General features: G+C 42.6%; 1 long non-coding RNA gene across 1 annotated transcript; it reads left to right on the top strand.

The window, feature by feature from the left end:
* Positions 1–11,774: 11,774 nt before the first annotated feature.
* On the top strand, positions 11,775–65,997 carry LOC134757200 (uncharacterized). Its single transcript, XR_010130896.1, has 4 exons — positions 11,775–12,074; positions 25,014–25,127; positions 52,268–52,478; positions 64,952–65,997. It is a non-coding gene; the product is annotated as an uncharacterized lncRNA (long non-coding RNA).
* The last annotated feature ends 6,092 nt before the right edge of the window (positions 65,998–72,089 follow it).

Genomic DNA, 72,089 nt, shown 5'->3' with positions numbered 1-72,089 from the left:
TCTCCTGAGAGATGCAGAAAATGTAAGGCTCAGAGAGGGGCAGAGCCTTGGGACAGTTTGCACAGTGAACAGATGCCCTTTGCTTTCCTTAACTAGACTATAAGACGGCTGAGGGCAGGGACCTGATTTCTGGACTAGCTTCATATCACCATGCCTCACACACTAGTGGTGTAGATGGAAATACAATCCAACAAAATGGCAAATGACAAGGTCATCTCATGGGAAGGTAAGGGTTGTAAATGAAAAGAGTGAGAGCACTGTGAAGGTGACTGGACAGGGAAGCATACTGTGTGGTGTTTAGAATGGGAAGGACAGGGTAGGGTCAAGCTTAAAGGATGAATGGGAGCTCAGGGAATTCTTAGGTCTTACCAGCAGGAAAGGAGAACCCTAATACCACATCAGAGGAGCCAGTGTTAAGCTCTGGGGAGTGGGGGTTGGAGCCAAAACAAGAAGAGAAACCAGGAGGAAATGGCTGCTCAGAAGTGTGACGAGCTAGTAGACAAGATAGACCAGACATCTCAGCTGGGAAAGCCCCAAAGATGAGTTCAGCATCAATACTAGGATGGTGTGAGTTTAAGATTAGGAAAGGTTTTGGACTGAGGGGACTCAGCCCTCAGACCACTTTTACAAGAGCCAAGGTCCAACGGCACCAGGACAATTAGTTAAGACTGAAGAGGACCTTTGGGGGACAGAAGCCACCACCAGCACAAACAAGGAGCAAGCAAGGAAGAGAGGAGTGGATGCAGATGGAGCCCTGATGGATTCCCAGGACTGACTTTTGCTTGCATAGATACCTCTTTGGAAGAGGAGAGCTCCACGTGCCTGCGCCTCTTGAGGCCTATAGGAAGGTGAGTAGGAGCCCATCTGGACCTACTTCTGGGCGCACTTCCCAGGTCATGGAGCCTCTCCATACCTTAGAGTCATAATTCACATCAGGTAGATGATGGCAGGACCTTTCTCATAGGGCCATTGTTGTAGCTAAAGCAGGTAGAATAGGACCCAGCCCAAGCATGGGTGATGTGTGTGCTGATCATCTGACACTCGACAGTGTATAATTCTGAGAACTAAACTTCACTCACATCTTACTTTGCATTATTGCCAAGCACTTAAAACATATTCTCATTCAATCTCTATTACAGCCAATGAAATTTGAGACATTTCCTTTTGTCTATTTGTCAGCTGAGTGCCAAGGTCAAGAAAAACAGTGACCTGTGCCCTCATATTCTAAAGTAGCCACAACCTGGTTCTGCCCTCATCAGCCCATCAAATATTCTTGGCAGCCTAGGAATTTTTTGGAAAGAAGGCTGAAGAATGAAAACCTCTTTGGAAACAGTCACTGGCATGCAGCTCTCTGGTAACCCTTAGCAACTGAAGAAGCCTCAAGAGAATAATTAGGGGGAGTTGACGTGTGTTCCCCACCTTTGGGGGTGATAGGGACCATCATATGACTTTTACCTATAGGAGTCTAAAGGTGGTAGACTGGCTGAAATAGTGTAGTGTGGCACAGCAAATCCAGGTAGCAGCCATCAGAGCCACCTCTTCTTCTAGAAACTCTTGGTGTCCGCCAGAATAGCCAATATGAAGATTCTGGCTTTGGGATGCTCAAGGGAATGTCCTACAAGGGTGAGAGGATTTCAGCATGGTGAGTATGGAGAGACCTCTTAGAAATTAAGGGCTGACTAGACTCATATAAGGCCCATTAGAGAGGCCATCATCCTACCATGGGACTACCAAGGGGGTCCCCAGTAAGATCTCTGAGGAACCCATAAAAGCATCTCAAGAAGAAAGAATTACTTTTGAATACAAATACCAATGTTTGGCTGCAACTGTACCAGATATACCAGGCTCTATGGGTACTACCATCTCTTCTGTACCCACCCTTCAATGTGGCCCCTTTCTTAAAGGACCACACATCCCAGGGAGAGGGAGGAAGACATGGAGCAGAAGGGGTTAGAGAGAGGAGAACTCATGCCTTCTCCACTGCTGGCATTTCCGTTCATCCAACCCAAATTTTAAACAGGATGAGGATTTTATTCAACTGGACTACACATCTTAACAATTCCAAGACAGGAATAGAGAAGAGGGACCTGACATAACACAGAGGCAAGAAAATTACATGAAAGAATAAAGTTGCTTCCTGCCTGTTCCCAACCTAATAGAACCCATTCATGAATTTTGGTATACAAATCAAGTAGGCTGTGCTAGCGCCACGGTCCAGAGAAGAAAGCCAAGGCTTGGACAGGTCAGGTGATTTGCCCAAGATTGCACAGCTCAGAGTTGCAGCTCCGTATGCAGATCTATCTGCCTCCAGGGACTGTGCTGGTAATGCCCAGATGTATACCTACAGCAGTTAATGTGGAGTTAGCAAGAATGGAAGGGTTGAACCTGCAAAAGGCAGTGTGTACACAGCAGAGCAGCTTCAGTTTTGTAACGCAGAGCACAGCCTGTTTACTGATGATCCTCTTCCTAAGTACTTCCCTCATGTTTATGAAATGATGTGTGGGTCCTGCCCCATTTTTAATGACTCCTTATTTACATGGAGCACATTATTTATGGAAGCAGAGATAGCGCCATTGCAAACCCATAGAAAGCAGAGATAGGAGGAAGGCATTGTTCGCTCCCCAGCTAGGACAGGATTCTGATTATTCAAGAGCTCACCCTCCTCGCTGTGGTACCAGGCTCAATAAATAACACCCCGTATGGAAATGGTGCTTGATGTAAATTGTGACTCAGTCCACATAAATTGATAGTTGGCTGGTGGAGAGCTTCCAGCATTTGGCAAGGAAGTGAGTAGCAGCCTGGGAATTTGAAGACCCGGTTCCTCAGAGATGGCAGCCCCCATTCCTCACTGCACACTTCTCAGAAACAATTAACATTTTTTATTTAAGTAATAAGCTCCAAAGAAGAGATGTAGCTGGAAGATAATAGCCCTTGTGAAATCACGAGGTGTTTGGAGGTGAATCTATGGGCACTTCGCATAATGAGACGACCATCCATGGATGCCAATTTTCATAGAGCTTTTCAGTGCTAATCGTTTTTCCAAGAAATAATTCTGAGAGTCCAAGGTGGAAGCTGAGCTTCAAAGGCTAAATTGCTCAAATAACTTTGGAATTCATGAACTCTCAGGAAATGCTAGTTGTGGGACCAAAGAGGCTGTCATTTGGGTTTGTTAAGAAAATACGATTTGCTTTCTTCAAGGAGAGATGGGTGGTCCTTCTGATGTGGGACTCAGGGCTACAAGACCATTCTGTGCTTCTGGGAAAATCAGCAGCAAAGGTGATGATTCAACAGCCCATTCCCCTTGCTCAGAAGGCAGCAACTGGTCCTGTCCAAACCAGTAGCAGAATAATTTCGGGAAGAGGTGAAAATTTGTAAGACTCGGTATTATGAGGAAAAGGGAAGTCCTCTTAAAAAACAACAACATGTAAGTGAAAATCCAGAAATGGACCCCACACACCCCGAGTACAGGATATGGGGACTGCCCCAACTGTTGCTGTCTGCTGCTCTTCCCAGAGGAGGCAAGGGAAGCAGAAGAAAGACTTCAACTTTTGCAGTCCACAGAAAACTGGACTTGACTTCTGTTTCTGCTACTCATATGCTCTGTGACCATGAGCATGTGATATAGCTTGTTGTTGTTGTTTTTTGAGATGGAGTTTCCCTCTTGCTGCCTAGGCTGAAATGCAATGGTGTGGTCTCCGCTCACAGCAACCTCCACCTCCTGGGTTCAAGCGATTCTCCTGCCTCAACCTCCCAAATACCCAGGATTTCAGGCACCTGCCACCATGCCTGGCTAGTTTTTGTATTTTTAGTAGAGATGGGGTTTCACCATGTTGGCCAGGCTGGTCTCGAACTCCTTACCACAGGTGATCTGCCCGCCTCGGCCTCTCAAAGTGCTGGGATTACAGGGGTGAGCCACCTGGCCCAGCCAGCCTTCATCACATTATTTGATTCCTTTCAATGAGCCAATTTTGATGCCAGCACTGGAGATACAGGTGTCCTGGGCTCAAGAAATTCAGCGTGTGTCCTAAGGTATTACTCAAGTCACAGACCCTTTCCTATTTGATCTCCTGCCCAAGAGGCTTGGACTTTTCTCCAGAGGCTTGGTGCAACTCACACATATTGTGCTAGTCTAGGGCTAGGGGGCTTCACCCTGTTTTCTCATGTATATTTCAGGACAAGGCTTCGAGGGAAGTATTATTAATTCAATTTAATTAAGCCCACTAATCAAAGCTGTGGAGTAGCTTGAACAAGGCCCATGCTAGTTGGCAGTAGAGTAGGTCTCTGGCTTCCCATTGAGTGCTCTTTCCTTGATACCCCATGAGTCCTGGGAAGAGCACCAAGCAGCAGCAGCTACTCACACATGCTCGGGCCAAAGCCCCTCATCACCCTGTGAGCAGAGCAGGGATGGTAGTGCAGAAGCTGAGAGCCAAGGTTCATCATGCTGTCCACTCGGTGCTACCCACTTGGTGGCTAAGGCAGTTCCCAGCTGGGCCTCAGTTTTCTGCTCTTTAAATTGGGCTTGGGGAGACCAATGGCTGCTGTGTTCAGTTGTACACATGAACCCCTGGCCAAAGGGAAAGTGGTGGACAGAATCTAGCCCACTTTCTGCTTGCAATGCTGGGCATCCTCACGTGGAACAGAGCCTGTCCAGAGGAAGGAACAGTCTTTCTGTAAGTACTCAAAAGCTCTATATGTGCTACTGGGTTCCCTCGACAGGCAAAAGCATCTCCACATTTCCTCCCAACACCTTTCGATATCTCCAGTGTGCACAATCCTGAGAGAGAGAGAGAGAGAAACACAAAAGCAGGAGTCCCTCCCCACCACCCGCCAGGGTTAAACTGAATTTATCCCCATGATGTGCATTTATGTGCCTGTTGAGGCAAAGCTGCTCTGTAGAAAGAGCACAGGCTTCAGGATCAGTGAGCTCCAGCTTCACTCCCAGGACCCCACCTCCTAGCCACTGGAACTCAGACATCAGAATGAATGCTGTCCTCTGTCACAGCTATGTGCCAGAGTCTACTATGTGCCAGACCTGCAGGACGTTGGTGCCTGTAGTGACACTCCAGCATCACCAACCCTCTTCTCCCCTCATCTTGCAGAGCAATGAAGGTACTTGGCTACCATGATAGAGTTGGGAAGGAGTTGCTTGCACCTGGACGAGGATTCAGGTGTCTCCAACCCAAAAGCACTTGCTCTTGATTGCCTTGCTCTGCCTCACCCAAGTGAGAATAACCCTGCTTTTCCCCATTGGTTTCTTGTAATGGTCACAGTGGTTCACCATCTCAGGTCAGACCTGGGTTTAAATCCTGGCTTCTTTAAGTTCTAACCTTTTGACCTTAAGAAATCACTAAGCCTCAACTTCTTCACCTTTGAAATGAAGACTACAATGAGGTCCCTAACTGAAAAGCTTATTGTGAGTATTAAATAAAAATTATGTAGATATACACAGGTCATAGGCGCATGGTAAGAGCTCAATAAGTGTGAGATATTATTTAGCAGTGGTTGAAGTGACGCCGGTATTATGTAAGTTCCCAGTCCAGCTCCTCACGTAATGTGGGTGCTCCATGATTGATTATCAGCTTTCTTTCAATGTGGAAGAGTAGAGAGGGATAGAACAATGTTCCAGTGGAAAGTGGAGAAGAGAGACGGCACTTGGGAGCCAGCAGGTTATGTCTTCAGGAACTCAGTGTTGACCTCCACTGTCATTTAAACTTTCTTATTTGTCCTTAAAGAATGTCAATGCCTAGATTTTGAAGTGTTAACAAAGTGTTCCAAAGTGTGTCTCCCCAAGTTCCGTGAATTACAGGTTAGAGAACACTCTTCTAGCAAGCTCCCCATTCCCTTACTCAGGCTCAAGATCTATCACCTGTACCTGGGAACCTGGATGAAGAGGCCTGTCCAGGTGGTTCTTTGTACCTGGGGGTATCTGACCCTCCCTGATTCCTTTCCACCTTCCATATGCTCCCCTCTGACTCACTTCTGTTGTAGCCAAGAGGGCAAGTGTGGAGAGGTTGTTTAAAACAACCTCTCACACACACCAAACCCTATAATCAACCAAAGTGGTCATTTGATCTACGTGGGAAGGCATGCACTCCCGTCGGCTTCCAGGCACCAGGAAGTGACACCAGCAAGCAAGGAAGGCACACCACTAATAGGAATAACTGCCATCTGTCACAGGATGCCTGCTGGTCACCAGGCATTTCACATGCACCGTATCATTAGTATTCACAGCAAACCCTGAGGGAGGCCTTACAGGCTGTGTGTTACAGATGAAGGAACGAGGGTCAGCAGGGTGAAGGAACTTGCCCACATCCTCCACAGCTACTAGGTGGCAGCGCTGGGATTCTAGCCAGGTGTGTCTGACTTGGGAGCCTGGGCCCTGGCCATTCAGCCAGGCTGACATCCAATTTGATATGGTCATCTGAAGAACACAGAAAGTAACAACAGTGAATTTTGAGTCATAAAGACTGAAGGACCCCCATTCAATAGAGACTTTGTTCAGGGCCTCAGAAGCCCTGTAGATGTTTTTGAATAGTAGGTTATTCTCTTTTCTCTGGCAAAATTCAGCAAGTGTTTACTGCAGACCTGCTGTGTGCTAGGAAATGTGCCGGGTTCCTAAAACACACAATAATATTCAATATTGTTCTTCAGAACTCCAAGTCTGACTACCACTTATAATGTTGACTGTGTGACCCTGGGAAAGTTAGTTACCAGTCTTGTACCCTCACTTTCTTATCTGTGTTCTGTATGTCATAAATAGCTGAGATAAATGTATCAAACAACTAGCCCAGCGCATGACCTAGGATAGATGTGTGATCTCTGGTATTAGAAGCAGTTGCAATTACCATGATTGTTTTCCTTGCTTGGTCCACACAATCCCTTCCCCATGGTCTTTCCTTTATCCCCATCAGCCTAAGGATCCAGCCCACTTGCTTCTCCTCTCCCCAGTAAGCCACCTGAGGTTCCCTGGGCTTCCTTTCATCCCCCGTGGTATGTGAAAAACAGGATGTAGAATTCCTTTCTTTCTCCTGTTTTGGTGTCCCCACAGATAAACCTAAAGACTTTCTCACTTCAAGGATTTTACTAACAATTTATCCCAGGGTACAGGAAGGTGCCACAAATGGTCCCAGGCAGAGGCACATCATCTGTGTGTGGCTCCTGAATCCTTCTTTGAGATGGTCCCAGGACATTCTCCTCCACTGTGCCTCTAACTGACCAACTGCTCTTGTTTTTGTTATCTAACCCTAATCAAAGCAGTCATCTCTTTCTGATCCTTTTTAATTTATTCATTTTTATTTTTATTTTTATTTTCATTTTGAGACAGTGTCTCGCTCTATCATCCAGGCTGGAGTGCAGTGGCGCAATCTTGACTCACTGCAACTTCCGCCTCCCAGGTTCAAGTGATTCTCATGTCTCAGTCTCCTACGTAGCTGAGATTGCAAGTGTGCCTCACCACATCTGGCTAATTTTTGTATTTCTAGTAAAGACAGGGTTTCACCATGTTGGCCAGGCTGGTCTTGAACTCCTGGCCTCAAGTGATCCACTTGTCTTGGCCTCCCAAAGTGCTGGGATTACAGACGTGAGCCACCATGACTGGCCAATTTTTAAATTTAAATTTAAACAGAGGTACACAGATTTTTCTATCATGCTGGAATGTACGCACGCTTTATGTAACCATGGTTAACATACTAACATTGTGGGGTTCTGGGATCTGGAGTGACTTCTAGGAGGATATGGTCTGAGCCCTTATCCTTGAAGAATGAGCCTAGACTTGTGAGGTAGATAGATAGAGTGATTAAGGATACTCCAGACAGGGGAAGCAGAGCAAAGGGGCAAAGAGGGTGACAATGTGTTCAAAATGGAGCAAGGCTGTGCAACTGGTGTGCCAGGTTCATGGTTGAGGGTGGGAGGCGAGTGATAGGAAATGGAGCTGGAAAATTCACTTCGGCCTATTGCAATGGTCTTTATAAGCTTCGAATTTATTAGATATTGCTATGGGTTGAAGCGTGTCCTCCCAAGAAAGATATCCACAAATGATAACCCCTAGTACCTCAAAATGTGACCTAACTTGTAAACAGGGTCCTAAAAGAGGTAATCAAGTTAAAATGAGGTTATTTGGTTGGACCCTAATCCAGTATGTTGGGTGTCCTTATAAAAAGGGAGAATGTGGACACAGGAATAGACACACACAGAGAGAGCACAGTGAAAAGGCATGGGATTGGAGTGACACAATGACAAGCAAAGACATGTCTGAGGCTACCAGAAGCTAGGAGAAAGGCCTGGAACAGCTCCTTTTCTAAAACCGTCAAAGGAAGCAACACCCTGCTGACAACACCTCGATCTTGGACTCTGGCCTCCACAACTGTAAGACAACGAATTTCTGGGGGGGTTTTATTTTGTTTTGAGACGGAGTCTCACTCTGTCGTCAGGCTGGAGTGCAATGGCGCAATCTCAGCTCACTGCAATCTCCGCCTCCCAAGTTCAAGAGATTCTCCTGTCTCAGCCTCCTGAGTAGCTGGGATTACAGGCCTGCAAAACCACACCCAGCTAATTTTTGTATTTTTAGTGGAGATGGGGTTTCACCATGTTGGCCAGGATGGCCTCAATCTTCTGACCTCATGATTCACCCACCTTGGCCTCCCAAAGTGCTGGGATTACAGGTGTGAGCCACCACGCCTGGCCATTTCTGTTTTTTTTAATGCCACCCAGTTTGTGAAACTCTGTATGACATCCCTAGCAAAGTGATATAGTCATATACTGAACGATTAACTGCTAACAGGGAAGGCCTTCATTGGGTTGGGAATCCCCAACATGAACATGACAGGTAGTAAAAGCTCCCTCTTTAAAAGGACCAGGAGAGAGTAGAGCTTATTGATCAGGAGCTGAGCTTTTGAAACCAGACTGCCTGCTTTGTCTTCCTTCTCTGCCTCTTTCTTTCTATGTGTCTGGTGCCTCAGTTTCCTGATCTATTCAATGGGGGACATGCTAATATCTAAAGGGTTGCAGGGAAGAGTAAATTATGTCTCACAAGTACCCGCATAATGCGTGGCACTACTAAGCGGTCAATAAATGCTAGCTCTCATTACCAAGCTTGTCTTCCTTTGAATTTTTGCAGTGAAAACTGTTCTCTGCTTGGTAGAATTTGCCCGCAGGCCCCCATGTGACAGGGGCTCTTACAAAAGAGTTTGTTTACATGCATCAAGTTACCAACATTTTCCAAGAAAAGCGTTCTCTTTCACTTGGGTATTTACTTACAGAATCTAGTCCTAGCCCAGAGAAAAGTGATGCTTGTGGCTGGTGAGCTGCTTCTTGACCCTAAACCCCTCCCTCGTAGTTCTGCTCAGCATTTCTAGAATATATCCCAAAGTAATCAAAAGCACAGGCAAGCATGTAAAGAGAGACATGCGGTTTCATAGGAAAAATTAAAGAGTTTAGGCTGGGACCGGGATCTGAATTCCTTCTTGGCTACCAAATAGCAGTATGAACTTTGACCTGTGACCCAGGTCTTTGAGTCTCAATTTCCTCACATGCAAAAAGGAACTACTGCTTTCTTGGGAAAAAATGCCTGGAAATTTAATGAGGCAAAGCCCATGGTGTACCTAGCACATTGCTGACGCATGCCAGGCCTTGGTGCGGACCGTTCTCTGCACCCTTGCCCCACCTGGCAAGGTCAAGGCTATGGCAATGAGGGAGCCAGCGCAATAAAACAAGATCAGTTGCTCCATGAGATTTGGAAGCGCTCATGTCTCCAGATGTCAGGCTGCGAATATTTAGATGCCACAGATATTTGCTCAACTCCCATAAGCTAAAGAATGCACTCCTCACAAATCTCATTTTAGCATTATTTTTATTAAAATCACATTTCAGCCTTGAACCATCAGGACCTTTCCCACTAGCCGGAAATGATTGGTGAGCCAGATGCTGGGTATAGAGTGTCACGAGGTTTCGAATTTGATGAGAGTGACTCCTCTCTGGAAGAATCGAGGGTGACTCACAGGCTGGGAGGACTGCGGGAGCTGGGGAAGTGGGGGTCATGCTACCAGGCTGGGTCCCAAGAGCAGCAGAACCCTAGCACTGAGGAAACACAAAGGGCCAATCTCAGCATTACTGTTGTTAAGAGACATAATTCAAGTATTTTACACAAATCCAAAACAACTTTTTGAAACTTAGACTTTTTAATCTCACAGTGATTCAGTTTAGGACATGTAGCCTCATTGCAGAATCTTTTGGACCACATGGGACATTATGACACAGGCTCGTGTGTACATAAGGGAGTGTGGTGTGCTGATCAACTTGAGGAGTGACAGTCTTGCAGCAGTGATGCAATCTTGGGCATGGTGGCTCATGTCTGTAATCCTAGCATGTGGAGAGGCTGAGGTGGGAGGATTGCTTGAAGCCGGGAGTTCAAGACCAACCTAGGCAACCTAGGCAACAAAGCAGACCTCTGTCTCTACAAAAATTATACAACAATAATTAGCTGGTCATGGTGGTGCATGCCTGTGTCCCAGCTACTCAGGAGATCTAGGTGGGAGGACTACTTAAGCCCAGAAGTTTGAGGCTGCATTGAGCTATGATCATGCCACTTCACTCCAGTCTGAGCCACAGAATGAGACTCCATCTCTTAAAAACAAAAACCAAACAAAACATGTGAGTAGTGTGGGCCCTGCTAACTCTTTCTACACAGGTGACCTCTTCACTAACAATATTCTTATCCCCAAGTGAAATTAAGGTGATTTTGAGACGGAGCCTCACTCTGTCATCAGGCTGGAGTGCAGTGGTGCAATCTTGGCTCACTGCAATCTCCGCCTCCCAAGTTCAAGCGATTCTCCTGTCTCAGCCTCCTGAGTAGCTGGGATTACAGGCCTGCAAAACCACACCCAGCTAATTTTTGTATTTTTAGTGGAGATGGGGTTTCACCATGTTGGCCAGGATGGCCTCGATCTTCTGACCTCATGATTCGCCCACCTTGGCCTCCCAAAGTGCTGGGATTACAGGTGTGAGCCACCACGCCTGGCCATTTCTGTTTTTTTAAGCCACCCAGTTTGTGAAACTCTGTATGACATCCCTAGCAAAGTGATATAGTCATATACTGAACGATTAACTGCTAACAGGGAAGGCCTTCATTGGGTTGGGAATCCCCAACATGAACATGACAGGTAGTAAAAGCTCCCTCTTTAAAAGGACCAGGAGAGAGTAGAGCTTATTGATCAGGAGCTGAGCTTTTGAAACCAGACTGCCTGCTTTGTCTTCCTTCTCTGCCTCTTTCTTTCTATGTGTCTGGTGCCTCAGTTTCCTGATCTATTCAATGGGGGACATGCTAATATCTAAAGGATTGCAGGGAAGAGTAAATTATGTTTCACAAGTACCCGCATAATGTGTGGCACTAGTAAGCTGTCAATAAATGCTAGCTCTCATTACCAAGCTTGTCTTCCTTTGAATTTTTGCAGTGAAAACTGTTCTCTGCTTGGTAGAATTTGCCCGCAGGCCCCCATGTGGCAGGGGCTCTTACAGAAGAGTTTGTTTACATGCATCAAGTTACCAACATTTTCCAAGAAATTAGGGTGTTGACCAATACAATCTCATTGAGATGGGGTTATGAGAGTGGTCCCTAATTCAGTATGACTGTATTCTTATAGAAAGAAGGGAATTTGAAGGCAGACACACACAGGAAGGGGAACACATTTAGAAGATAGAGGTACAGATTAGATTTGTGCAACGGCAAGCCAAGAAATACCAACGGTTGATGACGCTATGGTGTGAAGATTTGTCTCCTCCAAAACTCATGTTGAAATGTAATCCCCAAGGTAGCAGTATGGAGAGGTAGAGCCTTGAAGAGGTGATTGGTCTGCCCTCATGAATGGATTAATCCATTGATGGATCAATGGGTTAATGGATTATCATAGGAGGGGAACGGGTGGCTTTATATTAGGAGGAAGAGATACCTGGGCTAACATGCTCCACTTCCTCATCATGTGATGTCCTGTGCTACCATGAGACTCTACAGAGTTCCCAGCAGCAAGAAGGCCCTGAGCAGATATGGCCCTCTGACCTTGGACTTCTCAGCCTCCATGACTGTAAGAAATACATGCCTTTTCTTTTTAAATTACCCAGTTTCAGGTATCCTGTTGCAAGCAACAGAAAAACGACTAAGATATCTGGTAACAACTGGAAGTAAAGAGAGAAAGCACGGCCCTGCCAAGACCTTGCCTTCTGACTTCCACCCTCTAGAACTATGGGAGAAGAAATTGCTGTTGTTTTGAGCCACCCAGTTTATGACCTACTTTGTTATGGCTGCCCTAGGAAGCTAATGCATTCTCAAACTTCTGTCTCCTTTGACTAGCAGGTAAACCAAATTCCTAACAAAAGGCCACTGGGAAGCCTGCATCTAGCAGTTTTATAAGAACAACAGGGGCCGGATCCAAACTGGAAGGTAACAAAGGGGTAGCTGAGGAGGAAGTGGCTACAGAGTAGACTCTTGTTTTAAGGTCCTTAGGAAAAATATTTAATTTCTCTAAGTCTCAGTTTTCTCATCCCTAGCATGGAGATAACAACAGCACATAGGTTTGTGGTTAAGCAAAATGAATGAGTGATTGCCTGTTAAGTGCTAAGCACCAGGCAGGAAAACAAATAAGCAGTCTCACATTAAATAAATGGAAACAATATTTTAAAGATGTAAATGCTTAATATACATTGTAGATTTAAATGGCTTCTATTAATATGTTCAGTAATTCACCCTTTCTTAGTCCTTAGCACTAGGGGTGTGTTCTGGAAGAAAAGGACACCATTCCTGCTATTCAGAAGTTAATAGATGAATGCAGTCACTGCTTCTGCTACTAATAACAATCCTACCTCCCTAAGTATGGAAAAGGCAACCCAGAGAGCTGACTTAGGATGAGAACATCAATTGGCCACCTATCAAGAAGGGGGACAGCCCAACTCCTGAGCTGTGAATCTGACTATTCTGTGATGAAAACAGAATAGAAATAGACAATAAGAACCTAAAATTAAGATATTTTTCAAATCAAAAGTGAAAAAAGAAATAAGGAAAGTATTATTTAATTGGAAAGCATTATTATTTAAAAGCATTGTCAGAAAGAATTAGGGAGTGGAGAAGCTGTTCAGCCAAGATCAAGGGTTTGCATACATGACTCTTTGATCACACAGGTTTTGAGTGAGTCATAAAATATTTACAGTGCAGAAGCCACTGGACAATGCCTAAGACAAAATCTAATTATATCCTCAAGCCAAAGGGTCACCACCTGATGATGGGACCCCACAGGGCCCAGAAACAGGGCTCCGATGCCCACGTTAGTGTGTGCCCATTGTGTCCTGTTGCCCCTAGGTCCAGGGCTCACCAAATTCCTCAAGAAAGGTCCAGGTTCAGGGATTCCACTTTCCCCATGGCATCCAACTCTCCCACTTTCCAGCTGGCCCTAGAATCTGCCATCTTTCTTGTCTATATACTACATCATGATTTTTCAGAGTTGCTTGCAAAGAGTATATAAATATCACATAGCACACAGTTCAGAGGGTTTGGCTGGTGACTGAGCTGTACCTGAAGAGACCCAGAATCTGGGGAGGTAGGACATGCTCCTCTCACGTTGTGCTCTCAGGCTTTGTGACCTCACCCATCTCCCCACTGATACTCTGAGCCCTTTAAAGGATAGCCTCTCACCTCTATATCCAGCACTCTCTGCAGGTCTGGCTCAATGAATATTCATAAATGAATGCATGGAATTTGAATGAATATGTAAGTGGTGGGGGTGAAAAATACCTAGAGAGGAAAGACTAGTTTGGGACATAGAAGATGTCATTCACAGGGTGACACATGAGTGGATCCTGAGGATGCTGAAGAGTTCCCTAAGCAAGGGAAGTGGGGCAGCCTTGGAGACGGAAAATCATTGTATGCAGGGCTGCTCCTCGCTCTGCTGAGGAAGGGTGAGAAGTTCAGGCTCCTGAGGAGTAAGGGGCAGGCATGGATTTGCCTGAGACAAGCCTGGATATTAGATCTGCCTGGACCAGGAATGAGAGGGCCTCCCTGTTGGAGAACCTGGGATCTCTCTGGAGGGAGGCTGAGCATGAAGGATGGATCTGGGGAACAGGATGACAGTAACCGATTTGAGGTCTAGAAAAACCATAAGTGGGTTACCAATAGATGGAGGACAGCAGGCCAGGAAATCAAGAGACTAGGTGAAAAACGAGAGTCTTGACCCAAGAGGGTGAACTTTGGACAGAAAGGGGAAGGGGTCTAAAAGGCATTTTCCAGACACAATTTTTGACTCACATGGGAAGTGAGGAAAAGGTTTTAACCTCACAGTCTGGGCAGATAATGATGCTCATTTTTGAGACAGGTGGTACTAAAGACGACAAAGCAGAGAGGGGAGCTGAGGGTTCAGTCTGGATTTGTCAAGTTCAAGTCACCAGAGGGACATCCCAGTGAGAATATCCTACTCAAGGGCTTTAAATTATAAAGTTAGAGCTTTAGGATTCAACAATACCTGTAAAGAAGATCTGCAGGTAATCATGGAACCATGACTATATTTCAATATTGCTTTGAATAAAGGGATGCTGACGTTGTGCACTGGAGCTCACCATGTGAAAATCAATTTTCCACACTTTGGAGTTCACAAAGCACATTCACAACCTTCCCCTCATTAACATCCCTACCACCACCACCATCCCTGCTTATGGCATAGACGACCAAGATTAGAAATATGATTTAGCCAATCTGAGAATGACCAAAGTAGGCAGGTTGTTCTAAGATCATGTAACTAAAAGCAGTGCCTCTTGGACTGATGGTCTCAAGTCCAGTTTCAATCTCTTCCCATCCTAGTGTTTTGACCATTGAATCTACTATATGCTAAGCTTTAAAACTCCCATGAGATGTGTTGATGGAGTCCCTAATGCAAAGGGCATTGGATACCTTGCCTGAGCACAGCTCAGAAGAGAAGCTGGAGATTGTAGATGTGGGGCTGTCAAAGCCATCTCTGCAGAGGGAAGGCTGAGTGAGAGTATCTTCAGGGGCAACACAAGATTTCTGTGCATCTGAATAGGGTGAAGCAGGGACTGGAGGCATCTGAAAGCTGAACACATGTGCATTAGAACTAGGCTTGAGTTCAAGTACTGGCTTCAGCACTTATTTATTTATTTATTTATTTATTTTATTTATTTTATTTTTATTTTTATTTTTTTTGAGACGGAGTTTTGCTCTTGTTGCCAGGCTGGAGGGCAATGGCACCATCTCTGCTCACTGCACCTCCGCCTTCCGGGTTCAAGCAATTCTCCTGCCTCAGCCTCCTTAGTAGCTGGGGTTACAGGCACTTGCCACCACACCCGGCTAATTTTTGTATTGTTGGCCAGGCTGGTCTCAAACTCCTGACCTCAGATGATCCACCCACCTTGGTCTTGGTTAAATGGGAGGATTGGTGGATCTTGACTGCTGGGCTGTTACATAAACAAAGTGTAATTCTGCACATGGAGACTGCACCATACTGACTGGTATTGGTAAGTGTTTAGTAAATTCATGTGGTCAGATGGGGAAAGCCAGTTTGTCCATGTTCTTTGTCATAGAATTGCTTTCTCATGGGTCTTGCCCTTTTCTGTGCCCTTGAAGACACAGGGCTTTGCACCAGATGCCTGACAGCTAGTAAATGTTCAAGAAAAGAAAAACAATCCCAGGCAGTAAATCAAAGGATAGTTTCTAATAAGAGAAACAACAGAACAAAGAATACAGGACACATTTGAAAGATCCGGAACCATAACATAAAATAACAGTGTGTCTGGACCTATAAATAATAATGTGTGCTATGTGGGAGAAATGGTTCCCTTTTTATAGGTTTGTAAAACCAGATGAAGGAAGCAGAGGAACACGTGAACTTCCATCTCTTGAAACTGGCACTCACCAAAGGAATGCAGATGAGCTCAGTTACCCAACTATAACGTGGATTGAGAAACAGCCTAAATGTAATAAAATTGATGGTGCCTAATTGTCCAGGGGTTTAGTCCGCAGGGTACAAAGTGGGAAGGGTGTGGTCTGATTCTGCAGGACCATTAATTAATTGAGAGCAGGTTAATGAGGTTTGCCAAGAATATCCTAAATCATAATGGCCTGGGAGCACGATCAAAGTGAAAAGCATAATACAGGGAACTCATCAAAACTAGAATTATGAGTTAAAAATGAGATGCAGCTTGGAAATAATGCAAACAAAAGTATCTGGAGAAAAATGATCAGAAACAACCAGAGAATGCAGTAGGGGGCTCCAGCAAGAAAAGCAATGGAAATGCAAAGACAGTAACAGATTAAATATAGGAAGAAAAGAATGGACTGCATAAGCTGGAAAAGGTTAAAATAATGAGTACTCTGCTGCCAAGTATAACTGTTATGAACCCAGGAAGGTGTGGCTCTGCCTTTCTAGCTGGTTGCATCTCAGAGGAAGATGGAGGTGATGGTTGTGGATATGAAGAGGTCCTAATACATAGGACCTGTGTTAGCTCCAGTAACCTTGAACTTGCTACCTGCACTCCTCATGCCTCAGTGTCTTTGCCTGCAAAGCGCAAATAAAAATAACAACCACCTCCATCCTACAGGGTTCTTGTGAGGAATAGATGACTAAAGATGGGAAAAAATTGAAAATTGTAAAGGTTTTGCAAACAACAGTCATGGGTTCAAACAAACCAAACTAATAAAAAAAGTTCTATAGATGCATCGACTTCATTGATTTACCTGTCAAAGTGAGATTTTTTTTAGTCCTCTGGAGTTTTCCTGTGGAGTGAGAATTAAATTTGTTGATACCTGTGAAATATGTATAATATATCATACATACATATGTATACAAGAAATACACAAAATGACATTTCACATATATACATGAAATAATGACATATATTTCACATGACATGTATAGAAAAGTATCTGGCAATAGAAAATGTTTGAGACATGTTAATGACTTTTCCACAATGTGTCAGTTCTTCTTTGTAAATCAGTTTCTCTCACTAGAATGCACTAGAATGTGCACTCCTTGAGGGTCAAAGCCACCTTATCTATGCTTTATATTTCAGCACAAAATACTCTGTTTGACACCCAGAGATATCTGTGATTGAAAGGGCAAAAATGATAATGACACTTAATATTTATTAATGCTTACTTTGCATGAGGGATTATGTTAGCTGCTTCACCTTTCTTAATTATCATGAAATCATTTGAATTAGGTATTATCATGTGTCTTATTTTACTTATGAAGAAGCAGGTACAGAGAAGTGACATGAAGTTCCTAAATTACACAGTAAGAGGTGGAGCAGAGATGGACTCCATGCCAGGCTTTGTACCACACCACAGTCTGGTCTTCTCACACTAAAAAGGAAGGAATAGATGCACGGATGAACAAGTGAATGAAGGAATGAAAGCATGAGTGAATGAGTGAGTGGCAGGACAATTATCTAACATATTGTAGTGATGGATAATGTTTACATATGCACAGAAGTCAACTCCCAGGAAGCTAGCTGGGAAAGTGTGCTCCTTGGATCCTCTCACAGTTTTCTTGGGCCTCATTTGAATTTCTTTATATATATATATATATATATATATATATATATATATATATATATATATATATTTTAAGTTCTGGGATACATGTGCAGAACATGTAGGTTTGTTACATAGGTATACACGTGCCATGGTGGTTTGATGCACCCATCAACCTGTCATCTTCATTAGGTATTTCTCCTAATGTTATCCCTCCCCTAGCCCCCTACTCCCTGACAGGCCCCAATGTGTGATGCTCCCCTCCCTGTGTCCATGTGTTCTCATTGTTCAACTCCCACTTATGAGTGAGAACATGTGGTGTTTGGTCTTTTGTTCCTATGTTAGTTTGTTGAGAATGATCATTTCCAGTTTCACCCATGTCCCTGCAAAGGACAGAAGCTCATCCTTTTTATGGCTGCATAGTGTTCCATAGTGTATATGTGCCACATTTTCTTTACCTCATCTATCATCGATAGGCATTTGGGTTGGTTCCTAGTCTTTGCTATTGTGAATAGTGCTGCAATAGACATATGTGTGCATGTGTCTTTATAGTAGAATGATTTGTAAATCTTTGGGTATATACCCAGTAATGGGATTGCTGGGTCAAATGGTATTTCTGGTTCTAGATCCTTGAGGATTTGCCACACTGTCTTCAATAATGGTTGAACTAATTTACACTCTCACCAACAGTGTAAGTGTCCCTATTTCTCCACATCCTCTCCAGCATCTGTTGTTTCCTGACATTTTAATGATCACCATTATAACTGGCATGAGTTGGTATCTCATTGTGGTTTTGATTTGCATTTCTCTAGTGACCAGTGATGATGAGCTTTTTTTCATATGTTTGTTGGCTGCACAAATATCTTCTTTTGAGAAGTGTCTGTTCATATCCTTTGCCCCCTTTTTGATGGGGTTGTTTTTCTTCTGGTCAATTTGTTTAAGTTCCTTATAGATTCTGGATATTTGCCCTTTGTCAAATGGATAGATTGCAAAACTTTTCTCCCATTCTGTATGTTGCCTGTTCACTCTGATGATAGTTTCTTTTGCTGTGCAGAAGCTCTTTAATTTAATTAGATCCCATTTGTCAATTTTGGCTTTTATTGCCATTGCTTTTGGTGTTTCAGTCAGGAAGTCTTTGCCCATGCCTATGTCCTGAATGGAATTGCCTAGGTTTTCTTCTAGGGTTTTTATGTTTTTAGGTTTTACATTTAAGTCTTTAATCCATCTTGAGTTAATTTTTGTAAAAGATGTAAGGAAGGGGTCCAGTTTCGGTTTTCTGCATATGGCTAGCCAGTTTTCTCAACACTATGTATTAAATAGGGAATCCTTTCTGCATTGCTTGTTTTTGTCAGGTTTGTCAAAGATCAGATGGTTGTAGATGTGTGGCATTATTTCTGAGGCCTCTGTTCTGTTCCCTTGGTCTATATATCTCTTTTGGTACCAGTACCATGCTGCTTTGGTTACTGTAGCCTTGTAGCATAGTTTGAAGACAGGTAGCATGATGCCTCCAGCTTTGTTCTTTTTGCTTAGGATTGTCTTGGCTATGCAGGCTCTTTTTTATTTCCATATGAAATTTAAAGTAGTCTTTTCCAATTCTGTGAAGAAAGTCAATAGTAGCTTGATGGGGATAGCATTCAATCTATAAATTACTTTGGTCAGTATGGCAATTTTCACAATATTGATTCTTCCTATCCATGAGAATGGAATGTTTGTCTATTTGTTTGTGTCCTCTCTTATTGAGCAGTGGTTTGTAGTTCTCCTTCAAGAGGTTCTTCACATCCGTTTTAAGTTGTATTCCTAGGTATTTTATTCTCTTTGCAGCAATTGTGAATGGGAGTTCACTCATAGTTTGGATCTCTATTATTGGTGTATAGGAATGCTTGTGATTTTTGCACATTGATTTTGTATCCTGAGACTGCTGAAGTTGCTTATCAGCTTAAGGAGATTTTAGGCTGAGATGATGAGGTTTTCTAAATATACAATCATGTCATCTGCAAACAGAGACAATTTGACTTGCTCTCTTCCTATTTGAATACCCTTTATTTCTTTCTCTTCCCTGATTGCCCTGGCCAATACTGTGTTCAACAGGAATGGTGAGAGAAGGCATTCTTGTCTTGTGCTGGTTTTCAAAGGGAATGCTTCTCAGCTTTTGACCATTCAGTATGATATCGCCTGTGGGTTTGTCATAAATAGCTCTTATTATTTTGAGATACATTTTATCAATACCTAGTTTATTGAGAATTTTTATCATGAAGTGGTGTTGACTTTTACCGAAGGCTCTTTCTGCATCTATTAAGATAATCATTTGGTTTTTGTCATTGGTTCTGTTTGTGTGCTGAATTATGTTTATTGATTCGTGTATGTTGAGCCAGCCTTGCATCCCAGGGATGAAGCTGACTTGATCATGGTGGATAAGCTTTTTGATGTGCTGCTGGATTCAGTTTGCCAGTATTTTATTGAGGATTTTCGCATCGACATTCGTCAGGGATATTGGCCTGAAATTATCTTTTTTTTGTTGTGTCTCTGCTGTGAATCTGTCTGGTCCTGGGCTTTTGTTGGTTGGTAGGCTATTAATTACTGCCTCAATTTCAGAACTTGTTATTGGTCTATTCAGGGATTCAACTTCTTCCTGGTTTAGTCTTGGGAGAGTGTATGTGTCCAGGAGTTTTGGTATCAGGATGATGCTGGCCTCATAAAATGAGTTATGGAGGAGTCCCTCTTTTTCTGTTGTTTGGAATAGTTTCAGAAGGAATGGTACCAGCTCCTCTTTGTACCTCTGGTAGAATTCGGCTGTGAATCTGTCTGGTCCTGGGCTTTTGTTGGTTGGTCGGCTATTAATTACTGCCTTAATTTCAGAACTTGTTATTGGTCTATTCAGGGATTCAAGTTCTTCCTGGTTTAGTCTTGGGAGGGTGTATGTGTCCAGGAGTTTATCCATTTCTTCCAGATTTTCTAGCTTATTTGCATATAGGTGTTCATAGTATTCTCTGATGGTAGTTTGTATTTCTGTAGGATCAGTGGTGATATCCCCTTTATCAATTTTTATTGTGTCTATTTGATTCTTCTTTCTTTTCTTCTTCATTAGTCTGGTTACCAGTCTATGTATCTTGTTTATCTTTTCAAAAAACCAGCTTCTGGATTCATTGATTTTTTTGGAGGGTTTTTCGTGTCTCTATCTCCTTCATTTCTGCTCTGATCTTAGTTATTTCTTGCCGTCTGCTAGCTTTTGAATTTGTTTGCTCTTGCTTGTCTAATTCTTTTAATTGTGATGTTAGAGTGCCGATTTTAGATCTTTCCTGCTTTCTCCTGTGGGCATTTAGTGCTATAAATTTCCCTCTAAACACTGCTTTAGCTGTGTCCCAGAGATTCTGGTATGTTGTGTCTTTGTTCTCATTGGTTTCAAAGAACTTACTTATTTCTGCCATAATTTCGTTATTTACCCAGTAGTCATTCAGGAGCAGATTGTTCAGTTTCCATGTAGTTGTGTGGTTTTGAGTGAGTTTCTTAATCCTGAGCTCTAATTTGATTGCACTGTGGTCTGAGAGACATTTTTTTATTATTTCCATTCTTTTGCATTTGCTGAGGACTGTTTTACTTCCAATTATGTGGTCAATTTTAGAATAAGTGCAATGTGGCACTGAGAAGAATATATGCTCTGTTGATCTGGGGTGGAGAGTTCTGCAGATGTCTATTAGTTCCATTTGATCCAGAGCTGAGTTCAAGTCCTGAATATCCTTGTTAATTTTCTGTCTCATTGATCTGTCTAATATTGACAGTGGGGTGTTAAAGTCTCCCATTAGTATTGTGTGGGAGTCTAAGTCCCTTTGTAGGTCTCTAAGAACTTGCTTTATGAATCTGGGTGCTCCTGTATTGGGTGCATATATATTTAGGATAGTTAGCTCTTCTTGTTGCATTGATTCCTTTACGATTATACAATGCCCTTGTTTGTCTTTTTTGATCTTTGTTAGTTTAAAGTCTGTTTTGTCAGAGACTAGGATTGCAACTCCTGATTTCTTTTCTTTTTCTTTCTTTTTTTTTTGTTTGCTTTCCATTTGCTTAGTAAAATTTCCTCTGTCTCTTTATTTTGAGTCTATGTGTGTCTTTGCATGTGAGATGGGTCTCCTGAATACAGCACACCGATGGGTCTTGATTCTTTATCCAATTTGCCAGTCTATGTCTTTTAATTGGGGCATTCAGCCCATTTAGATTTAAGGTTAATATTGTTATGTATGAATTTGATCCTGTCATTATGCTAGCTGGTTATTTTGCCTGTTCATTGATGTAGTTTCTTCATAGTATTGATAGTCTTTAGAATTTGGTATATTTTTGCAGTGGCTGGTACCAGTTTTTCCTTTCTATATTTAGTGCTTCCTTCAAGAGCTTGTAAGACAGGCCTGGTGGTGACAAAATCTCTCAGCATTTTGCTTGTCTGTAAATGATTTTATTTCTCCTTCACTTATGAAGCTTAGCTTGGCTGGATATGAAATTCTGGGTTGAAAATTCTTTTCTTTAAGAATGTTGAATATTGGCCCCCACTCTCTTCTGGCTTATAGGGTTTCTGCAGAGAGATCCGCTGTTAGTCTGATGGGCTTCCCTTTGTGGGTAACTAGACCTTTCTCTCTGGCTGCCCTTAACATTTTTTCCTTCATTTCAACCTTGGTGAATCTGATGATTACATGTATTGGGGTTGCTCTTCTTGAGGAGTGTCTTTGTGGTGTTCTCTGTATTTCCTGAATTTGAATGTTGGCCTGTCTTGCTAGGCTGGGAAAGTTCTCCTGGATAATATCCCGAAGAGTGTTTTCCAACTTGGTTCTGTTCTCTCCGTCACTTTCAGGTACACCAATCGTAGGTAGGTTTGGTCTTATCACACAGTCCCATATTTCTTAGAGGCTTTGTTCATTCCTTTTCATTCTTTTTTCTGTAATCTTGTATTCATGCTTTATTTCATTAAGTTGATCTTCAGTCTCTGATGTCCTTTCTTCCACTTGATTCATTTGGCTATTGGTACTTGTGTATGCTTCACAAAGTTCTCATGCTGTGTTTTTCAGCTCCATCAGGTCATTTATGTTCTCTAAACTGGTTATTCTAGTTATCAATTCGTCTAACCTTTTTTCAAGGTTCTTAGCTTCCTTGCATTGGGTTAGAACACGCTCCTTTAGCTCAGAGGAGTTTGGTATTACCCACCTTCTGAAGCCTACTTCTGTCAATTTGTCAAACTCATTCTCTGTCCATTTTTGTTCCCTTGCTGGTGAGGAGTTGTGATCCATTGGAGAAGAAGAGGCATTCTGGATTTTGGAATTTTCAGCCTTTTGGCACTGTGTTTTTTTTCTCTTCTTGAGTGGATGTCCTTTTTGTTGATGTTGATGCTATTCCTTTCTGTTTGTTAGTTTTCCTTCTAACAGTCAGGTCCCTCTGCTGCACATCTGCTGGCGTTTGCTAGAAACCTGTTTGCCTGGGTATCATCAGCGGAGGTTGCAGAACAGCTAAGATTGCTGCCTGTTCCTTTCTCTGGAAGCTTCGTCCTAGAGGGGCCTTCACAAGATGCCAGCCAGAGCTCTCCTGTATGAGGTGTCTGTTGACCCCTGCTGGGAGGTGTCTCCCAGTCAGGAGGCATGGGGGTCAGGGACCCACTTGAGGAGGCAGTCTGTCCCTTAGCAGAGCTCGAGCACTGTGCTGTGAGATCCTCTGCTGTCTTCAGAGCCAGCAGGCAGGAATGTTTAAGTCCGCTGAACCTGTGCCCACAGCTGCCCCTTCCCCAAGGTGTTCTGCCCCAGGGAAATGGGAGTTTTATCTATAAGCTCCTGACTGGGGCTGCTGCCTTTCTTTCAGAGATGCTCTGCCCAGAGAGGAGGAATCTAGAGAGGAAGTCTGGCCTCAGCAGCTTTGCGGAGATACAGTGGGCTCTGCCCACTTCAAACTTCCCTGTGACTTTGTTTACACTGTGAGGGGAAAACGCCTACTCAAGCCTCAGTAATGGTGGATCCCCCTCCACCCCTCGACCCCACCAAGCTCCAACATCCCAGGTCGACTTCAGACAGCTGTGCTGGCAGAGAGAATTTCAAGCCAGTGTATCTTAGCTTGCTAGGCTCTGTGGGGGTGGGATCCATGGAGCAAGACTGCTTGGTCCCATGGCTTCAGACCCCTTTCCAAGGGATTGAATGGCTCTGTCTCGCTGACGTTCCAGGGTCCACTAGATTATGAAAAAATAAACTCCTGCAGCTAGCTTGGTGTCTGCTTAAATGGCCGCCCTGTTTTGTGCTTGAAACCCAGGCCCTGGTGATGTAGGCACCGGAGGGAATCTCCTGGTCTGCGGGTTGCGAAGACCATGGGAAAAGCATAGTATCTGGGCTGGAGTGCACTGTTTCTCATGGCACAGTCCCTCATGGCGTCCCTTGGCTAGGGGAGGGAGTTCCCCTACCCCTTGTGCTTCCCTGGTGAGGTGACACCCCACCCACCTTTGGCTCACCCTCTGTGGGCTGCACCCACTGTCTGACCAGTCCCAATGAGCTGGATACCTCAGTTGGAAATGCAGAAATCACCTGCCTTCCGCATTGATCTTGCTGACAGCTACAGACCAAAGCTGTTCCTTTTCCGACATCTTGCCATCCACTCCTTCATTTGAATTTCTGACACATCAAAACCCTTTTTCCTTCTTCCTTAGAAATCAGCCCCCTGGATGCATTCCAGAAATGATACTGAAATCTCTTTAATATAGGTGTGATTTCATTAGAACGATCTGAGTCAGGCTTATTTTACCGTGAGCTGTTCCACCAAATGTTGAGTTTGGTGAAATCAAATTATTACAGAAAGTTTAATGAATGCAATAGCAAGAAACACTTTGCACAGTACAGAACACAGCCCCTCTGAGCCTTCCTGGTTTCAGAAACTACTTAATGCTAGCAAAAATGTGATAACACTCACTCTGATGCCCAGTCTATGCAGCTACCATCAGTACCCACCATGGCCCAGCACTGAGCTCATTGTTTCTATTTATTATTTCCATCTGGCCACAAAACTACATTTTAAGGCTAAGAAGCCTAAGCCAAGCAGTTTGTTAGCTCATATCCCAGCCTAGCATCCAGATCTAATTTCTGCTTTTCTCGGACATCCCTGCAGTCAGAGCCTTGCTCTAAGCAAGCAACCTTTGTCCATCATTTATTGTCTGTTTCAGATTAAAAGTTTGGGGCTATTGCTGTTTCTGGTTGTCAAATGTTAACACCTCTGAAACTGTGCCTCATTAAACTTTTAATGTCCTGCCATGGCCTCCCCTTTGGGGCTGATCTTTAACTCTCAGAGGCTTATAGAAATGTATACATTTAATAGTCTTATCACTTTCAAAATGCAAAGGAGTTAATGCAACTTATTTTCTCTGTTATTTATGTCTGGGTTTTTTGTTTGTTTGTTTGTTTGTTTTATTACACCATATGGGTTAATGCACCATATGGTTGCCTTTTACAGTGGGTCGATCATGACTCTTTACAATGTCTTTCAGAAGCCACTGAGACAGTGGTGGGGCAGCCACCTTCTCCTTCTTCTTATTCTTCCTGCTTTCCCTCAGAGATGGACTCTTAATAAGATATCTCAGAAGCTGGACTGGCCTAACTGGGTGAGTGCCTCTGCTCTGCTGTGCCCTAAACTCTGCCCATTTGACTTTCGTCTGCCCCCATTAGATCCTGCTGCTGATCTAGAATGATTTAAAATTCTAGGCAGAGTCTCTGGAGATCAAGCCCAAGGCTAACCTTGATGATGGCTGCCTCATGTGCTTCTGAAGGCTTCCTTTTGCATCTTCCCAAGTTGTCGACCTTTTCCCAAATCCTACACTGCAATCTTATAACTTCCCTCAAGCCCTGTATGGTAGCCCTTGAACTTCTTTTACTGTAGCGGGTTCCCATTGTAAGCAGGGGGTTGTCTCTTGGGTCTTGGCATCTAGGCAGGGCCTGGGGCTGCCAGAGGGAGAGCCATGTCACCTGAGAGTCTTTTTACTTATTGCCCATCTCCTTCCTGCCCCACATCCTATCATCTAACTGGAGGCCACCCACCCAGAAGAAGCTCTCCCCTCCTGAATGCCCGTCCATTTGCCTGGGTCCTGTTCATGGGCTACCCACAGATCTCCCATCCTCAGGGTCTTCCTGCCAACCAAGTCCTACTCAAGACCCAACCCCTAGTCATGGCTATCTTCTTGTCACTGGCCTGTGCCACCTGTCACCACTTCCAGACACACAGCTGCCCACCTGGTAGAAGACTCTTCCTGATCTCCAGCTGGCTCTGCCTCCAAACACCAGCCTACTTCTGGTGGCTATCTATCCTCAGCCCCTCTCTGTCCTGCCTCTCTCACAGCCTTCCCAGCTCCTGTTCTGACAGCTGTTTGGGAAGGATACCCTCTCAAACCCTGAAGGGCACAAGCGCTCTCTTTGTGTGCCCTAAAGTCCTAAAAGAAAGACCCCTCCTATATCTCAATTGGTGGGAATGTACACTATTTGGAACCTGCCCCATCATTACATCTGATCTGGAAGCCCTGACTGCTAACAGACCTTAGGAAAAGGGAGTTACCTCAAGACTACAAGATAACAGAGTGCTGTATTTCCCTATTCCATCTCTGACCATCATCACCATCTTAGAGGTTCTTTATGGCATCTTGCAAATACACTCATGATTAAAACAGAATGGTGAAACCACATCAATGTCTAATGCATGATCATTAGACCTTTGATTTTAGACTGCCGTGTCAGGTATGGAAAGGAAGGGTCGTCGTGTTTCCTCTGTGGTGTCAGAAGGGGCCTGCACTATGATAAACGTTTCCAGACACCAGATTTACTTCCACCGTGCCTGGTCCTGTGCTTGACACATCATAAGGGCTTTTGGATGTTGGCTGAAATGGGTTTCAAGTAACAGGAGGCTGGGTAAACATATTCAGAGAGACACACACAAAGAAAGGCAGAGTGAGATGAGTTGTCCAGGCTTTGGCTAAGAGGGAGGGAATGTTGCCTCAGTGTCTTCAGGAGTTTAGAAGCAAGTCATTGAGCAGTGCTGACCTCCTAGGAAGAGGTGAACCTGGAAAGTAGTAAGAATGCCACTCAGAGACCAAAGGCCATCACTGTTAGGTGGTAAGAAGGCGCATTCATTTCCTAGGATTGCTGTAACCAACAGCTACAAACTGGGTGCCTGAAAACAATCAGAATTCATTGTCTGGCAGTTGGGGAGAGAAGTCTGAAATCAAGGTGTCCACAGGATTGGTACCATTGGAGGCTGAGGGATCTGCCCCACCCCTCTCTGCTAGTAGCTGCTGGTTTTCTGGCTGTAGCATTTCCACCTTGTGGACTCATCTCCCATCTTCACACAGCATTCCCTGCATCTGTCTTTATATCACCTGCCCTCTGAACAAGCATGTCTCTGTGTCCAAATGTCCCTCTCCTTATGAGAACACCAGCCAGTGGATTAGAGCCTACCTATGCTAATCCAATAAGTCTTATCTTCATTTGTTTACACCTCAAAGATTCTATTTCCAAATCAACTCACATTCTGCAGTTCTGGTTGGACATAAACATTTGAGGAAACACTATTCAATTCAGTACAGAAGAGGGCCAAGTTTGAGTGGAGCCTTAAGGACATCTTTAGTTTCCTTTTTTTTTTAGAGGAAGTCTCGCTCTGTCACCCAGGCTGGAGTGCAGTGGCCTGATCTCCGCTCACTGCAAGCTCCTCCTCCCAGGTTCATGCCATTCTCCTTTCTCAGCCTCCCGAGTAGCTGAGACTACAGGCGCCCGCCACCACGCCTGGCTCATTAGTTTTGTATTTTTAGTAAAGACGCCATTTCACTGTGTTAGCCAGGATGGTCTCAATCTCCTGACCTCTTGATCTGCCTGCCTCGGCCTCCCAAAGTGCTGGGATTACAGGCGTGAGCCACTGCGCCTGGCCAGGACATCTTCAGTTTCTAAAGGAACATCAAGGACAAGACACAGCATCAAATCCCATAGCCGACAGAGAGGATGAAAGAGGGTGTTGTCTCAAGCCCTGGGGCAGAAGAACAGGCCAGGCCGAACAGATGGGACACGTTTGAATGTAAAATTGCAAATTCCTCAATAAGTTATACAGATCACACTAATTTACCTCCATATGCAACGAAGTCGGAATCAACATTTCAGGTCCTGAGGGAATCTTTGCCAACATGACGACTTTAATGAGCCGGGAGTCAGGGGTTATTTTAATGAGAATATAAAAAAAAAATACATTCGCCAATGTTTCAATGTTTTGTTCTCTAACCAAAAGCAAACAAGCACACAAGCAAAACTGAATGGAAGGTGGGAAGGTGTTACCTTAAACCGTGGGGAAGGCTGTCATAGCTGTGTTTTCCCCAGCATCCACGTCCATGCTCAGCTGTCAGCCCTGCCTCAAAAGTGGAGAGTCCAGGTTCCATTACTTCTCAGCTAGTGTCCAAAAAAGAATGTTAATTGTGAAATGAATATAATTGTTCTAAGTCACTATTCTGAGACTAACAAAAGAAATCAGGAATGGTGAGTGTGACACCAGGCTTTCCTGGAGGGATGCTGACAGATTCTGGAGACTTCTCTCTCCTCTCCCTGCAGCACACAGCACATGCGCAGAGCCGATCCCTGTGCATCGACTGCACATCCTGCTTGGCAAGAGAAGTGGAGGAGGGTGGGGTCACGTGTCTGCAGAAATGGGAGGGCTGACAGAATCAGTGTTCTAGAGGGTCCTCAGAGCTCATCCCCTGTGCATTAATAAACACTCTCCCATCACTGAGGGCAATCCCCATCCTTTTCCCTGACCTCCACCGAGATCCTGCATGTCCAGTTCCTTCCTATTACCACTTAAGGAACTGCAGGTCATTTCTCCCAGCAGATTAGCAGTCAAGAGTGTGGATTTGATTCTGGAATCAAAACACAGCACAGGCCAGGCACTGTGGCTTACTCCTGTAACCCCAGCACTCTGAAAAGCCAAGGTTGGAGGATCACTTGAGCCCATGAGACAAGCCTAGACAACTCATAGCAAGACTCCATCTGTATAAGACATATAACTAAAAAAAAAAAAAAAAATTAGCTGAGCATGGTGACAACATACCTGTTGTCCCAGCTACTGGAGAGGCTGAGGCAAGAGGATCACTTGAACCCTGGAAGTAAAGGCTGTAGTGAGCCATGTTTGCACCACTACACTCCTGCCTAGGTGGCAATGAGAACTTGTCTCAAAAAAAGAAAAAAAAAACCACACAGCACAGGCGCTCTGACATTTAGCAGTTAAGTGACCTGGGCCTATTCACTCATAATGTTGCCTCAGTTTTCTCGTGTGTAAAGTGCAAGAATAATGATAGTTTATGCCCAAATTCTGATGATAACATATTTCAGAACAAGGAAAATACTATAATTTCAGTTTTTCAGTCTAGAAAACTGAAACCCAAAGAGGTTGGATAGGTGGGCCACTGGCCTTCTGAGGACTGATTCTCCTCACAGGACCATTTTCCTCATCCCTTAACTAGAATGGCCTCGTGTCGGCAAATGTCTTTTGTATGAACATTCAAAATGAATTCTAAAAACATTGCCTCTGGCGCTGCCTTTGTGTGCTAAATTACAGCCCATCATTACTCTGCAAATAAGAACACAACACCCACCAGCTTGAGCTTCCTATAGGAACAGTTCTACAACATGACAGAAATAGTCCAAAGACTCTCTCCATACCCACAGAGGTAACAGGTGGCAGAGCTGGGATTTGAACCTACGAAGTCTGAGTCCAGGGCCCTGGCTCTAATTATTACCTCTTTGGGACTGTCAGCAGCCTGGGGATCAGAGTCACTGCATCACTCTCTCATATCTCTAATGCCTATCCTTTAAGAAGCATGGATACATACTTATTGAATAAGTGAATGCAATTGTCATAATATATCATCTCATATCATCTTACATCAGTTTTATCAGGACAGGACCATGCACAAACATGGACAATAATTTTCCTTTAGGAAAAAGAAATCTTACATAATTTATCTTTTCTGCCCAGAGCCTAGCCTACCAAGGTCATAGGTATATTTGGAAGGTGGTCAGTATATATTTGTTGAATGGCTGAATGACTACACAGTTTGTGTTAGTTTATGTTGATGGGTAGATTAGTTTGTTAGGGCTTCCATAACAAAATACTATACACTGGGCAGCTTAAACAACAGAAACTTATTTTCTCACGTTTCTGGAGGCTAGAAGTCCAAGACTAAGGTATTGGCAGGGTTGGGAAAGCTTTCATCTTCATAAGATAGTCAAGTTTTAAACTTGGGAGGTAGGCATGTTATTCTCATTTGCTGGACATGAACACTGAGGCTCAGAGAGATGGGGGCGCTGACTTGAAGTCAGGCATCTGGGACATCAACATGAGTCTTCAGACCTTGCAGTGCAACCCTCCTCTCTCTCCAGGGACACCTACGTTCATCTTTTCCTTGGGATGCTTAAGCAATAAATATTTATTGAGTACCTTGTTCATGCGATGCATAGTTTTAGGCTCCTATGATTCTGCAGTGAACAAAGAAAATTCCCCGTGCCCTGGAAGGAAAGTTTGTCTGGCTAAGGCTCAGGTCCAACTATGGGTCTGACTAAGATTTGTAGGCTAAGATGCGGGAGAAAAAGAAACTGGAAATAAGTGGTGCACTTTTTCAGTTTTGCTGAAATTGCTTCATCAGATGCTTCAAACATCATTTCTTCTCAATGGGGAGGATGAAGAGGGAATTTTAGCATCAGTTGGGAGGTAATGAGTTCAAGAAGCTGGAATTTAGGTAAGGCGCTTTCAGGTACTTCTTCCTCTGCCTTACTTTTTATCTTTGGCAATGTCAAACTCATTAGAATCCCAATACCTGCTGTACTAGTTAGAATAGACTATACTAGGCTCCAGTCATAACGTAAACCTCAGCATCTCAATGGCTAAACCCAACTCCTATGCACATTGGGAGACTCTCCAAGGAAAATGTCCTCCATGCAGTGACTCAGTGATCCAGGCAGCTGTGATCTCCATATGTGGCCTCCATGAGTGGAGTAGCAGGGGGTAGAGGGTTGAAATTTTCACATCAGCTTGTAAATGCTGGAGCCTGGAAGTGAAACACAACACTTCTACTTGCAACCTATTGGCTAGAAATAGTCCCATGGCCCTGCCTACCTACAAAGGGAAGCATCTGACTTTTCAGTGACCAGTAAATACTTCTGCCATCACCCCAACCTCTGCTTCTCCCCAGTGCCTTCTCTCTTCAGTTTCCTCTCTCGGGCATATTTCCCTGCATTCCTGGGCTAAATCCTAGTAATCCTGCGAGATTCAGCCTATACAACAACTCTTCAAAGAAGTTTTCAATGAACCTCCAGATTTGCTGGGAAGCTCTTTAGGTGCCCATAATAGCCCATGTTTGTCTCTATCAACTCCAAAACACTGCTTTGCAATGCTCTATTCACATATATATCTTCCCTATCAGATTGCAACTGTTAACACTGAAATGAAACAGTATCCGGCATCAAGTAGATATTCACTAAATGCTTGTTGAATGAATACATGAATGCTATTGACTGCTTAGAATTGCTTATACAAGAACAAATTAAATAAGTCCCAAACTTAAGGCTGGATTGTGGATTCAATTGAGAAAGCAGTCACCTTACTGGTAGTTTCACATCCTAATCACATTTCCAGGTAAAAAAATCATCATTGCTCTTTATTAAAAATACAGAAAAACACATGCTGCTTAACTGGTGCATAATTTTTCCAGGACTAGGTTGCAACTTAATTTTCTAAAACTTACTCATGCCATACAAACATGTACACACATGTACTTTGACAAGCATACCTACACACATGCAGAGACATCCTAACACCGTGCATACACGCAGCACTCTAGCTAAACAGGTAATGTGCTCATCTCCAAAACAGACAAAGAGAGCTCTACCCCTATATCTTGGTCTGTTTCACCACCTCTGCCAGGAAGGCCATTCTATCTGTCCCTTTTGGGTTCAAATCTGTCTGTCTGCCCCTCGGGTTCAAATACTTTGAAACCAAGGTTTTTTTCTGATTCATTACACAGAGTTCTTTTCTTTCATGGAGAGATGGAAATAGCCTGATGTGAAACAAAGGACACAGGATTGGAATTAGGCAACTCGTGGTGTATGTCTAAGTTCCACACCCAATTATGACCTTACTACGACCTTCTAAAACAAGTCACTGCATCCTCTAAATGTCCTCAATGCATAAGCCTCATTGTCCTTATACATAAAATGGAATCTCATGGCCTGTCATGCAATGTTATTGGCTAAGTACCTGATGTTTAGTGGACATGCAATAAAGCATGGGGTGCTTGCTACACATTGGCTTAGCAGGTGCATGTTTTGTACTGGTGGATGCATGACACAGTGGTGTTTAACAGATTCTGAAACCTTAGAAGCAGGATGAAGAGACAGCTTTAAGGTCAGCAACTAAAGGGAACTTACATATCTTGTACAACTTCCTTTAAGACTAGCTTTCTTGCTGGCTTGAATGGGGAGTCAGCAATGCAGAACGAAACCTAAATTTTCTCTCTCCTGTATTAGTCAGGGTTCTCTAGAGGGAAATACCTAATAAGATAGATGTATAATATATATGAGAGACAGTTTATTAGGGAGTATTGACTCACATGATCACAAGGTGAAATTCTACAATAGACCATCTGCAAGCTGAGGAGGAAGGAAGCCAGCCCAAGTTCCAAAACCTCAAAAGTAAGGAAGCCAACAGTGCAGCCTTCAGTCTGTGGCCAAAGGCCTGAGAGCCCGTGGTAAATCACTGGTGTCAGTCCAAGAGTCCAAAAGCTGAAGAACTTGGAGTCCAATGTTCGAGGGCAGGAAGCATCCAACATGGGAGAAACATGAAGGCCAGAAAACTCAACGAGTCTGCTCACTCCACTTTCTTCGGCATGCTTCATCCTAGCCACGCTGGCAGCTGCTTAGATGGTGCCCACCCAGATGGAGGGTGGGTCTGCCTTTCCCAGTCCACTGACTCAAATGTTAATCTCTTTTTGTAACACCCTCACAGACACACCTAGGAAGAATAGTTTGCATCCTTCAATCCAATTAAGTTGCCACTCCGTATTAACCATCACATCTCCTGAACTGAAATAAGCAAATAGGGCCAAAATAAACTACTTTTCTCAAAACTGGAAAGGTAGGTGTAGGTTTTACCATGAGTCAGGGGGTAGTTAGTAACCAGAATCAGGCTGATGTCCGTAGGCTTCAAATTTCCTTTAGTGGCACTTACGGAGGAGGAAGAGTGTTAACAACAACCAAAGCAAAAATAGTAAGAAAGACTAAAGAAATAAACCAGCATCATATGAACGAACCCACTTGGTCCTGGTTTCTAGCTGTCTCATAAAGGGCCAAATTGAGCATCGACAGAGTGTAAGAAAAGTGAATAAACTCTGGAATCCAGATAATGCTGGTTCTAGCATGGACTGAGTATGTGGCCTTGTGAAAAAAATGACTTAAGTCCTGTTTCTTCATCTGCAAGGTAAAGAGCTCTCCTGTCCATGGGCTGTTGCACCTGGAAGTGTTTTGTGAATGCTTCACACACACTAGGGTGTCAGTGTGCATGCATACTCCCCAGTTCAGTGAGTGCTGGTGCACAGGACAGTGGAAGTGGCCTTAGGATGACTTTGGGAGTTTTTTCTAACTGAAAGGTTCCACTTTAGTCCACAGTGCATTAGGAAAAAGCTCCTTCTGTCATACTGGTGGGTGCCTTGGCAGTGACAATATTCTCCTACAAATAGGGTGGCCATTAAATGTATTGTTCATACAGGGACAGTTTAGATAATAAAAGTGAGGAGGAGGACAGGTTACTAATGATCGCACTGACACAAAAAGCAAATGGCTGTGCGGTCATCCTCACTAAAGAGATGTAAAATGATCAATGCAGAGTCTTCCCCCAAACTCACATTGCCACTGCATCTCCTGCCCCAAGAACCTTCTCTATTGCAGCTGATTCACCTCATCAAAGCCACAGTAGGTACCCCTGAGCCAAGCCTGCCAGCACCCACCATGACCTTCATTAGAGTCCTTTCCCATTCTGTTATGACTGGCTGTTCCTCTGCCTTGCCCACTAGGCTCTAAGCTCCATAAGGTCACTTCTTGTGTCCCTGAACACTCTTGTCCTTAGCACAGGGTTTAGGAGCTGATACACAGGGATATTCCCAAACTGGGAGGATTTGCCATTTATGCTCTTTACTCTGCCTTTACCAAACACGTATGAGAAAGGACTGAAGGTAAATTGAAATTTTTTATGACTTTCAAATAGTCTCAAAGGTGCACAAGTAGTCATGTATCCAAGCAGTTGTGATCAGTGCTGGGGACACTATGATGACTGTGTCACCATTCCTGCTAGTAAGGAATCCAGAGTCCTATAAATGAAATACCTACAGGAAGTCGATAAGAGCAGATAGAAGCCTGGGATAGGGTGGTAGAGTAGGGTGGTGACACATAAAGAGTTTGGGGTGTGCTTTGAAGGTAAAACCAGCAGGACTCACTGATGGACCAGATGAGGGAGTTTACGGGAAGAGAAGAGACAAGTTTAACTTCCAGATTTGGGGCCTGATCAAACAGGCACACGGTGGAGCCATGGGCCAAGATGGGGACGAACTGACATGAGACAGGCTTGGGAGAAGAAGTATGGTCACGGGAGGTAATCAAGAGTTTTGTTTTGGCCACGTTAGGTTGGAGATGGTCCATCAGCCAACCAAATGCAGATGCGAGGCATGCCCATGGGATGTGTCTGGAGCTCAGAGAAGAGATCCTCCTATACGCCAGGCCCTAGCAACATGCCTACAATGTCATCTGCTCTAGTTTAAGCCACACCTAGCTAATTTTAGTTCCCCACCATTTCGTGTTATCATCTTCAGGCCTTTATACAGTCCTTGCTTTCTGAAGGCTTTTAAGTCTCAGAGGAGGCATTGCCTTTTCCAGGCAGCCTTCTCTGAGGCCCTAGGTTTAGTCATATGCTCTTACTTGGTGGCCTCACAAGATGCCACGCTTGGCTTCTCTGGCATTTATCACACTAAAATGTAATTGTCTGCTTCTCTATTTTTTTCAGTCCATGTCAAGTGTCTTGGCAGTGGAACTGTCTTCTCTCCCTGTCTCTCTATAAGCAAATGTAAGACATGGCAATGTGGAGATGGTCAGAGAATGTCTGCTGAATGAATGAGCATGACCAGCACAGGGGCGAGGGATGTAGAGACAAGTCGCCACCACGTGGAATCTCTTTAAGTTAGATCACATGTGTCAAGAACCGCTCTTGTCATGAAAAGCAGGCCTGTGTCAACCAAATTTCCAATACATATGGATTACGACTTTTCCAGTCAAAGTAGTTCAGAGACCATGATAAATTAGAGGTTGATAAAAGGCTCCAGTTCAAGATTTATGGCTCTTCCAGAATTCTTTCAAGTTTTCCCAAACGTATAGAGACTGGCCTCTCTCCTGTAGCTGAAACATCTGACTCTGGTTAGGACACTGTCCGCTGGGAGTGAGCCATATCGTGCGGTGCACTGTCCTGGCCCTCGGAAGCTGGAGGTGGCTCTGGAAGGGGGATGTTCTTAAACATTGGTCCTGCTTGTCCCCTGTGCCCTGGATTCTTGACCAGCTGGGCCTATAGCCCAGAAAGTTAGGACCTTGGCTGTGACATTTCCGGGGACTTTCTGAGATCCGCAGGAGTTTTGCCTAGCAGAAAAACAAATATGTTTGCGTGTGTGTGTGTGTACGTGTGTGTATGGTTTGAGGTTGCTAATCCATAAGCTGCGGCTAATGTCATCTATCTTACAGAAGCAACACAAGAATTTGCAATAAAGTTTATAAAGAACCAAGGCCACGATGATCTCTCTTCTCTGCAAGTAGTAACCATGTGAGGTTGATAAAGTTGCTTTGGGTCTGAACTTGACCTGTGATTCTAAATTCTATCAATAGTTTATAAATCCTATCAATAATTCTTGAGTGCCTGCTGTGTGTTAGGCACTGTCCTCATTTCTGGACAAACAGAAGTCAACAGGATCACCATACTTGTTGCTTTGGTGTGGTTAATATACCATTGAGGGATGGGGAAACAAACAGTAAATATCAAGCACATACCACTTACGTGAATTCCTTAAGAGAGGTGAGTGCTGTGGAACATGAGCCAAGGTGTGGTGGTAGACAGTGGCAAGTGATGAGGTCACAGATGTAGGAGGCAGCTTCCAGAGGGCAACTAAACATCTGAGCTGAAGCCAAATGATGAGAGGGGGCCATCCAATTGCAGACCTCAGAAAGGAGCAGCTCGAGGAGAGGGAAGAGCTGGTAGGACTGTGATGATGGTGACAATGAGAGGGCGGAGCCTGTTTATAAGCACATACACAAATTCATCCATTCATCTGTCTGTCAATCCAACCATTCCTTGAATGAGCTCATACCAATCCTGTAACTCTCGTCCTCTGTCCCAGGCTTTCTGAGTCAGACCCATTTCTTGCTCTTAAAAACTTTGTAACCTCATGAAGAAACCACAGCCAGGTAAATATTCTTCTATTTTGTTCCATTTTGCTCTTCTGTGGTCATTGGTCTGATTTTTGGCCTTAAGTGACACTCTTTTACCTCCAGCTGCTGCTGTCTTTCACATGTATGTTCCTCTCACTTCGATAGCATGCTAAGTAGCAAAACCCAAAACCCTCCTCAATCAATCTTCAATCCCTATGCAGGGACTGCTGACAAAGACACTTGTACATAACAGCCTCTAAGTAAAACGTCTACACCCACTTCCATTCCAGGTCATAATTAGGTGGTTCCAAGTACCTGGTTCAGCTGCACGTTTCATCTGGGCTCAGGTTCTTTCTTTATTTACCCCACACATAGGCACTGGGTTTGAAGAGGGCTGAGGTTTAGATGGTGGGCTTTGTCCTTAGGAACATTTAGGCAGTGACCTTGTTACATCTTTCTGACTTAGTAGGTGCAAGTCCCTTTTGCACACTTCGCCAAGCCAAACATCTTCCAGGTCTTCCCAGGGCTTAGAACCATATATCAAATCTTGTTGGTAAGGCCCTCAAATTCTTCCTGGGTCATGGGAAAGATGGAATCACATCTGAAATTATCCCCTTTTTTTATAAAGTGCTCTCACATACAGCATATCATCTGAACTTCACTGCATTCTTGAAGATAGATCAATGCATCCCCATTTTATTCCAAAGACCACTAAATTTCCAGGAGGCAGAAGCCGAAGTGGGAAGTGGGCAGAGATCTAAAACACTTGAGATAACTTGAGTACCTGTGCTCATCTGGCTGGGTGCCACAGGATTTCATCCAGAGACTTTGTAAAACAGTGATCATGAAGCCCATTTTCCAAGTATTTATTAATTGTCCAAGATTTCAAGGAGTAGAGTCAAGACATTAAACAAAGACTTTAGGCGTTAGTCGAGGACATTTTCTGCTACAAGATGTGGCTCGTGTCCTTCTAAGGTAAGCCCGATGGGCCATTCCAGATGTGGTGGTGGGTGGGAGGCCAGCAGGGGATGGTGAGGAATGTTTCCCCACCCCTCAGTGGAATATCAGCCACGCCAAAGCAGCTTCCCTTCTGTGGCCCGGGCACTCACGGACACTCTTGCAGATGTACTAAAGAGAGAAAAGCCCTCAGTTTATTTTAGAATCATAGATCAAATTCAGACCAAAAGCATAAATGCTCCATGAAGATTCCAGGAAAACGTACCTTTGCCCCACATGTCAGAACTAAGGAAACTTATAGATCAAGTGATCTCAAGCACTTTACCAAGAGTAATACACAGAAATCAACTCAAGAAGGTTCTTCCCAAGTCCCTTCCATCACCTGGCTATCTCCCACTCATCTTTTAGGACTCAGCTTACCCATAGCCTCCTCTATGAAACCCTGCCCCATATGAGTCAAATGTCCTCTGCTGGATGACTTCAAAACATTATCACACTGCATTTTTTAAAATTGCTTATATGTTGGTCTCGTCCATTAGACCTGAAACTCTTCTGAAACAGAATGTATGTGAATATCTTTGGAGCCCAACTCAGTGCCTGGCATCAAGCAGATTCAACAGAGGCCGAAATACCGTGAAATGAGTGTTTAGATAAAGCAGCATTTGCCACAGTAGGTTCTGTGACTTGTTAGAAGGTGGCAAGTGACAAACGCGGTTCCATATTCCAAGATCTTTGGAAAAGCTCAGATGAAACCCAGGTTCTTTGAGAACTTCTCAGAGCCTCTATTTTGCAAACGGGTATGAGAATATCGGAGAGGAGCAAGTCAGTGGTATTGCCCACTTAAATGCAAGTTACTTTTCATTTAAAGAACAAGTTTAATAGAACAAATTTTGGAAAATGCTGCAATAGATTAATTTATCTGGAATCCAGGATTCCTGAATCTCAGCATTGCATGGTGTTCCTCATCGACATCAGCACCTGTGCCCAACAGTAAATCAGCAGCTTCACTCATTCTCACCCCTGTTTCCCAAGGTAAATGGCTAGGAGCTTCAGGAAGAGTCCTAGGCCATCCTTCCAAGTACAAAATGGGCTGCTGCCTTTGAGTCTTGAACTCTTTATCAGGAGAGCTCTTTAAAGAGAGCTTGGGGCCAGTGGAGCAGAGAATACAAAGTTCAGGTGGACAGGCCTCCAGGCCAGCAGCTTTCACTTAAAGCAGCTTCTTTTCAACTGTGTGCCTTTGAACAAATCACTTACCCTCTCTGAGCTTTAGTTCTCATGGGAATCATCTGATGAAGGAGATGCAGAGAAAAGTGCATGCCACAGATCTTAGGGAGCCCAGGCTAACTGTAGTTCCAGAAAATAGCACTTGGTGAAGACTCATCAGGTTCCAGGTTCTGTTAGACTTTTTCCTATCCCTTTTCTCCTTTAATTCTCAGGATTATCAACTGGGCCAAGTGTTGCTATCCCCATTTTACAGACAAAGAAATCAATATGCCCATAGGCTAATTTCTCCCATTCTAAGCTAATAAATGACTGAGCAAAGAAACTGAAATATAAGACTGATTTTGTAAGATGGTCAAACTACCCCCAACTGCAAGTCACATGTCAGTCTGTATCCTGCCTGACCTTTCACCTCTTCCCACCTGTTTAGCCTCCCTACAACTCACTCCATCTTCCCATATCTGAGGCAAGTTTTCCAAGCAAGTCTTTTTTTTTCTTTTCTTTTCTTTTTTTTTTCTTTTTTTTTTTTGAGACAGAGTCTCGCTCTATCACCCAGGCTGGAGTGCAGTGGCACGATCTCGGCTCACTGCAAGCTCCGCCTCCCAGGTTCATGCCATTTTCCTGCCTCAGCCTCCCAAGTAGCTGGGACTACAGGCGACGGCCACCACACCCAGCTAATCTTTTGTATGCTTAGTAGAGACGGTGTTTCACTGTGTTAGCCAGGATGGTCTCGATCTCCCGACCTCCTGATCTGCCCGCCTCGGCCTCCCAAAGTGCAGGGATTACAGGCGTGAGCCACCGCGCCTGGCCCAAGACTTTTTCTTTTAGATAGAGTCTGGTTCTATTGCCCAGGTTGGAGTGCAGTGGTGTGATCTAGGCTCATTGCAAACCTCTTCCTCCCAGGCTCAAGCCATCCTCACACCTCCACCTCCTCAGTAGCTGGGACTACAGGCACGTGCCACCACACCTAGCTATTTTTTGTATTTTTTTCTAAGAGACTGGGTTTCTCCATGTTGCCCAGGCTGGACTCAGACTCCTGTGCTCAAAGGATCCACCTGCCTCTGCCGCACAAAATGCTGGGATTACAGATGTGAGCCACTGCACTCAGCCACAAATCCACTCTTCAGAAAGCTTCCACAATGCCTTGTCTTGATAAAAAACGAACTGGCTGTGCGAGTGACAGATCACAGGTTTCATGCTCACTTCCTCACACAGCCTCGGCCCAGTTCCAGTGGAGGCTGCAGAAGTCATTTCTCCTCCTCCAGGGAGGTCCCGGATACATGACAAGTATTGCTGAACCCGTTTGGTGCCAGAGCAGTGAGCCCCTCTTTCCTTTACCACCATCTCCCTGCATCTCTGACTCCAACATTCAAGTGTTTCTTTAGAAGGGAAGAACACATCTGACTGCCTTTAGAATAAGAAGCTCCCTTTGCTGGCTGTTAAGGGAATAACATTTTCATGGCAATTCCTTAGCCCCTGAGATATACAGAAGCAGGAAACTTCTCTCGGGGAGGCAATCTGAGAATCTTGATCCCATTAGCAACCCAATATCCACCTCGGTTGTCTCCTATGTAAATCAGGAAGCACCTTGCATCTCTCTGTTGAAAGGGTGTTCATCACCTGGTAGACAGCCTCTTTGATCTTGATACAAAATCCAGATTATGGGAAAATCTTGCCTTCCCTGCCCTTTAATCCTCCCAGTGTGCTCAGTTCTGCCACTCTTGGCTGCTTACCATAAGGCAAATCTTCCAGAAAGAGGCTGTTTAGGAGGCTTTGCCCTCCATCCTCCCTTCCCTTCCATCTCACAGGACATGGCCTGATTCATCCTCTCTGATTGTAGACAGGCTCCTCTGAGGTCTTCTCATATTTTGCTTCTACTCAGGGCATAGCCCTGAAGCAAAGATAAACCTCAGAGCTGTTTAACCAGCACTGCTCAGGGATTCACCTGTCTTGGCTTTGACCTCATTTTTTTATTAACGCAAACTACAGCCACTCTGGAGTTTTTAGTGAGTCACATCTCACCTTCCCAATTGGGAAGAGAATGTTAAATAATATTATATCAGTTCATGATAACAACATCATGCAGTTTGTAAATAGCAACCATCAGGACCGAGCCTCAATCTAGGGCTTGCTCACTCCACAACCTCGCTTTTCTTCTTTGCTTTCAACAGTAAGCCTGTGTCCTTCTCCTGTTAGATATGCTTCCTCAAGGGCCTTTCTCTGATCTCAGGACAACTCAGGCCTTTGTAACAACAGTTTCTCTTTGATCCGTTTTCCATCCCAAGGGAAGGCCTTTCAGCTTGAAGGATTTCACTGCTGAACATGAGGAAATCTTTCAGGCCACCAGGTGACAAAGGAGAAGGGCAAATACCATGACCTCTTGCCCCCTCATCCTCTGCACTGGATCCTACCCAAATTTCCCTGCACACTTGCAGGAGAGCAAGCACTGTTCTAAGCTATGTGCCTGCGTCATTAGCATATTTGTCCTTGGTACGGCTCCATGAGTGTAACTACTGTTTTTTTGGCTCTGTGTTTGCAAAAACTCAGACCCAAGTAAACAGCCTTGTTCATGGTCCCACATCTGGGAAATGAAATTGCCTGATTTGAACCCATGCAGTCTAGATCCTGAACTAGTGTTCTTTCTTTGAAAAGACAAACTTCTAGAAGCTTCTGAAGTCCACAAGCCCTCATCACTGAGTCCTGGCACTCTCACTGGGTGGTACCCTGAAAGCCTGTCACTCCCCGTCTTTGCCCTCCTAAGGACTTAGCCCAGTAAACCCCTTCCCTTCCAGTGCCTTCCAAGGTTGTGCAGACCCCTTCTTCCCCTACTGTTAGCAAGGCTGTTCTCCTGGTCTAGCCTGACCTGGACCCCAAAATCCTGTCTATAGATAAGGTAGAATGGATCAGGCCAGGGAGCATGAACTGGTTAACTCAGGACTTGATGACAATGACAGAGGTTATATGCTGAGAAACTAAGACCGCCTTCAGGAAGGAAAACTCAGTGCAGTCATTGTACATCAAAGCCCTTGAGGATCCCCTGGGCCCTGAATTCTGTCTTTGGGGGTCCATGTCTAAGAATATAAGCCAGGGTACATTAAGGTGTTACTCACTTCTGGGACATCCATCCCTGTGTCTGTCCCCTGCTCTGAAAACCATCCTTCCTTCTTCTGACTTAGCCACTCCTCCCAATAAAGGCAAAATACTCCCTTACAGACTAATCTCAGCAACGTGAAGCCACACAAAAAATAACCATTTAAACTTGTCTAGGACTCCTGTAGGAAGCAGCTCCCAGCCTCTTGAAATTTGGATTCAAGCTGCTATCATTTCCAACATGTATGCTCATGTTGGAACACAGAAAGGTGGACATGATTGAAATTTACATTTAAATGGAAATGGTTAAAGGTAAAGGCCCGATGTTTAGAGAAATGAGAGTATCCATTTTTCTAAGAGGGACGCCGAGTGTTATTGTATACCATTAAGGTGTCACTGAGCCGAAATATGTTTAGAAATATTAGATGCTGGTACTGCACACAGAGTGGAGACTGGCATTTGGAAATGACTCCACACCACGAATGAATCTAAGTGAACCCTGCATCAAGCACAATTGCTTATAATGTGCCTGCCACCATTACCTAATTCCAGCCTTGTTCACTAAACAATAGAAGTTTTATTAGACAGCTTTCTGCCACTTTTCAATTGTAATAAATGCCAGTACTGGTTCATCAGCATACAACTTGGCAACACAGGCCATCTTCCATAGGATACACACAGAGAGACCTGAAAATGTTTGGCTGAGGTTTTACCAAAAATGTCACACAGATTTCATCCACAGTACATGAACAGTTAATGTGTCATTATAATGAGCCAAAAGGAAATAGAGCTTAAGGATGTAGAAAATGTTGTCGGCCCTTAGCAGTCTGGACAATTGTATCCACTCTGCAGCGGTATTAGGAAACTCCCAGATATTAATCACTCATAGCATCTGATCATTATTCCTTTCTCATGCCCCAAGTCCATCATGAGGTCAACGGGGTTCTATTCCTTGACTTCTCACTCCAAAACTCAGCCTGATGACTATTCTTATCACCAGGTCAGAAGGCTACAGAGAACTGAAGGGTCTTCACACGCAAACAAATGCTTTACCTGGAAGTGAGCCATATTTCCTTAGTTCACAACACATTGGCCAAAGCTGTTACACAGTTCCTGAAACAGACTTACCCTGTGCCCAGAAGTAGGAGACTAGGAAATAATAGGTGAGCAGCACCTGCAGCTACACATCACCTTTCTGCAGCTGCTGTCAGGTGAGGAGAAACTGGGGAGGTTGCCTATGAGGGAAGGCAAATGTTATCTAGAAAGTTATGCTTGGGATTGTCTTAGTCCATTCAGGCTGCTATAACAGAATACCATAGACTGGGAGGTCTTAACTGGAGGTCTATAAAGGACAGCAATCTATTGCTCACAGTTCTGCAGCCTGAGAAGTTCAAGATCAAAGTACTGGCACTTTCAGTGTCTGATGGGGGCCTGTTTCCTGGTTCATAGATGGCCGTCTTCTAACTGTACCCTCACATGGCAAATTGGGCAAACAAGCTCTCTGAGGTCTCTTTGATAATCTCATTCTTGAAGGCTCTGCCCTCATGACTTAATCTCCTCCCAAAGGCCCCCCTCCCTCCAAATATTCTCTCACTGGGGGTTAGGATTTCAACATATGAACTTGCAGGAACACAAACATTTGGTTTATAGCAAGGAAGAAGGGCTGAGATAGAGAAACAAAAACACAACCAAAAAAAGAAATTGAGTCTATGTCAGCTTGGAAGTATTGAGAAAGAGTACAGGCTGGAGACAAGGTTCATAGCTGAGACAACTCGGAGAGCAGAGGGAGAGTAGTGAACAGCCGAGGCTGAAACATTTGGAATCTAACTCCGGCAGACTCCATGTGGAGACTTTTAACATTACAAAGAGGCATGATCCCTGATGAGTCAGAGATAGCCCCTTAGGGGAGTTAAGTTGAACCAGACAGCAGTCTAGAAGGCCATGCTATCAGGTGTGGTGGTTGTAATTTTAGGAAAGTATTTATTGGTTTAAACAAATAAACATTATGCAAAATACACAAAACATGACAGAGATCACGTGCAGAGTTCATGCATCCCAAGCGCTTGGTCTGTTTTCTGGCTATCAAACCACTATTTGTAAAGTGAATAATTATTAGCTCATTCATTCCACATATATTTTTAAGAGCTTTATTATTAGAGCTTAGAACAATTGCTAATATATACTAGGTGTTTAACAAATGTTTGTGGATGGGCTTAATGAACGACTCTGTCCTTTGAGCCAAATGCCGTACTCTCTGCAGAGAAAGAAATGAAGCTGACAGCAGGCATCATTTCAGCCTCCAGGAGCTTACATGCAGACCCATATCACAATGAACCAAATTACAGTGGGATCAAGGCTGACACTGTGGCGTGATAATGGTCAAATCTGCTTACTTTATGCTACATACTCTTCTAAGTGCCTTACCCATATTAATGCATTTAATCCTTAAAATAGTTATCTGAGATGAGAATGAGATATAGATCCACAATATAAATGAAGATACTGAGGCTCAGTGTACCTAATTATCTTGCCTAAGGCCACAGAAGTAGCAAAAGGATGTGCCAGGATTTAAACCAAGGTGCCTGGCTCCAGTGCCCACGACTATAATAAAAACATTATAGAGGTGCCAAGGAAGAAGTTGTTATTTCTGCAGAGAATGAGAGATGATGCACTATCTGGGAAAATATCTCTTTGGAGATGTTATTTTACCTGGGTCTTGAAGGATAAGTAAATGTGCATCAATACGGAAGGGATAGTCCAAGGAAATCATACCTAGAGGACCTGGGGGCTGATATCATTTTAGCAGATTCTGAGTCCTTACAGCAAGGGCTATCTCTGTTCTTCGGTGTCTCTGATCCCAGTATGGTCTGTGATTAGCACACAACCATATTTTATTGAATCTAAGATATCATCAATTGTAAGATGAAACAATATCTTCAGTACTACGAATAAAAAAGTAAGAAAAAATAACTGATAATAAAACCACAGCACAATTCTTTATTATTACTTAGAAATTGTATTTTACACTTACAAAAGAAATCCTTTAGATTTAAGTAGACATAGAGTTTCATTATATATAATTCTTGTGATCAAAAGGAAGGTACGGTCTTAATAGTCTTAAAACTTGTTCACAGGTTGCAACTTTCTTGAGTCACTTTGGCAGTTGGAGTTTGTGTTTGTTCCATAGAGTGTTTGTTTTTCTGCCATCAAGAATGATGAGGATGCAGTGTTGCTTAAAAGAATGCACAAAAGAACAAAGGTTATTGAAGCCAGACAATTAAGTTGGCTTTGCAATTATGGACAGCGGGCCTATTTTTGACTCCTATTTGGGAATGTTAATAAACCCAACTGGTTCACCACTTCCCACAACTGTTTGAGTCCCGGGGGTTAAAAAACATTCTGTGCCCTTAAATCTTGGTTACCATTATGTCCAGGTTACCATTATCTCTGAGAATCTGCAAGTTGCAATGTAGGTCCTCTGATGTACACATGCATGCAGGCTGTGTCCACTGTGTCATCAGTGCTCCTTGGCATACAGTGTTGAGAATGTGTCCTGGAAGTATGCCATTGATTTTAAGGTACATCCCAATTTCAGAGATGCTAGATCCTGTGCTTTGTAAAATTATTGAAAGATAGAAATAAAAACTGATAAATTTCTGTTGTATAAATAGAAGAATGAGAGTTTGAAAGATCCTGAATGTCAGGGGGAAAAAAACAGTTTGAGATTTGAACTTGTTCTAAAGATCATGAAATCTCCAGAAATTATTAGGATGTGAGCACTTGGAATATGGGATGGTAGGATCTGATCTTGATTTTAAAATCAAGAACTACTGGAAAGAAAAGAAAATCCTCAAAACTTGAGAATCCCATTGTCTAAAATAATTAGGGATGTTCATAAAACAAGATGGAGTCTGCTGAGCTGATCATATGGGTCTTCCTCAGGATGAGACACCTGAGGGACTGGCTGCGCACACACCCAGAATGCTGGTGGGAGTGATTTGCATGTCGCCCTCCTCGAAGGCAGGGGTCAGGTGAGATTCGCCTCCAGGTCCCTTGGAGCCCATCGAATCTGCATTCAATCAGCAGTGCTGTTGTTGCTTATGTTTCCAGACCCAACAGAGTCTGGGACAACATGCGCACTCCTGGGGCTTTTCCGGGGGCTGTCTAAAAACGTCCTCAGGACTTTTCCCTGCTGTTTACAATATCATAATATTTATGAATTTATAAATGGAGGGACTATGGCCTCATTTGCCAAATCCTGATACAAAGAACAGATTCAGAGGAATCAAAGTCAGACTGAGGGAATTTCGAAGCAAAGAATATACTGTACTAATAGCTCCACATTCAAATGTGTTTGAAAAGACTTAGGACAATTTATAGTTAATGGTAGTATTAACCAATATTTATTGGTCACTAGTTATGAGCCATAAGTTTGATTATTTCTCAATCTCACGTTAGACAGTAGATTCAATGATTGTTCTGTCTCACAGAGGAGGAACGTGAGGCTCAGAGTTTAGGAAGCTGGTTCCTGGAGCTGGCAAGGGGTGAAGGCCCGATAGGAACTCAGACAATTTGACCCCTGAGTTCCGGGTCTGTACTTCTACATGGCACTTTCCAAATTCCCAGCTCTAGTGTTTTCTGGATCTATCACTTATCAGCTCTGTGCCCTCTCACAAGTTAGTTTACTCCCCTGGCCTGTTTCCCCATTTGCAGTGTTGTGGTAGAAAAAACACCTGTATCTTTCCATTGACGTAAAGCTTAAAGAATTGGAAGGATGTGTAGAGCAGTGCCTGGCTTTGGGTAAGTGCTCAGTAAATGTTGGCTCAGTAAGATAACATACTACGTTATTATTGTTAACCCATCACTCCCTCTGATAACATTTCTAGCTAACAAATGAGCCATAGCCTCTCTCCTCCCCCATGCAGCCTAATTGTCCCAACAGTAGTCCTGTTGATGCTTTCTCTTGGAGCTCCAATACTTAAGGTGCTCTCACAATTCACACCGTGCACTATCTAAATCACTTCTACAGTAGTGAACCTGACCACCTTATGGTGGTATTGAGGTATCACCTTGATCAGTGTTTGGCTGATCTATCACCAAGAGGCTAAATCTGGCCACTGTCTCTCTGTGTATCATCTGTGAGTTAAGAGTGGTTTTTATATGTTTTAATGATTGGGAAAAACGAATAATATTTTCTGACATGTAAAAAATTCAAATCTCAATGTCCATAAAGAAAATTTTATTGGAATGCAGTCACGCCCATTCATTTACATATTGTCCACGGTGGCTTTCATACTATAGCAGCAGACTTGAGTAGTTGCAACAGGCACCATATGGTCTGCAAAGTCTGAAATATTTACTATCTAGTCCTTTACAGAAAAAGTTTACTGACCTTTGTCTTGGTCATTTTGTAGCAAAGCTAGCAATAGAACCTACACCTCCTCCCTTCACTCTGGAACATACTCTTTATATTAGTTCATTTTCATACTACTATAAAGAAATACGTGAGACTGGGTAATTTATAAAGAAAAGAGGCTTAATTGACTCACAGTTCCACATGGCTTGGGAGGCCTCAGGAAACTTACAATCATGGCAGAAGATGAAGGGGTAGCAAGGCACAGCTTACATGGCGGCAGGGCAGAGAATGAGGGCAGGGGATGCATAAGACATTTATCAACCACCAGATGTCGTGAGAACTCACTCACTATCACAAGAACAGCAAGGGGGAAATCTGCCTCCATGATCAAATCACCTCCCACCAGGTCCCTCCCTAGACATGTGGGAATTACAGTTCAAGATGAGATTTGGGTGGGAACACAGAGCCAAGCCATATCACTCCTTTATCACATCTCCATCCTTACCCCCCAAGGATTATACAGCACAATGCTGTGGACATACAAATTCCTCATTAGTGTTTCCTTGATGGCTGACATAAATCTCACTTTTTACAATTGCCTTATTTTTACTTTGGAACCTAGTTTATATTTTTTTTGCATTTAATTGTATTGATTGGTTGGTTGATTGGTCTATTTATTACTTGATTCCCGATTTAGTCTATAATTTGGCATGAAGCACTAGGTCTTATTCATTGGGTTCTACTAAGCTGTTTCAATAAGAGTTACTCACATGGGTAGCAGGGTCTAATCTGAATACTGGCTTCTTTCTTTTTGCCTGCTTTGTTGTGATAATCCCAGTCCTGAACTCAGTGCCTCAAAAGGATTTTGATAACGAGATATTCAGACAGTTCCTAACTCCCTTTCCTGGATCTCCTCCCCCAACGTCTTTAGCTATAATTTCTTAAGTACTGGGGGTGGGTTAGCAGATATTCAAATGGGGTTCAGTGAATAAAAAGACCCTGTGAGAAAGAATTCACCAGAGTAATGCATCCATTGCCCTTCTGACTTTTGTAAATTTCATATCTTTTTCAAAATATTGTTCATGTCATTTCTCCCCCACATGAAAAGTAGCCCATATCACATGTAGAACATACCCATTAAAGATTTCTTTAACGTCCACCTACTGAAATGGCATTTTTTTTTTTTTTTTACTTGGAAAGACTTCAACGGATTGCACTGCCAGGGACCAAAAATAAGATTTTAATTGAAATACAGATAAGATAGGAGCCTTTAATTTACCTTCTCCCTAAGCAACAGGACTTTTCTGGCTGCATCTGATAGATGGCTTTTCCCCCTTCTTTCTTTTTCAGCCTAAGCTAGAGCAAAATTATCTTATCTTCAGATGAAATATTTTAGGGATTTGGGGATTTTGTGTGCCTCAGGACAAAGGACAGTGTTTGTGAAAAGATCACTGTCCTCTTTTGGAGGCAAATTTCATCCTTATTGAAATTCTGATTTTAGAAAAAGTCTGCCATCTCATTACCATCCTGCATGCCACACATTTTATGTGCTCTTATAGATGGGTGCAAGAATATTAGGGGCAAGGGAGAGAAAGAACACAAGGAGAGTTCCCCTGCAATCATGTCAGATGAGACATTTTTCTTCACCAACAAAAGAGTTTGTATAAAATGTGATGCTATAAGAGTGAATTATGTTATTCTTACTGGGGGCTCTAAGGGACAATGCATTCTGGACCATGAGATCATTGTCATCACTTTCAGAGTAAATAACACAGATTCTTCTTCTTAGCTTCCTGTCCATGTACACACCAGTGCTCTCCCTCCTCCATCCAGCCCAGGGCCACCACCCTCAGGTCTGACCGAACAACAGGGACTGATAGAGAAAGGCACATAAACCACATGACACAGACTTCCAAGGCCAAAGATAATTGAATTACCTGGTTGTCTGTGGTGATGAATATAAGTCGTAGAAAAGGATGCATAGTCTCTTTTTACTGCATTCCTGGCTGCAGTTCCAGCTTTTAGTTGCCATGCCGGCACCAAATGGCCACAACTCCACTATATTGGCCATTTCTGGCCCCAAGTGATCTCTCAAAGGCCCCTTGAAATACAGCTTTGAAATCACCCTTGCACTTCATAGATACTAGATGATAGGTCATCACTTCCGTATGTGATGCAATTTTGCAAAATGCTTCATTTTATGATTGTATGAATTATGCAAACTTTATTAGTTCTGAATTGGGCTTGAAGTCAAATAATATCTGTTAATAATCTACATACTTGTATTTGTCTTTTGCCCTCCCTGGTCAGGCAAATCCTGCCTACTTTTATCTGGTAGTTCCAACTCCCACTTTCCTGGCTAATATGTGAACACCATGCAAAGAACCGTCAGCATCAAAAACATATTTGGTCCTTAATTCAACAGAGTAGACACTGGGTAAGGCAGAAAGCACACTGGGGAAAATCATGATATATTGGAAAATACGTAAGAATTAGTTTAGTGTCAGAGCTCAATGGGATTTGAGCCCTAGGTCTTCAGAAGATGCTAAAACTCCCCAGTCCCTCACTTCCAAAATGAAAGATGTAAAGCTCACCCCAGGGCTTGTAGCTGGGCTGAATGGACTTAATGGTTATATAAACACCTGGCACAGGCACTGGTGCAAGTGACCCACCAACATGAATTCTCTCCTTTTTATCTGTTTTCAGTGGTTGGATTAGCTGAGCCAGAAATTACACCATTTCATTGTCATCCTCATTTGTTTGTCTATTTGTTCTTCTTCCTAGGAGAATTGAGAGGTTGGGAGGACTATAATCTGTAAGCTCTGGAAACACAAGAACTACTTGTGTTTACTCATCATTGAGTTTCCAGCACCAGGCCAAGCCTGGTGCAAGGTTCTTTTCTATTGAGAGAATGTGAAGATGTACCTTAATGACAAATACTCTCCTATCTCATCAACAAGCCAAAGGAAGAGGCAAGTTCTACAGTCAGTTCTGCCACAATGTGACATCTGTTTTCCTAAAAATCACTCAAAATCCCAGGGATTAGAGAGGAAATTAGGCTAGGGTACAACATTCAAAAACTTCATCAGGGACACATTTTAAAAAATATATGACCTAATAGAAGAGATACTGCCATTTTGCACCAGTTAAGTATTTAATAAATATATGCATGCTACAATAAATGCAACACTAACTTTGAGAAAGGGCTGAAGCTTGCTTGTGGAAGGGGGCCTGGGAAGTGGGGAGGCTTGTGAGTTATTGTGAAGTGATGGAGGAAGGGTGATCTGAGATGGGAGGGTAAGTTGTCTCACATTTCTATGTGGCTCCATCTAGCTAGGTGTAGTTTTGTAATGTTGCATTGTTCCTTACGACATCAATCACATTAAACAAAAGTGCACTTTCAAAACAAAGGTTATGGAGGAACTGGCTATATTTTCAATTATTTAAGGGGATTTTCTATAGGAAAACAAGCAGGCTCTTGGTTCTCAGAGGGTGAAGCCCTGGTGAATGGCTAGGCATTAGAGAAGGCAGCTCTGATCTTGTCATGAAGCCCACGTTGTAACACTTAAAGCTGTCTTGGCCAGGAATTTTCATGGGAGACAGTGGGCACCATATCAGAGGAGGGGTTCAAGCAGTGGGTGGTCAACTGCAAGATAGCTATAAAAGGGAAATTGTCAATTGGCCTCTGAAGGTCTCTCCAAGTATAAATTTTTGAATTCTTGATACTATCAAGAATTTTAAAAATTCCATAAAACATTCACTGTATCCACAAAAATGTTAAATTTCTGGTGTGTGTGTGTGTGTGTGTGTGTGTGTGTGTGTCTGTGTGTGTGTGTCTGTGTGTGTGCACACGTTGCTGTGTATGTAAATGTGTGAGCTATTTCTAAGTGAATGAACCACGTTGCATGGGTAAGTACTGGATAAGGTAACACTAGCCACTATAACAGGTAAACTCCCAACTATCAATGATTGGCCAGATCTGAAGTTTATTGCTTGCTGAAGTTCATTCTTAATGTGTGTTCCTGAAGGAAAAGAACCATCCATTTAAATTCACCATCATTTTCTTCATCATATTCAGAGCCACACAGCAATGCCTAACTGCAAAGGAGGCCAGTTAATGTGGTGTGCCGTGTTCTCAGGAAGAAGGAGAGTCAGGTTTGCTGACCTCCTGCAACCTCTGCTTCACCAGACCTCACATTTTCCATATATGCCTATCAACGTCAATGTGTTCAAGCAAAGTGAACTCATTCCAGAGAAGGGAGAAATTGGGATAGCACTTATTAAGCATCTATTATATGCTTAACTCTGATCCTCATACATTTGCACACATTGTTTTATTTAATACTTATAATCATGCTACTAGGTGGATATTGTTCTTCCTGTCTACAGATGGGAAAATTAGGGTCAAAAAGAAGTAGCAATTTGGACAAGATCACATGGTTAATGCATGTCAGGGGAAGGACCTGAATTTCAAATAGGAGATGCCCACTCTGCTTTCTTGCACCGTGGCCCTTTGGAAACACTCAACTGGTCACTTTGGACTGAGGCTTGGAATGATGTAGTCAATTCTCAAAATCTGGGCATACCTTCCTGGGGCTTTAAAGATGGGGAGGACTGAGAAAAGAGGGGACCTAGGTATTGGGACAGGGCTACCTTCAATTTGGTTGTTCAGTGCGTACAATTTAGACACCATGTTTTTAATCACAGGGAAGTGCACAGCCTTGGTTCCTTCCTTAGTTTTCAGACCTGCCTCAACCACTTGTAGCCACCTGAGCTTGATTAAGCCAGCCCACCTCCCTGAGCTTCAATTCATTCAACTGAAAAACAGTTTGTCAATAAAACTCCTCTCTTCTCAGGAGTGAGCTAAGAGCATGTTCATAGACAGCCTGAGAGTGAATGTGTTTTTAAGCCCTTAGGTGCTATATAATTAATAATTATCATCATCATGGAAAATAGCCATTTGTTTTGTGGGAAAAAAGAACAGGAAAATCAGATTCTGAATGTTTATGGGGAAAATACAAAACCTTGGTTCTCAATCCAGAGGGAGAGAATAGACAGTCTATTTTTTCTCCTGCTGATTCAATGATAGCTATTAATGTTTTTAAGTCTTACAGATTACTCTTAAAAATTCACTTTGGGAGATGTACCTAATGCTGCATGACGAGTTAGTCGTTGCAGTGCACCAGCATGGCACATGTATACATATGTAACTAACCTGCACAATGTGCACACGTACCCTAAAACTTAAAGTATAATAAAAAAAATTAAAAAAAATTAAAACACAAAAAAGAAAAAAAAATTCACTTTTCTGAGGTTTTGTTGCAGTTGAAAAGCCCGTGGGAGCGATTTCTAGTAATCCAAGTTAATAAACTGTAAATTAACTTTATTTTCAAAGATTAATTAAAAAAAACTACGAAAAACCCCTATGACCTTTGACAAAATAATTGTACCAGTTGTAAAACAGCTAAATGCTGATTAACAGATATATCCAGAAATTAGTGTACAAAATAAAAAGATACATAGAACGAGAGAACTTCTTTTGTAACTAACTTCTTTCCTTTTATGTAATTTTCTTTCTCTCAATTATAATTCCTTTCTAAACCATAAAATGTTTGACCAATGTCTGATGATGCTTATCCATAGAGATAAAACTTGAATTAAAAGAAGAGGCAAGAACTGGCGCTTCATTCATCTCTCCCATCAACTCTCTCTTTGTGGTCCTGATTTGTCAGAGAGAATGTACTGGAGTTTGCAAAGGAGAAAAAAAAACCACAGAGCTTTTCTCCCAATTGTCTGCTTTCAGAATGAAGAAGGAGAAGTCAACATTTGGGAAGTGTTTACCACGGACCAGGAGGTAATATAACACATCATTTAACTCTCCCAACTAGCCTGGAGCACAGATTCCACTACCTCCCCATAACAATGAGAAAAGCAAGGCTCAGAGAGGCTTAGACACTCATGCTGTATGTATTAGTGAATTTTCACACTGATATAAAGAAATACCCGAGATTGGGTATTTTATAAAGAAAGGAGGTTTAATTGACTGACAGTTTTACATGGCCAGGGAGGCCTCAGAAAACTTACAATCATGGCAGAAGTGACGGAGAAGCAAGGACCTTCTTCACAACTCATCAATGACATGTTCTTCTTCCCTTATGAATGGCATTTCCTTTGAACAAGTAAATCCATAACTTAGAGGCCATACAAACTATTGACCTGCTGCAAAGTGGAACCTCTGCATTGTTGCCATCTTCTCATCATAGGACTAGCAAATATTTCCTGACCTCTCATTGTGGGCCACATCATGGGGGGCTTCTACCTGTCCTACTACAGTTACCTGCACAACTCTCCCTATCAATCTCACAGTTCTTATCCTCCCAATTTGGTATTGTCATTGGTGATTTGCAGTTGGGGAAACTGAGTCTCAAAGAGATGAGATGCATTTTCTAGGGACTCACAGGTTGTGGATGCCAGCTCCAGGTTTTGGATTTGTCTCTGTGCTAACGCCTATGCTCATGACCACTGCCTCTTTCATAATCTTATTATTTTATTTTATTTTGACACAGGGTGTCACCCTGTCACCCAGGCTGGAATGCAGCAGAGTGATCATAGCTCCCTGCAGCCTCAAACTCCTGGGATCAAGGATCTTCCTGCCTCAGCCTCCCGAGTAGCTGGGACTATAGGTGTGTGTCACCACGTCTGGCTGATAATCTTTTTAGAATTTGTTTTTCTTTTGGTCTCTGTAATTTTATTTTCCTTTGTTTATTTATAAGGTACACTGCTTTGAGGTTTAAAACAATTCACTGGCACGGTGGCTCACGCCCGTAATCCCAGCACTTTGCGAGGCCAAGGCAGGTGGATCACGAGGTCAGGAGTTCAAGACCATCCTGGCTAACACAGTGAAACCCCGTCTCTACTAAAAATACAAAAAAATTAGCTGGGCGTGGTGGTGGGCGCCTGTAGTCCCAGCTACTCGGGAGGCTGAGGCAGGAGAACAGCGTGAACCCGGAAGGCAAGGCTTGCAGTGAGCCGAGATGGCGCCACTGCACTCCAGCCTGGGTGACAGAGCCAGATTCCATCTCACAAAAAAAAAAAAAAATAATAATAAAATAAACAAAGTGTCCACATTTGGGGTACTGAATATCCTGTGTCTTGATCTAGTTGGTGGTCACATAAGTGTGCTTATATATAAAAATTCACCAACCTGTATGCTGAAGGTTAATGAGCTTTATGAAGGTATATCCTACATGAATACAATAATTTAAAACTACAGAAACGGAAATTTAAAAATAAGCAACCAAAGACAAAACAAAGCAAAAGAACAAAACAATGAAATCAGAATCACAGGATCATAGAACACCTGCACAGAAAGAGACCCACAGAAACTTGTTTTCTTTGTTCTGACACTTTTTTCACACTGCACTGTCATGGCTTGTCTATGAGTGCTCTGGTCATCTCACGAGACCATGAGCTCACCACAGGCAGAACCTGGCACATTTTGTCCTTTGACACAGGCTTGCAGGGTGATTAAAAGATTTTTCTCCTGTGATACATTTTATTTGCACAAGTTATCTGGTTTGAGACAAAAAACCTAATTGTATTGACAAACAGGCCCTTGGCAAAGATGTTTATTGCACACCTTAAATTTGCAAGGTTATCTCTTCTCATCTTACTGAGCTCTCACCTTAATCTTCCTGATCATCTCCTTCTTACCCCGTTAAGTGCCCACTCACCTAAAACACACTGGATAATGATGTTTATTACCCAACAATGAAAATATTGTTATTTATGGTTATAATCAGGATGTCATCAAATATGAATGCTCACATTTGGTGAGGGCCTTTCAACTGATTGTTTATGTAAATGAAAGCGTTCACTCATCATCACATCCATTTTGGGAAGAAACAATCAGCCAGGCGGGTTGTTTCTCTCTATAATATCTTTTTAGTATTCAGTTCACTGAAAACCAATCTGCAACAAAAGAAAAAAAACTACAAATTTAAGGTTAGATGTAAACCTATAGCAAATGTTAGCGTGCCCTGGAATGACACAGGCAGAAGCTCAATTGCAATTCCTCTTCACTGGGAAACTTAGAATGGGCCTCCAATCTGGATGCAGTTTCCAACAGAGAACTAGCCTTTCCATCCCAGTTTCTCCCACTTAGCACAAAGTGGACAAGGCCATTATGCAGTGGATGTAACCACCCCAGCCCTGGAATTGGGCCATCTATATGATCTCAAGTTTGTCACATTTACAAGCAAGTCTTAGTTAACTTATCTGTTGTATTAGTCTGTTCTCACACTGCTAATAAAGACATACCTGAGACTGGTTTATGAATAAAAGAGGTTTAATGGACTCACATTTCCACATGGCTGGGGAGGCCTCACAATCATGGTGGAAAGCAAGGAGGAGCAAGTCATATCTTACATGGATGGCAGCAGCCAAAGAGAAAGAGAGTGTGTAGGGGAACTCTCCTTTATGAAACCATCAGATCTTGTGAGACTAATTCACCATCACAAGAACAGCGTGGGAAGGACCCGCCCCATGATTCAATTACCTCCCACTGGGTCCCTCCCGTGAAACAAGGGAATTGTGGGAGCTACAATTCAGGATGAGATTTGGGTGGGGACATAGCCAAACCATATCATCTGTGAATGGATGCTTAGATGGACTGTAAGTGAAAACTCTAAGCATGTGTCCATAACAACCATCTCAGTGGATAGACTCCATTGTACTGTTAGGAAGGAGGGAAAATGTTCTGTCTCCAACATTTATGGTAACTAATGCTGAGGCTCTAAGTTACAATAAAAAGTACAAGGAGCCCATAGTACTATTCTCTAAAGGGGATACACACTTCTTTTCTAAAGAACCAGATAGTAAATATTGACTCTGTGGGCCACTTAGTCTCTGCATTCCAAGTGTGTCTGTGCATCAATAAAACTTTATTTGCGAGACATATTTGATCTGTGGACCATAATTTGTTGACCAGTGGTCTAAAGCATCCTTACTTGAAGTATTATCCAGAGATCGTTAGTACTGCAAGATATTCTTTGCAAAAAAAAAAAAAAGTCTCTACACAAATAAGTTGGGAAATACTTCATAGCTCGTCCCTCTAGGGTATTCACATAGTGCACACGATCCTTCTAAATCTGCTGCAAAGAAACGATTCAAAACAGAATTTTTCCAAACTTCTTTGACCTTCCTTTGCACCCAGCCCCTGTGCCTGCCCACATGACTCTTGCTTTGAGGAATGCAGCTCTGAGCATGTTTTTGTCATCGGGCCCTGAGATGCTGAAAAAAGAAAGACTGTTTAAGCCATTTTGCTAACCTTCTGTGATCCATCTTATGGGGGGTAGGATTGAGGTCTGGGGAGGCTAACAGATCCGGCAGGTAAGGCAGTAAACCCCTGATTGGTGAGTTACTTTGTCCTAATGTTCTGAAGATCGCCAAGTAGCAGCCTTGCGACCCAATGGAAAGATCACTTTGAGAAGAATAAAGAGAGCTGAGTCTTCGTCTTCATGTTGCCCTCGGTTCACTTTGTGGTTCTGGAAAGCTGCTTCATCTTTCTGAGTTTCACCTGCAAAATCGTTTTCCCCATCTGAAAAAGAAAGACATTTATTTAGAAAATTCCTGAAAGTTTTGCAGTGTTGTTATTGTTTCAAGCCTTCTTTTTTTTCTTGTCTTTAAGGGCAGATTGAATGAATGTAGAGGTAAAATCCCAGGTTGAGGAAACTCAGAAAGGAGGGTTAGCACTTCTTTTCTTTCTTTCTTCTTTTTTTTTTTTTTTTTGAGACAAAGTCTCAGTCTGTCATCCAGGCTGTAGCGCAGTGGCGTGATCTAGGCTCACTGCAAACTCCACTTCCTGGATTCAAGGGATTCTCCCACCCCAGCCTCCCAAGTCGCTGGGAGGATTACAAGCCCATGCCACCACGCCCGGCTAATTTTTGTATTTTTAGTACAGATGGGGTTTCATGTTGGCCAGACCTCAAGTGATCCACCCACCTCAGTCTCACAAAGTGCAGAGATTGCAGGCATGAGCCACTGCACCCGGCCGGATTAGCACTTCTTTAACCATGCACTTGACTTTCTGACTTTTAATTTTGTGTAAACAAAGCTGACCAGATTTTGGCTTCCCGGGTCAGAATCACGAGGGTCAAAGCCCCAAGGGAAAGACAAATACAGCAGCAGCAGCAGCAGCACACACTCACAAAGACAGACGGTGGACTTGCCATCAGGAGCACAAGTCCTGAGCTGAACTAGGGTTCCTCATTCATTCCTCATGGGAACTTGCACAAATTACCCACTTTTTTTCTTCTGACCTCAGTCCCCCAATGTATCACTAGAGAGTGGTACTTTATAAACTGTTGTAATAAGCAAAGAATAGTTTTATTAATACCATAACTGCTACCGTCACTGTGGCTACTCTACACCAAGTATAAGAGGTGAAAGAAAATTGTGTGATGAATATTAAAACACCTCATAGAGCTGGAAGGGCCATTGAGAAATCAGCGATCCACTTCCTAGCACTTCCTATTGTTGTACAGCCTCCTCCCTTGCAAAATGCGAAGGTTTTAAAGCCCCTTTAACTCAGAGACATTTAGAGAGAGTGATTTGTAATGTCTCAGACACTGTTAAATGTGTTTGACATATCATTATATTTATTCTACTAAGATGATGATGGTACTAATGGGACAAGCCTCACATAGGAACAGGGAGACAACCTCGATTTCTGTAGGAAAAAAAAATATGCTAAAAATGGCAGGGCAGTCTCTCTCATGGAGGGATAGGAAGAAATTGGCCTTGAATCCAAAAGTTTGTATGGATGTTTAAAAGAAAATACATGACTTTGCTTTCTTGAAAATTTATCCAATTGAATTTCCTTTCAAATGAGAACTGAATGAATCCTTCTTTTTGCTAGACCTGGGCTTCATAAATACCATCTCTGCACAGTATATTACGCACATCATTTATTCAGCAGATATCATAATATATTCAGGGCTGCTCTTAGGAAGAGAAATTTCAATATTAGATAAAAGTAGTGAGATGGCGACGGTAACAGTGTTTGTCTGGTACACAGGGTAAATAGGATTGTTAGCGATTGCTAAAGGCTTCAGGAAAAGATAGGGAAACAAAGATAGGGAAACAAAGATAGCTCGTGCCAGATTCTGAGCCGAGCAGTTGCAGAGGTTCAAGGAAGCTTGATTACCTTCTGCCACCACGTACTTCTAAGCAGGCCCAGAGATGAGTTCCTCCTTTCTTATATTTTCTTGTAAGAATCGCTGAATGTTATCCTAATTAGAAATCTGCCCAGATTTGGAAACAGGCTGGCGTTGTCTTCTCTCCCTAACCCTCCATCCTCCCACCTCTCTGTATGTCTCTCTCTCTCTCTCTCTCTCTCTCTCTCACACACACACACAAACACACATACACACACACACACGATAATGTCCTCTATCCACAAAGAGTCAAAGTCTTGTCTGAGCCTGTCACCAAACTGGCTTGATACAGGCTCTGGGCCTCTCTGAACTTGAGTTCCTGGACCTGCATGGGCAGCAATTGGACTGATGAATCTCTCCAAGCCTCTCTGCCCATGTCCTCTAAATCCAAAGTGCTGGCCTGTAATGAATACTGACAATGCCTGGGCCTGGTTCTGTGTTTTATATGTATCAACTCATTTAACCCTCACAACACCCAGGGAGATATGTAGCGTTAGTCTCTTCATTTGGTGAGGAATCTCTCCACTTGACAGGTGAGGAAACAGGTGGGATACCAAGAATTTAAGGAATTCATACAAGGTCACAACCAGGAAGTGGCCGAGCCAGAATTCCAACCTAAGCCACGTGGTTTCAAAAGCACAAAGCAGAAAGCCTAGCACAGAGCCCAGCCTCAAAGGCACAGAGCTGCAGTGAATGCCCCTCTGGTAGACACGCCAGAGCAGTGGCTCCTGTATGTCCACTCATGTGTGCGTGAACATTCATGAATGTACCCGACACTCTGCTTGGCACACGCAGAACTGAGACTTGCGGAAGTGCGCTAGTGTCATCAGAACCAACCCAGGGTTTGTCCAGGGGAGACTGTCCTGGGGAAGAAAAAACTGCAATTTAGAAGAAGAAGTCAGTGCAGCAGAAGAGGCCCTGCAGATCCCAGACAGCGGGGAGGCAGCCTAGGGCTAAAGGAGTCCAGGGGCTCCCAGTGAAAGATACATTCACAATGTGAAGGATGGGTCAGACATGGAAATGGGAAAGGCAAGCCAGGCGGATACACAGGACAGAGAAGTGCAAAGTGAGAGGTGGGCAGGCTCTCACAACAATGGGGCTGGGCTCAGGTCTATTTTGTGTGAGGGAAGGGAGGCAAGAAGGCTGTAATAGCAAACTTAAACTATTTTTTTGATTGTTTTGTTTTCAACAAAGCTGAATGCCAGTGAAGCGTTTGCAGGGGCTTTGGAAAGTCTGGTTGAGTTTTTGCACAAGGGTTCTTGGGCAACCTTGTCGATGCCTGGCAAGGTTGCAGCAGAGCCTGTAATTCTTACACTTCCCAAATCCTCCCAAAAGCCTATGCAACAGTAGACCATGCATTTCTTTATTATTTTCTACACAGGGACCACCTGGATCCTTATCTGAGAACATAGACTTGAAGTTATTACAGTTAACTGACCTCCTATTCATTCTTCTCATTTTTTTTTCTGAGGCTACTGATAAGATGCTTCCATAGATACACTATGCATTTCATGGTTCTATTTCTTTCCTTTTTGCTTTTACACGTGAGGCCCAGGGGGCCCACTGCACAGCAGGAGCCCGGGAATGCGTGGGGACCATTAGTGCTCTGTGGGACCAGAGCTTGCTCTAGCAGCCATTGTTTTTGCCTCATTAAGAACTTTCTTGTTTCTTCACCCACCAGTAATAGTTGTTTGTTGTTGTTTTCTCAAGCATTCTGACAGTTTCAAAACCAGGAAGCATGACTCAATCCTAGTGGGGGCTCAGTTTAATTCTCTGAATGAACAGAATGAAATTACATATGTAGGAAGATTTTGTAATCTTTCTTTATCTACTCTGTTCACCCACCTTAAGAACCAAGCTCCAAATGGAAGTACAGCAGGTGATGTGTGTCTTTCTCTCACTTTCACCTCCTGGAGAGTCAATTCCTCTAGTGAGGGCTTCCAGGTACACGCTCCCACTTAGCCCCCATTATTTCTTCGGGGTCAGCTTCCTTATTTCCTTTGACAGCTGAGAAAGTTGAAGTTTAGTGTCATTACTAGTGCTGATAAACACAGAAAGTGGTTTAAAAAAAAAAATGCACCTGATTCTAAAGTTTGTGTTCTTTCCACCACACTCAGTTTGCTTCCCCTAAATGAAAAAAAAAAGGTACACATGTAGGAAGCTTCAAGTTCAGTCTCACTGTCTGTAAAATGAGAGTGAAAATTACTCAAAAACTAATCGGAAGTATTGAATTATTCCTGGCTTATACATTGTAGGGGATAAGGTAGGTAAATTCAGTGCTAGTTGAATTTTGTGTTAGTCTATTCTTGTACTGCTATAAAGAGATACCTAAGACTGGGTACTTTATAAAGAAAAGAGGTTTAATTGGCTCATGGTTCCCCAGGGTGTACAGGAAGCATGGCTGGGGAAGCCTCAGGAAACTTACAATCATGGTGGAAGGTGAAGAAGCAGGCATATTTTACATGGCTGAAGCAGGAGAAAGAGAGAGAAGGGGGAAGGTGCTACACATTTTTAAACAACCAGATCTCCTGAGAACTCACTCACTATCACAACAACAGCAAGGGGGAAGTCCACCCCCATGATCCAAGCACCTCCCACCAGGCCCCTCCTCCAACACTGGGGATTACAATTCAACACGAGATTTGGTGGGGGCACAAATCCAAACAATATCAAATTTCAATCTGGATCTTTTAAAGGAAGAATCAAAAGAATGCTGCAATGTGTTGCTGGGTGGATAAGGGATACGGAAGTGGGAGAATTCAAATGGCTTGTTCAATTTCATATGGCTCATTACTTGGTCCTTTAATTCTAAATCCAGCAAGTGGGGTTTACCCAATGGATTGCTTGGAAAGAACAATTGGACTAGATCCTTTGATTTCTCTTCTTCCGTCTCATCTCCTGATTTAATTTCTTCTTCTTTCCCTTTCCATTTCTATTAGTATAGAATGGAGAAAACAAACGAACAAACATCAAGAAACATAGGTTTGGATTTTTCTCCTCTTTTTTGCTCTGTGAGTCTGCGAAAGTTCTCTTGAACTCTCTGAGATTGATTTCTTCCTACATCAAAGGAAGGAATTGGTCTAAACTATTTTAAGATTTTAAATCTTAATGTCTCCCTTCCTCTCCCTTGCCACATTCACCTCCTCTTCTTGTGATCTAGTCTCCGGAAACTCGAAGATTACAAGCAGAAAACTAGCCTGATACACTTAGCATATGCAAATGCTGTGCCAGAGAGACCACCAAAGCTTGGATTCCTCCTTCTGACTCTCCAGAGATATTTAGGGCCAAGCCTTTCAGCCAGGGCAGAAGGATTGTAAGTATCTAAGCATCTCGAGTACATAAAACCTAACTAGCATTCTGCTCCAAGCCAGTTCGACCTCATCAAAACACCCCTGGGGTGAGCTGTGATTCCTGGGAGCCCGTCCTCCCTCAAGACAACAGAAAGTGCTTCCTCCTGTGCCTCTCAGGAGTGCCATGTCCATCACTCCGCCTTACCAAGAACAAGCAAAGCCTGAGAACAGGATTTGCAAATAAGGGAGGGGGAATGGAGGCCTAAGGAAAGTGGAAAGAGAGTTAAGAATGGAAGATGGAAGATGCAGGGGCTGGAGGATAGGAACTGAAGACTGAGCAGCAAACAGGAAGAAAGAGAAGGGAGGCAGGGAAGCCAGCAGAGGGACAGGCAGACAATAAGCCCGAGGCAGGAGGAAAAGGGAAAAGCCCGTGGTGCTAGTTTGAGGCACTGCACCTTGTTTGAATTCCTAAATTTATCATTTCTACTAAATGTAACTGGAACTTACTGTACATTTACCAGACAAGCCACTGTACTTTGCAGTATCCTTGAGAGATGGAGGTGGACGGAGGGACTGTTACTTTTTGCCATCATGAGGAGGACACGGACTCTTGGACAAGATAATCCTCCTGAAGCTACTTGAGAGTGAAGTACCGACCTAGGGCCCTGGATTCTAGAGCCCAGAACCACCAGCTGGCCTAGACTTCCAACCTCCAAATTCAGGCCTGTTCTCACCCAGCTCAGGCACATAGTCAAACTCAAAGGCGTGAAAATCAATTAGAACACGTGAGAGTAGATGGTTCTCAGTCTGAACCAGACACACCAATGAATGGACTTGGAGACCAGGCCAGGTCCCAAATGCCTCCCCACCCCGCCGATATTTCTTGTGTATACTACAAGCCAGCAAAATTAACGTCTGCTTGGAAATCACACAGAGGAGGCTGGTGTGACTGCAACTCTAGCAATGAATGCACTTAGCAATTCTGTAATTTATCATTTGACCACTGATGTATGGCTAGCAGGAGGGAACAAGTGCTGGGGACTAGACACAGTTATATCAGAACAAGCGTCTATCCTTCAGAAGCTTACCACGTGGTAAAAGACTTAACGTATGTGTTCAAGTATCTTTTTTTTTTTTTTTTTTTTTTTTTTTCTGAGACATGGTCTCACTCTCTCACCCAAACTGGACTGTAGTGGCTTGATCTCCGCTCACCGCAACCTCAGCTTCCCAGGCTCAAGCGAATCTCCTGCCTCAGCCTCCTAAGTAGCTGGGATTACAGGCACACACCACCACTCCTGGCAAATTTTTATATTTTTGGTAGAGATGAGGTTTCACCATGTTTGCCAGGCTGATCTCGAACTCCTGACTTCAAATGATCCACCTGCCTTGGCCTCCCAAAGTGCTGGAATTACAGGCATGAGCCACTACTCCCAGCTGGTTCAAATATCTCTTTAAAAAGATTTTTAAAAAGGAATGAGAAAGGAAAATCTGTGTGGTTTTGTTAATGAAGCATAAGCTTCAGTGCTGGCCTGGCATCTTTAACAGATTAGCTTTGAAGTCGAATCAACCTTGTAGATCCTCAGTTTTCTCATCTATAAAATGGAGCAAGCAAGAGTCATGACACTCAGATGCTGCACAGACTCCAGGTGATCCTGCGGTATACTCGATATGCCTGGCATATCATGAGGGGTCCCACACATGCAAAAGTTTCCCTTTCATTCCAAACAGGGAATGTTCTTTCCAGTTTTAAGTTAATGCTATTTCCTCATCTGCATTTTTTTTCCTCTTCCATTCTTAATAAGTTGAGTAAGAGGGACAGTGAACTGGAAAGGGAAAACATGTGAAAATGCCGAGAATTCTGAAAATACATCTTTCCAAATTGTGCAGCTTGGTGTTGGCAAGATGACAAGGGCCCCGGAAACCGGGTGCAAACACAGCACAGCAAAATCACGCAGCTTGCGTGTGCAATATATGTATGTTACATGCCAACTGCTGAACAAGTGCTTTTAAACAAATGACAAATATGATACGATGCTCTGAGGATCAGGCCAAGTGAATGCAAGGGTTTTCAAGATTCAGATGTGGACACGAGGTTCCTCTCGTTCCCGCCCACCAGCCCTTGCCAAGCCCGAGACCCCAACATAACACTCCTTTTGCCTCAACCTCTCTATCTGCGGCACCACACACATGCACACACCATCAAGCAATCACAACTCCATCCCTCATGTTAAGCCCGTAGGCTGTAGAATATCGGACAGCACATTATTTTCCCAATCAATTTACAAACTTAACTAATAATTTAATTCGCCGCATGACAAATCCACTAGCTCATGCCGAAAGCAACTTAAATGCAACGGTCATAAAATTCCCTTCTACGCCTTTGCTTGATGCCATCGTTAAAAAAGAGAAGGGATGACAAAGTGAAAGGGAAAGTGCAGTGATTCTTTTATGTGAAGATTACATTTAAAAATAACCGACTAACCGTCTGCACTTTTCGGGGGCCTGACGTCTCGAAACGCATTTAGATTGATGCAGGCTGGGGCTGAAGTTCTCGCGCTGAGTAAACAGTCAAGTGTTCTTAATAGGAATTGCAGTTTCTCGACATCTGTTAGGGAAAAGGGAATGGCGAAACAACAATTTAGAGTGAGATTGGTTTTGTTAAATGCATTTAAATTCCAAGATTAGTGGTGTTCTTTCTTTTTCAATTAGCATTTACTTGTAGAAAGGTTACAGATGAAAGGGCTGGGGAAGAGATCGGGTGGATTTTTTTCCTTACTGAGAGGACACTCCAAAGCATAGTAAAGCTAAAATAGGAAGAGAACGTAAGACTTAAAGGAACTTAAAACTGATGCCAAATTGAGATTGCAAATCTTGAAGGGAAAGCATTTAAAATAAAATAAAATAAAAATAAAGTGAAGTTGAGTCTGGATTTGATGATTCTGTCCTCTGGACAGAAAAATCATAAATTGCTTTGAGAAAATACAGGGATTTATATTTTCCAAGCCAGTTACTAAGCAAAATTTGTGTTATTTCTCAAATATATGCCATGGTTCTGTGTGAGTGTGTAAAGAGCTGTAACTAGCTCACTTTTTTTTTTTTTTTGATAGAAACATAAACAGAGACGAAAAATGTAGGGAATGTTTCACCTGTTTTACTGCCATTAAATAAACCTCATCTGCTACCAAGCTGTTTTGGGTGACATTTGCTAAATAAATACATTTTGTGGGAGACTTGAACACTGAAGCACAGAGACATGCAACCGATGTTCTCAGATGAATCCTGTTTGCTTCTCAGTGCCTATACCCCTACCCCAGGGGGAGAGTGAAGTGGTAAATTCCGGTTTATGTTTTCACATTGGTATTTTATTTTCAAACTCACACAGCTACAACAAAAAGTACATACTTTTGTTACTAGCGTTTCTTGTAATTCTCTCTCTCTTTCTGCTCCCTAACCCAATTTTCCCCTCTCCCTCGCTACCTTCCTCCCTCCCTCCACAAATCTTTATTGCTTTTTTTTTTTAACTGGGGAGTATTCATTATTTCTTTACACTTCTATATGGATTTCACTTTTAAAAAATCTATCAGCATGTATATTTCGTGCATGTCTGAAACCTTTAAAATATTGTTGGATCTTCATGATTATTTAAAAATACGTATATTGAGTATTTGCTTAAGGTAAAGCCATTGCTGCCATTTCCAATTAAAAAACTAATAAATGTATTTTAAAAGAATGTCTGCCAAGACTGTTCTCTGACAAAGTATCTCTGTGGATATTTAAATGGCACCAAGATGGATTACTGTTTCTGATTATTTCTCATGTAGGGTCTCAGGGATTTTGCAGAAATCGTAATTGAAGAAAATGATGGAAAGGAAGCTTTGAATATGGAGTGTTGTTATTGCACTGACTGGACAACCAGATGGAGCTATTCCCAGTCCCCAGCACACAGATAGAAAATCTATTCGACAATAACTAAAGAGGTATACAGTTCTAGAACATTCTGCAACCAGACTTCAGGCACCAGGAGGCCTCCGTAGGCAGGGTTCCTCGGGCTTCTCAGCTGGCTTCCTTGGAGAAATTTCATATGCTGATTCCTTTCAATTATCTGTCAATTTTCAAAATGCAAATAGAAACATGCAGTCATCACTTTGGTACTCACCAACTGATTTCTTCCAAGCACCCAGACCATAAGTGAATGCAGTTCAATATGTTCTCTTCCTTTTTTTAAGTGGAGTTAATATTACTGAGCAGATTTTGGTCAGCTTCCAGGAACCCAGTGTGTGGAGAGGCAGAATTTTATTTTAGAAGCACAAGTTGGTTTGAAGAATGTGAACTTACCCCAACTCTTTCTTTGTTTCATCTTTCTTACTAGACATATTTTATTTTCCTAAAGAAAACATAAATAAAAACAAAAAAAATTCTTCATTGATACACACACACACACACACACACACACACACATACACAATTTAGGTCAAATTATTTTTACTACTTAGGATGTCTTTAGTTATTTTACATATTTATAACACAGAAAAAAAGTAAGAAGAAAAGGAAAAATGGTGTATAATCTTAAGACCAGGAGATAACCAATAATAAATATTTTGCTATAATTTCTTTTCATATTCTATGCATATACATTTTATGGAATTGAGTTCACACTGTTCACATAATTTTGCTTTCTCTATTTTGCCTTTACCTTTATCAATAAGCATTTTCTTTATATCCTTAAAATGTCTTTATTAACATAACCTAATACATATGCACAAAATGTTACCTAATCATTCGCCTGTTTAAGGGCATTTGGTAATTTCCAATATTTTTTCCTTTACAATTTCGGGTAATGTTTAAATAAACCAATTTATGGAAAAGAGCTACCTATGTTGGATTACTTGCTTAGAATGAATTCCTGGAAATAGAATTACTGGGTCAAAGGGTACCAACGTATTTAATGTCCCCAAAGGCATATTGGCAAATTGCCTCCCATACAAATTATACCAACTCCCCCCCGGTAACTAGTATATAAAAGTGCCTGTTTCACAGTATCTCCCCTGCTCCAAGATCTTTTAAAATCTCTGCAAATTTGAAAAATGAAAAAAATGATAACTGTTGCCTGGAACAATTTGTTAAAAGATGCACCGAGCAATACATTTATTTTTAAAATTTTTCAACTCACAAAGAAATATAAAAGCTTATACACAGGATGTTTTCTGACCAATAAATGCTAAAAAGCCATAATGTTTCATCATACATAGTAGATTATTTTGTTCAAAAACCTATTACATTTTGCATGCTGCTATAGCAGTCTTTCTAGTCCAGAAAACACTTCACTAAAACAGCAACAATATCAGTTTACTGCATAAGATTGCCGGCAGCTCACACTAGATTCTAAACACGATTGAATAGGCATCTTTAAGAGTGGAATATCCATGACTTATCTTGCCAGGCTTGGTACTATGTCAGTGGAGAAGGTGGATGGTGCCATTGTTATTTGGGCAGCCATGCCGATCTCAAGGAGGAAAGCTGAAATTGTTTGAAAACCTGGTTTAAGACAGTCTTTTTGAGATTTAGCCCTAGAGAACACTCAACTAAACAACCAAGAGAGGCAGAGCGAAGACTGTTAAAAGGTGCAGAAAAACTCCACAACAAAATGAAAAGACATAGGAAGAACCTTGTCATGGAAATGAACTTACCATAGAGAACCCAGAGGTCACTGAAAAGCACCTTTGTGCTCTAAGAGTACAAGGTTCAAAAAGGGAAGATTCAGTCAATAATTGCTGTGTTTGTCTAAATCTGTATTCCCCCAAGCTATTGTGTTTTCCAAGTTAGTAAAGTCAATCCTGTTCCTTGAAGTTTTCTGCTAGGCATTCGAGTTTCCCTCTAAGGTTCAACCTACAGCAAACCCTAAAAGATCCCAAAATAGCCCTAATAACTAGGGGTGGATTTTGAGGGTAAAAGGAAAGATCAATCAATTACTTTTTGAATATACTCAATATGTGAATTAGCACCAAAAGCATCTCTGTTTGTATGACCCTAATCATGTATTCTTCATCAGAAGTTGCCAGCAATAGTGAGTACACACTTTAACACCACTGATTATTCAAAACCAAAAAAAAAAAAAAAAAACACCCAAGAAAGAAAAGGAAAGAAATTAAAAATCCACCAACTTAAAAGAAGCATGCTCTACCTCCCCAAATCCTCAATTCCCTTAACTGTCAGATTTTTTTTTTTTTTAACTGAGCCAGTCTTTGGAGATGATGGCATTTTTTATTGTAAGAATATTACTTCTAGTGATCAATTCCCGCTTAGTGAAGTGTTCCCTAAATTAAATCTACCCTTTCTGAAAGGTTACTCCCCAAACAAAATGAACAGGAAAATGCCTCCAGTCCATATAAATGTCATCCTGCCCTCCAGTAAAACTGTTTTAATCACTATTTTTAAGGAAGCAGCCCGATTGAATAGGAGAGAAACTCAATTACCTTGTATACCAAGACAACTGTCACAGGGGGTCACAAACAGTGCCTTTCAGAGGAGCCTTCCTCCGGAGAGATGCAAGACACACTTTGTCCTGCAAATGATTTGTCCTTTTCCCTTTTTTAAAAAAAAAACAACAGAGAACCATGTCCCACTGGTGAAAAGAAGAGAAGAAAACTGATATCAATTGAGGACATACTATGCTAAGGCTCTTTCACTAATTCCTTACCACAAGATTATTAAAGAACTGTTTTTCTTTCTTTCTATGGAAATAAAAATGATGTCCCAGTGGGGTAAGTTCACCCTTAAGGGGTGTGGCCACAGGGCTGGAGAGAGGAGAGGTGACACTTGTGCTCTATTCTGTGCAATTACAAGGGTACCTCTGCTAATAAACCAGTTGCTGACCCCAAATCAGCATTGAAGAGTCAACCAAGTAAGGACACTCCAGAGAACATTGGGTGGAAAATGACAAGCAGCAGGTACCTCCTGACACGTATTCCAAACAGCCGTGTGCCTTGGATTGGGTTTCTGCAAAGACATTCATATGCTTTGCAAAGCTAATGTACGGAGGCAGCCTTCAGTGCTTATGTTTTTTGGAATTAAGTTGCATGACTGTGCCTTGCTCTCTAAAATGTGTAAATGTGTAAATTATGCTGAAACAGATTGCCAATGCAAGTTGAAGAAATGAAAAATATGGTGCACTCTCACGGCAAGGGTGCAAGGGCACAGGGGTGTGGCTTGCCACCTGATGTTAAAGGCAGCCTCCAAACTCTCCACGCTTGGGGCTTCTAGAGAGGATGATGGTGAAAAAAGGGATAGTGAAATGTAAAGAAGCTAGATGTCTTTTCCAAGAGCCCAGTTACACCTAAACACAATCTCTTACTGGCACAAAAGAGGCTATGTAAATTATCATGTTACCTAAGTCCTATTTTCAATTCATATTTCATTTCCCCAATTCACCACATCCTAATAGAAATGCCACAGTAACTTGCCAAATTTTGATCCCAAAGATACTGAAGAAGAAAAAGATAGGAAAAATGCCCCCACCAAATACCTCACCATATCTCCCTAACTCCATAGCTGCCAAATTTCCAGTGGAGTGTGTGTGTGTGTGTCTGTGTGTGTGTGTGTGTACTCACACGCATGTGTTAGTGCCTTCCTGTTATTTTAATGTTGCTTCAGTTTATTGTGAGGAGGAGACTAATTTCATGTATAAAAACATCACAAAGAAAAAAGACAGCTCCTCTCTTCAAGGAAATACTTAGAGACACCAGTATTTGATAAGTTGAAAAGGAAGAGTGAATGCCAATCATTTCTGTAGCCTTAAATGCTCTCATAAAATGAAGAAATGATAAAAAAAATTATACTGGGTCAATGATGACTTACTTTATGAGACATCAGAGTCAAAATGTTGTCTGTAATTGCTGAGTAAATTGCTGAAAGATATCTAGGGTTCAATCCACTCATTCTATGGACAAGGAAACTAAGAATGTCTGGTAACTTCCTTGGATCACACAGCCAGAGTCATTTAGGATGCAACATACGTCCCTGCTAACTCCTTGCCCTATATTCTTCTCAGCACAGGTCATCAACTGAAAATTAAACAAAATCATTTTGAAAATTTAGCCAGACTATATTTCTCCAGTACCCAAAAATGTTTCAAGGATGAGATAAGGCTGGTTTGAAAATAAATGGATAATGAACATTGTGAATTTTCCTAAAGGTCACAAGTTGGACAATGAAAAGGAAGAAATTTAGATACTACATATCAAGGTAGGTCTTGCAAGGTGGCAGAACCACGTTTCTGTAGAAACTCATTGACACAGGCAGACCAATAAAATTGGGAGGGAGGACTGGGCTAGGAATGCTAAAAATAGTGATATCTAATTGTAGACAAAGGTTTTAGTAGGTGTGAGGGAGGCTTCCATATTTGCAATTGTTATTCTCTTGTTCCTCTTCCCTTTCCTTTTCTATTGTTCCCTCTCATTTCTTTTTATTGGCTACCATGAGAAAGAGATAAGATGCTGGAGGTGACAGCTCTGATTTGGCAGTGCCCTGAAGATTTTGTTTTCCTCTAGTCTTAATACAGAGCACTGTCTATATTGCAAAGTATAATAATGAATTTAAAAAATTGGCCGGGAGTGGTGGCTCACGCCTGTAATTCTAACACTTTGGGAGGCCGAGGCAGGTGGATCACCTGAGGTCAGGAGTTCAAGACCAGCCTGGCCAACATGGCAAAACCTCGTCTCTACTAAAAATACAAAAAAAAAAATTAGCTGGGAATGGTGGCACGTTCCTGTAGTCCCAGCTACATGGAGGGGAGCTGAGGAAGGAGAATCACTTGAACCCAGGAGGTTGCAGTGAGCCGAGATCCCGTCATTGCACTCCAGCCTGGGCGACAGAGCAAGACTCCATCTCAAAAAAAAAAAAAAAAAAAAAAAAAAAAAAAAAAAAATTAATGAACGTTTCTGATTGAATTAATAAAAGTTCGGTCTTACAAAAGAAGGGGAACAAGTTCGTTTGCATCCGCTACTCTGGCCTCGCATGGTATTGATGACTTGATGCCAGATGTCCCATTTGTTTCTCAGAGACATCTTGTGAAATGAGACCTGGAATCAAAATATTTATATATTAGAAAACAGCATTGCCCTTTTTTTAATTAGTTTTTTTTATTTTTTATTTTTTGAGACGGAGTCTCGCTCTGTCGCCCAGGCTGGAGTGCAGTGGCGCGATCTCAGCATTGCCCTTTTATATACAAGAATCCTGCTAGCCAACTTAAAGGGGCCCCAGATGGAGGCAAGAAGGAAGACCTATGACATCTGAGTGGACCAGATCCACCATCAAGTACCATCTTTCCCCTTTACAGCAAATGATTCATAACCGAAGATTCGTGATGCTTCCAAACACTAGAGATTATTGAGAAACCATAAAGGAGTCTCCAAGTGAATTTGATCTTAAGTTACCATCACTGCTAAATAAATACAACTATTATATGAAAATAACTTGTCTCCACATCTGATTAGCAGCTATTCTGTGACTCTCTTGAGATTAAAAAAAAAAACACACTTTTTATCTTTATTTCTCTTTTGAAGTTTTACATTCTCATCAGCTAGCACATTGCCTGTTATTTAATAGACATTTAACAAATATTAGGTAAATAAATAAATATAGCCAAAAGTCAATCAAATAGAAAAATAGTTTTTATGGCACTCAAGGGCCTTGGGCTTCTGATAATCTGAAACAGTTCTCTGCTATGTTCCTGTTTCTGTGACTTTTGTATCTGCAATTCTAAATTTGGTTGAGTTCATTCAATGTTTCAATTTAAATATCCAATTAAATATCAAGAGACTATCATGAAAATTAATGTATTTATTAAGAATTATGTCCTCTAAATTCCTTTAGTGTTTTATTTTGACTGAAGGTAGGTAACTATAAATAACTTCTGGAAATGACTTTGTAAAGCTTCGGAGCACATACTTTGTGTCAGATGTCATCCTGAGCATTTTCATATATATCATTTAATCATCCACAACCATGCATTTGATGTCAATCTTATTCCACCTTCTGACAACTCACTCCAGAATGAAGGACCACATCCAAGGTCATTCAAATAGTGGTGGAACTGAAATTTGAATCCATGTGTGTCATTCATGGCAACCGAATATAAATATAAAAATGAAATATTCTTTTAAAAATAACTCAAGATTCTTGAGGATCAATCATGAGTGCACCATATTTACCCAGACGCTCTGTCAAAGAATGCCATTTATCAGGAAACTACTTCACAAGAACTTTAACAATTTAGTTTCTCGAGTGATTGATTTCAGAGTTGACTCTCATTAGATTCTTGCAGGCTATGTTTAGCAAAATGGATTATGTAATCCATTTTTTTGAACTGAATTTTTATTATCAAATATATTTTCTAGTCAACTAGTCACGATTGAACTTTTTGATGGCTTCAACTTCAAAACTACTTCTTACATAATTTTAAAATCCAGCACTAAAAAATATGTTGAGAAACATAAATTAGCATTTCTAGAGGGGAAGAATGAATGTGCATTATTCAAATTTTCTCTGGAAAAGTGGTGAAGTGGAAGGACTAATGCAGTGTAATCACTCTAACCCTTGCCAGTATATTACTGTAAACAAGTCAGTTCATCTCTTTAAGCCTTGGTTTTCTCATCTGCAAATTGGGAATCATAAAAACACACATCTTTTCACATTGCTTTTCAAATTGCCATGAGAGCACAGAGGAAATGTCTGTAAACAGAGTTTGTAAAACTCTAAAACAAATGCAATTTCTAGAAAGAGTTTGCCGTGCTACAGGCCAGTCTTGCTTTCTATGTTGACAAGAGCAGGCTCAATTTTCACCAGCGGAACAGTCACCAGCACTTACTCAAGAATGAATCCATACCAGCCAGTTATGTTGAAGCAGTAAATCAAGGTGGTGCTATGACTGATAGACCATTTGTTTATTATTGAGTCTATTGT

Source organism: Gorilla gorilla, chromosome 15 (genome assembly GCF_029281585.2).
Source record: "Gorilla gorilla gorilla isolate KB3781 chromosome 15, NHGRI_mGorGor1-v2.1_pri, whole genome shotgun sequence".
Classification (NCBI taxonomy): Eukaryota; Metazoa; Chordata; class Mammalia; order Primates; family Hominidae; genus Gorilla; species Gorilla gorilla.
This window is presented reverse-complemented; position numbering and strand designations above follow the sequence as displayed.